Consider the following 72089-nt stretch of genomic DNA (forward strand, 5'->3'; position numbering starts at 1 on the left):
GGTTTTGTTTGTACAAAATCTTTTAAATGTAATATAACAAAATGATGCATTCTACCATACTATTTTCCAATTTATCCAGCAATTTTTGTCAAATAGTGAATGCTTATCTCAGAAGCTATAGTCTTTCAGTTTATCAAACACTAGATTACTGTAGTCATTGACTGTTAATGTCCTGTGGGCCTAACCTATTCTAATGATCAGCTAACTATTTCTAAGCCAGTACTGAATATTTTTGATCATCACTGATTTATAATATTTAAAAAAAAAAAAAACTTTCCCCAGTTTTCTTCTTCCCTTCTAATCTTAGTTACATTGGTTTTGTTTGTACAAAATCTTTTAAATGTAATATAATAAAATTATACATTTTTCACTTTATAATGTTCTCTAGTTCTTCTCTAGACATAAATTTCTTTCATCTCTTTGGATCTGAGAAACAGATTACTTTATGTAGAATTCTCATTTTTATTATATTAGTTTTGCCTACCCATGAGCATTTGATATTCTTCCACTTCTTTATATCTAACATTATTTGTGTGGAAAGTGTTTTATAATTGTGTTCATATACTTCCTGACTTTTTCTTGGCAGAAAGACTACTAAATATTTTATATTTACTAGTTACTTTAAATGAAAATTTTCTTTGTATCTCTTGCTGTTGGACTTTATTGGTAATATATAGAAATGCTAATGATTTGTGTGGATTTATTTTCTGTCCTGCAACTTTGCTAAAGCTGTTGTTTCTAGAAGTTTTTTAGTTGATTCTCTAAGACTCTAAGTATACAATCTTATGATCTGTAAAAGAGTGATGATTTTGTTTTCTTATTGCCTACTCTACGCATGCTTCACCCCTGATCTTATGAGGAATGATTCTAGTTCATCCCGATTACAAATGATGCTTGCTGATGGTTTTAGATAGATTCTACTAATCATTTTAAGGAAAACTCTTTTGGTTACTATGCTCTCTAGTATTTATTAATAGGAATATGTGTTGAATTTTGTAAAAAAAAAAATTTCTGCACATAATATCATTTGATTTCTCTTAGTTTGGTTATATAGTAAATTATGCTAATAGTTTTCCTAACATTGAACCAATCCTGCATTTCTGATATAAATCATACTTGGTCTCAGTGTTTAATCCTGGTGATAACTTCCTGTGATCTCTTTGCTAATATTTTATTTGAAATTTTTGCATCAATATACAAAAGGTAAATTGTTTTATAATTTTCTCTTTGTTTTTGCCCTACCTGTTTTAGCTATTAGTACCTTATATATGTCATAAAAGGAATTTGGTAGGACTCCTTCTTTCTCTATTTTTCCAAATAGTTTGTATAATATTGGAATAAATCCTTCTTTATATGTTTGATAGATTAAATACAAATCCATCTGGACCTGAAAATGTTTTCTTAGGCAGTTAATTAATAGGTTGTTCATTTTTTTTTTCTAAAATAGGATTATTTAAGTAATTAATTCCTCTGCTGTTAATCGGGACCATTTATATTTTTATTTATATTCAAGTCTATAACTTGATATTCATTTAATTGGGTATTAGTCTTCAATTACTATTGTTATGTGTACTTATTATTATATATGTGTGTGTGTGTGTGTGTATATATATATATATATATATATATATATATATATATATATATATGTTTATATATATTTCCAATTTCTTTAAAAAAATAGTTATGCCTTAGGCATACATAGATTTATTTAATTCTTAAAGATCTGATTTTATTATTTCATTCTCTTGGGAGAACTTTTAGATTATAAACTCCTTTCATCACTATGAGTAAATTGCATCAATAATTTCATGTATTAGACTTAGTGGATTAAGACATTGAGAGATTAAGTGATTTTCCCTATACTAGAAAATTACATGTTAGAGATAGGCTACAAACACCAATTTCACTGGCTCTGAATTGTTTTTGGAGTGACAGAACCCATGGATACTTAGAGTACAACACATTTCCAGAAGAAGATACTTTGGAAGAACTTCAAAACAGGTCAGGTCACGTGAAGCTCCAAAAGTGAGATATAACAAGACTTTTTTGGAAGATTTCAAAAAGGATCTTAAAAGAGAATTAGAAGAAAAATGGAGAAAGAAAATGAGATCTTTACAAGAAGATAGGGAAAAGGAAAAACAGAAATTATCTGAACAAACTCCTTAAAAAGAAGATTTGATGAAATGAGCAAAGCACATAACTCCTTACAAAATAGATAGTTAAAATATATCAATTTGTTAAAAAAAAAAAAAACAAAAAAAAAACAAAACAAAACAAAAAAAAAAAAAACAGAATTTGTGAAATGAAAAAAAAAAAAAAAACTGCAATGAACAAGACTATTCAATTGGCCAAATGCAACAGGTGCTAAAAAAAAAAAAAAGGTTACTAAAGAAAATAATACACTAAAAATTAGAATTGAACAAATGGAAGTGAATGACTCACTAAGACTTTAAGAAGAACTCAAACAGAAACAAAAAAAAAAAATGAAAAAATAAAAGAAAATTTGAAATACATCCTAGGAAAAACAAGTGACCTAAAAAATAGTTGTAGAAGAGACAATCTAAGGATTATGGGACTTCCTGAAAATTTTGATGAAAATAGGGAGATTAGATATTATCTTTTAGGAAATAATAAAGGAAAACTGCCCTAGAATCAGAAGGGAAAAGAACCATTGAAAGAATTCACTAATCACCTCCTAAAAGAGACCCCAACAAGAAAACTCCAAGGAACATCATAGCTAAATTTCAGTGCTCACAGGTAGATTGAGCAAACATAATAAAAATGACAACATTACCTAAATTAATTTACTTATTTAGTGTCATACCAAACTCCCAAGAAATTATTTTACAGATCTAGAAAAACATAACAAAGTTCATTTGGAAAAACAAAAGGTCAAAAATTTCAAGGAAATTAATGGAAAAAAAAAAAAAAAAAACAAAAACAAAAACAATGAAGCTGGCCTAGCTGTGCCAGATCTAAAATTATATTATAAAGCACTGGTCATCAAAAAACACTTGATACTGGTTAAGAAATGGAGTAGTAGAATAGTAGAATAGGTTAAGTTCACAAGACGACAAAATAGTCAATAATTAAAGCATCCAGGGTTTGGCAAAATCATCCAAGCTCATGGGGTAAGAATTCATTATTTGAGAAAAACTGCTGGGAAAATTGGAAACTAGCGTGGCAGAAACTAGGCATTGGCCAACACTTAATACCATATTCTAAGATAAGGTCGAAATTGGTTCATGATTTAGACTTAAAGAGTGATATTATTAGCAAATTAGAAGAACATAGGATAATTTACCTATCAGTGGAGTTCTGTGGAGAAGGAAGTTGTGACCAAAGAAGAACTGAAGCTCATTATTGACCACCAAATAGATAATGTTAATTATACTCAGTTAAAAAGTTTTGTACAAACAAAACTAATGCAGACAAAATTAGAAGAGATGCAATCAACTGGGAAAACATTTTTATATCCAAAGTATCTGATAAAGGCCTCATATCTAAATATATAGAGTATTGACTCAAATTTATAATAGTTCAAACCATTCTCCAATTCATAAAAGGTCAAAGGATATGAACAGACAATTTTCAGATGAAGAAATTGAAACTATTTGTAGCCACATGAAAAGGTGCTCCAAATCACTATTGATCAGAGAAATACAAATTAAGACAACTCTGAAATACCACTACACACCTGTCACATTGGCTAAGATGACAGGAAAAGATAATGATGAATGTTTGAGGCAATGTGGGAAAACTGGGACACTGATACATTGTTGGTGAAACTGTGAATGGATCCAACCATTCTGGAGAGCAATTTGGAACTATACTCAAAAAGTTATCAAACTGTGCATACCTTTTGATCCAGCAGTGTTACCACTGGGCTTATATCCCAAAGTGATCTTAAAGAAGAGAAATGCAAAAATGTTTATGGCAGCCCTCTTTGTAGGGACAAGAAACTGGTAATTGAATGGATGCCCAACAGTTAGAGAATGACTGAATAAGTTATGGTATATTAATGTTATGGAATATTATTGTTCTATAAGAAACATTCAGCAGACTGCTTTTAGAGAGGCCTGGAAAGACTTACATGAAGTGATGCTAAGTGAAGTGAGCAGAACCAAGAGATCACTATACATGGCAACAAGAAGATTCTATGATAATCAATTCTATGATAATCAGATCTGAATTGATAGATATGTCTCTTTCCAACAATAACATGATTGAGTTCAGTTTCAGTGCTTTTGTGATGAAGAGAGCCATCTACACCCAGAAAGAGAACTGAGATAATTGCGTATGAACCACATAATATCTTTACTCTTTTTTGTTGTTGTTTGTTTGCATTTTGTTTTCTTTCTCTTTTTTTTTCTTTTTTGATCTGATTTTTCTTGTACAGCAAGATAGTTGTATAAAATTTGTGTATATATTAGATTGAACATATATTTTACTATATTTACCATATATTGGATTGCTTTCCATTTAGGGAAGGGAATAGGGAAAGGAGGGAAAAATTTGGAACACAAGGTTTTCCAAAGGTCAGTGTTAAAAAATTATCCATGCATATGGCTTGAAAATAAAAAAACTTTAATTAAAAAAAAAAAAAAAAGAAATAAAATGGAATGATTTTCATTTATATTATGGAAAAATTCTTACCATATCATATGTGGAGTCATGTGACCTGTACTCATGCAAAAATCATCTATTTGAATATTGAGATAGAACATATTGATTTATTAGGATTATGACTAGTTATTAATATATTACTTTAAATGTGGAATCAAGGTTTTTTTGCATGTATGACATCACTGTCTTTCATAATTGCATCATGTTTATGATTGGAATTTGTGTCCTTTGAGAAAATTTCCTACTGAAAGAAAAGAAAAATATACTGAAAAATAAGCAGCTACTACACAATTTCATCAAGAGACAACTGTGGAGAAATAACTGTATATGAGGGAGGGAGAGAAAATGTAGGAAGAGGATTGGCACATGATTCAAGAATTCATGGGGGTCAGGGACAGAAAATCAAAAGCCAGAGAAAGAAGGGGCAAGGGCCAGGCTTCATGATCCAGATAGAAGGGCAGACATGGGGGAGACAGATTCAGACATATGAGAGGATTGGAGACAGGAAAACAGTACTAGAACATGCTGACAAAAGAAGGACATACCATATGAGTAGATGGGCTAAAGGACAGGAGCAGGTAGAGGCCTTCTCCATAGGCACAAGCCTCTCAGCCAATTTCATTTAAATTTAAACATTCACAGAGAAATCTATATTACAAATTAGCTATATTAATATTGTTTTAGATACATGTAAATGTATGTGTAAATGCTCTTGTGTGTCTATATATATTGACTTCCTGATCTAAATCTCCATTTTAATGGTCTTCCCTCAATGGCAACTCCTGCCTTCTTCTGACTATTGAGTTACTCACAGAAAGTTTATTTGAGAAATTATAGTAATCATTCCATATGCATTCTATATTATCTTCCTATCTATCTAGGCAGCTAGATAGTATAGCGTATAAAGAGCCAGGTGTGGAGTTAGGAAGACAAGTGTGAAAATTTGGTCATAGATACTTATTAGTTGTGTGATCCTATCATATCACTAATCCTGTTTGCCTCGGTTTCCTCAGTTGCAAAATGATCTGGAGAAGGAAATGGAAAACTTCTCCAGTATCTTTGCCAAAAAAAACCTCAAATGGAGTTAAAGAGTCCGACATGACAGAAAAATGACTTCTTTTTCTATTTAAATCTAATTAAAATCTATTTATCTTTTGATTTTTTTTTCTATTTACTTACCTATAAACCTATTTTCCTAACTTTTAAAGTAGAAGGCATTTTGCCTACCATCTTTATTGACAGATCAAATTTATGAAAGGTACTTTTACCGCCCTTGTAGACATACATGTTTTGAGCCACATAATATACTGGAGGTTGCATTGACCCTGGGCTCAGGAGATTCCTGAGTTCAAGTTACCTTTTTCACACTTAATATTTAATGTGACCATGAGTTTGACTAATGTGACTCATATCCTCAGTGTCCTCAACTGCATAATACTGATATTACCTATAATTTCTGCCTCAAAAGAATTTTGTGAGGCTTAAGTGAGATCTTTAGTGTAAAATATTTTGTAAACCTTCAGATTCCATATAAATATCAATTAATACTACAACTTTCTACCTTTTATATAAGATCATACTATTAGACCATTAATAGTTCATTATCCTTCATCTTACTTTTGAGTAGAGATTTGAGATTTATTCTCAAGTATTTCATTTTCTTCTAACTTTTTGCTTATTGATGTGCATTTGTGGGATGACTGGCTAAGAACTGGGGTGTATTTTCTTCTCTCTCAGAGGAATTTTCTCAACTATTCATACCAGAAACATGTCTTCATCAGAATTATGTCACCACTAAATGAATTCGACATGGCCCAGACTAAAATTCAAAATAAACTGCAAAGAATTGTTTTGATTCAATGGCAGAGAAAACCACTTTTCTTACCCTTAAGCCACCAATATTGTTAATAGCTGCACATAAATCTAATATGTAAGAAGATCTTCCTTTAGAGGTTACATCTGTTATAAGAACTGTACAGTAATAGCTTTGTGAGATGATGTGTCACTTTCTATAGATAAGGACTAGAAGCATAAAGAAGTAGACTCCGGAGAAAGGGAAAGGGAGGGGTAGAATGGGGTAAATTATCTCAAGTAGAAGAGGAAAGACAAAGCTTTTAAAGTGAAAAAGATAGAGGTGGTGAAAGGGGGAGTAGGGAATAACAAATAAATTCAATTTGGTTTAGAAATCTATCTTAATCCTACAGGAAACTGAGAGAAAAGGGATAAGAGAAGGGTGGGGGGCTGATAAAAGAGAAGGCAAATTGGAGCAGGTGGTAGTCAGAAGCTAAACATTTTGAGGAGGGACAGGATTAAAGGAGAGATAATAGAACAAAAAATATTTAAAGCAAGTTTCTCTTATGAAGAAATCTCATTTCTTAAATATATAGAGAACTGAGTGAAATGTATTAAAAAAAATAATAATAAGAGCCATTCTCCAACTGATAAATGATTAATATATATGAACAGTTTTCAGATGAAGTAATCAAAGCTATTTATGGTCCCAGGAAAAGAGTTCTAAAGCACTTTTGATTGGAGGTTCGAAAATTGGAACAATTCTGAGGTACTATTTTTTATCTTTTCGATTGTTAATAGAAATAGAAAAGGAGAATGACAAATGTAGGAGTTGTGGGGAAAATGAGATATTAGTGTATTGTTGAAATTGTGAACTGATTCAACCATAATTTAGAGCAATTTGAAACTCTGCCTAAAGCACAATAAAACTGTGCACAACTTTTGATTGATCTACTAGTGCCACTACTTAATATATATCAAAAAGGGTAGGGGAGGAAGAGGAGGAGGAGGAGGAGGAGGAGGAGGAGGAGGAGGAGGAGGAGGAGGAGGAGAGAGAGAGAGAGAGAGAGAGAGAGAGAGAGAGAGAGAGAGAGAGAGAGAGAGAGAGAGAGAGGAAGAAGAAGAAGAAGAAGAAGAAGAAGAAGAAGAAGAAGAAGAAGAAGAAGAAGAAGAAGAAGAAGAAGAAGAAGAAGAAGAAGAAGAAGAAGAAGAAGAAGAAGAAGAAGAAGAAGAAGAAGAAGAAGAAGAAGAAGAAGAAGAAGAAGAAGAAGAAGAAAGAAGAAGAAAGAGAGAGAGAGAGAGAGAGAGAGAGAGAGAGAGAGAGAGAGAGAGAGAGAGAGAGAGAGAAAGAAAGAAGAAGAGAGAGGGGAGGGGAAAGTGGAGGGAGAGGGAGGAGAGAAGGACAGAGGAAAGGAACTATATATATGAAAATATTTAGAGCTGTTCTTTTCCAGGGGCAGAAAGTTGGAAATTAGAAGAATATCCAGCAATTGGGGAATTGTGAATAAATTATTGTATGTGATTATGATTTAATATTATTGTGTTATAATATATGATGAGCAAGATGCTCTCAGAAAAATTTGGAAAGACTTCCATGATCTGATGCAAAATAAAATGTACAGTTTATAAAGTAACAGCAATGATATAAGATGATCAGAAATAATGTGATCCAAGACAATTCTGAAGGACTTATGAAAAATACTATCCATTCCCAGACAAAGAATTGATGGTGTCTGAATACTGTATAGTATACTTTTAGCTTTCTTTCTTTCTCTTATTTTTTCACACTGTAGCTAATCTGGAAATATATTTTAGATAACCATACATATATAACCTATACTGGAAAGGAGAAAATTTGAAACTCAAGGGTATAAAAAATAGTGCTAAAATATATGTTTACATTTAATTAGGGAAATTAAATATTAAATAAATTAAAATAATAATAATACAATTAGGTTTATAGCCTTCATTTCCTTCTACTAAGGACTTCCATTAAGTGAGCAAAAAAAAAATTAGAACTGATTTGGTACAAAGTTTTAATTAGCTTTTTTTGGTTATGTTGGGTATTTTATTATACAATAATGTCAAGGATTTACATACACACATAAACACACACACATAGATATAACACATATTTGCATGTATGTTTGTGCATATATGTATATAAATACATATATCTATGTTTATATAATTCATTAATGTATTTCTTCTGTTGTTTTAGTCATTTCTGAATGTTTATAATTCCATTTAGGGCTTTTTTTTTTTTTTTTTTTTTCAAAAATACTAGAGTGGTATTTTTCAAAAATGAGGACACTGGGGCAAATAACGTCAAGGGATTTGCCTAGGGCCACATAGCTAAAGTATCTGAGTTTGGGTTTGAACTCAAATCTTCCTGACTTCAGACTGGCATTCTATCTATTGCAACATCTAGTTACCCATATATTATATCCTTATTCCCCCCTGGAAATTACAATTACTGATAAGTCTATGGCTATTTAAAACCAAGCCAAGTGTGACAGCAGTTTGTAGGGCTGAGATGATGAATTATGCCTGAGAGAGTATAATTATTTCATTGGAAGGCTTGGATGATTCATAAAAAGCATTAGAAAAAGATCGAAATATTTTAGCTGTGTTACTACGACCAAGACCCTGAAGTAATAGCTACATAACCCAAGAGTCATGAGGTCAACATATTTGTCAGGAAAGGTAATCTCATATGTGTTTTACTGAAAATATTCCTATGGGCAATGATGCTTGATAAGTTTATGTAGTTTACAGGGCTTTTCCAGATACTAAATTCAATCATTTTATATTAACAGATGATTGCTAGTATTCATTGCTTCTAATTACTTTTCATCTTTGAGGATATAATAGGATTGACTTATGTATTTATCCCTGTAGATTTATCTTTTTTATATCTATATATGTATTGCAGAGCTGTTATTTTCTCTCTTCTTTTATTGTATGATGTTTGACAAGCTGGGGAAAAAACAAACAAACAAACAAACAAAAAAAACATAACATTTAAATTGCACTGGTACTTTCTCTACCAGCCCCAATCATAAAAATTATCAGCTTTTTTGTACTTTCTCATAAATATTCTTAAAGGCACCATCGAATGTACTAGAAGTCTCTAGCCAACTGAAAAATCTCAGGGTAGAAGTATATGTGTGTTAAGAGAGGGAAACAAATAATTATTAAGTGTCTATTATTTAGTCGGTGCTGTGTTTAATAATTTACCAATATTATATCATTTGGTCCTCTCAACAACTTTGGAAAGTAGGTATCATTATTATTTTCATTTTACAATTAAGGAAACTGAGGCAGGACAGTGATCCAGCTAATAAGTATTTAAAGCTGGACTGGAACTTCTAGCCTATGTAGAAGTTGCCATGTATCATAAAGAGTGTGTATTTGTTCTTCTATCAATTGCATTTGTTTAGGTCATCATAAATCACATTTCAAGCAGTTTGGCAATATAGTCAATCAAAAAATTTCTAGGGTTACAATTATAATGGAGATCTTTTCCATCCACACTATCTGATGTGTTCCATAATGGTTTTGGAGATATGACAGTCTCTTTGGGTCACCATTCAATATGTAGAAAATTCTTGATTTGCATGCTGAATTCTTGACTTTCTGTCAGTTTTCCTTCTACAATATCATAGCATCTTCCCCAAAACTAAATGGATTTTCATTGTCCAAAAAGAAAAAAAGAAAAAAAATCTGCAGTACCCACAAGAGAAATGACACTTCTAAAAGTAAATAATCAGAACCATTAAAAATTCACTTAGTAGATCACTTAGTAGATTTTTAGAACTTCAATCTGGTTCTAGTATATAATCTAGTAAGTAAACAAACTGCTTTTGCTGAAGGTTTTTTTTCTTTTTCTTTTTCTTTTTGGATGATAGGTTTCCAGTGAAGGAAAGGAATGAATCTAGCAAGTTCACTTTATCCTATAATTCTTATATCACCTATAGTACATATGTATATAACGTCTCCCCAATGAAAAACTTCACTTTTGAAACTTCTATTCTCTATTCCCCTTGAAAAGTAGTTTCTTCTCCCAAAAGTGTTGTGATCTCTATTCTGAAACATTTCAAGTTTACTTTATTTTTGCATTATCACTGTCATGTAAAAGATAAAACTCTTATTTATTTCCTAGGCAATTGCAAATTATAGCTCAATTTCAGAAATATTTGGGAAGCCACTAGGAAACATCTTGCACGATTGTCAGATTTCTGAACCACAATCTATAGATTGCCTGTTTATCAGCAGGTTGTGGTTATCTCAATATTTTATCAGAACATTCATATTCAGCCTTGCCAGTCAGACTGTCAGTGGTAAATGCAAGTTTAATATGCAAATAAAATGATACAAAATTGATATCAGAGTTGAAGAATGAATACATGAATACATTTATTTTCTAAATTCAAAATTCTGGTTGAAAACAAATAACTAAGATATGTAATACAATTTCCTCCTCCCCCATCCAAGAAACTCAGATATAGAACAATTTATCTAATTGAGATCCCTACCTCATTTAGATAAAAACCTAAATAGAAAACAGCAATATTATTTTCAACCTTTTCAATATCTCTTTCCTATATTTAGTAGTGTTTACTATTTGATATGTAATGAAAATAGTGATGAAGATGATGTTTGTTTTTCTATGCCCATTTTAATGAGAATTTTAAAATTTGGACAGCAACCTGGTTTTTAACTTATAAAATTATCATCATTTTAATGTTTTCTTCCACAACATAAAATATGAGACAAAGAAAAATAAAACATATTAATTTAAAATTAAGTCAATTCAATAATTATAAAATGAGATACATTTAAGGTATATCCTAAATCTTAAAATTCTGCATGAATGTTAGGTAGTTAATGAAAAGAAGCAGGAAGAAGAGAAGAAAGACAAAGCCAGATCCTATATCAGGCTTTAAGCCATCTAGTTAGTACAGTGTTAAGTCTGGAGCAGGACTATCCAATTTCAAATCCAGCATCAGATACTTAATAGTGGTGTGATTTTAAGCAAGTTACTTAACTTTTGTTTGCCTCAGTTTCCTCAGCTATAAAATGAGTAAATAAAATCACTTATCTTCCAGTCCTGTTGTGAAGATCAATAACAGAACATTTATAAAGTAGTTAGAATAGTACCTATTAAATACTAGATATTAATGAAATGTTTTATTCTTTTCTTAAAGGTTTTCAAAGTACTTTCCATAAGTTGTCTTATTTGATCCTCTTATGAGGATCTGTAAAATTAACTCTATAAAATTAAGTCCTATGAATATTCTAATTTTCATTTTATACATAAGAAATCTAAAACTTAGGGTGACATGCCCAGAGTCACACAGTTATGTGTTAGAGATGAGATTTGAGATCCAGTTTTCCCAACTCTAATTCAAGTGCTATATTCTTGACATTTTGCCACCTATTATGTGGTCTATTCTGTTCCTTATCTAGAACTTAAGAGGATTGTTGTTTTGTTTTTGTTGTTGTTTATAATGGAAATAATACCAGATTAATGTCAGGAGATGAGCCCCACTTTTTGACTATAGCACTAACTAGATCCTATTGACTTGCCTTTTCTGGGCCTGGTTTCCTTCATCCTTAAAATTAGGAAATTGAAATAGAAGATTACTACAATTCCATTCTAATGTGTGATTCAATTTCTGTGAGTTTAACTGGACTTTTCATACCAACAAAAATTAACAATATATTATTTTCTTTGTTTTTGTTTTTTAAAAACTAAAACCTCAAGACAATAGCTTTCAGTACAAAGTGTCCTTCAGTATCTTATTTATTAATCATATTGTATGAGAATTGGGAGATTCCATTGGTTTAATTTCATCTAAATTTTCAGAATACATTTTGGGAAATATGAAGACTTTGTAAGATATTTAGCATCGTTATTGTAGAGATAATAAATAAATAAATTATTTCTACCTGATCTAAGAATCTCTCTAAATATAAAGTTGATATTTGATATTATATGTACATGAGTAATTTTATAAAATTCTCATTTGGTACAACTCTACTGAGGAAGAAAGAGTAAGATAAACATGTAGTGCCATTGTACTAAAAAAAAATGTACCTTTGTTGTAGTAAGAATCTTGGAATATTGTTTTCCTTTAGGCAGGAGAAAACTTTTTTTTTTTTTTTTTAATCCATAAATTATTTTGGTTATAGCCAAAACTAAATTTTAAAATAAAATCAATGAACTGTTTACTCTGGTTTAAATGCCTTCTTGGCTAATTTCCTAGCTTATAACTTTGGTTGATGCTTCTGAGGACTGATGTGCTACCTATCTATTGTCTATCATGAAACAATAGGCATATTTTCTTCAAATATAAAATATGATAGATGAATCTTAGGAATGGATACTTACTCTCATTGCTCCACTGGCAGAAGGCACATGCCTTGTTCTTGAAATGAAGTTTGTACACACTATGCCATGGGAACCCCCAAGTGCATAAATGTTAAACTATTTAATCATCTCCAGGCATAGGTCACTTAATCCTGGAGCCAATATAACCATCTATAGACACTGAGAGGTCTCCAGAAGAGAGAGCCAGGGAAGATGAAAAGACAAGGTGAACTTGTATTTGCCCTCTCATTAAATTTTGCAAGTTGCCATGTTTAAGTTTCTGTTTTATGGACCACTTAGGCAACTATTAACCTTTTAAAAATACATTAGCATTTTTATTTCACTCCTCTCTGGTAGTGGAAAATTCTGATTTTAAATTAATCAGTCACCCATGCTTTAAATCTCCAAGGTTTTGTATCCTTCTTCTCCATAATTCCCTACTGATGATCACTTAGTGAGCAACATTCTTGATACCTCCATGATATCTCTTTCATTTATTCATTTATTTTCATTCTCACTGCCATCACAAGTTCAAGCCCTTATTCTCTATTGCCTGGACTATAATAATAGAGTTCTAATAAGTCCCTCTGGTTTTAGTTTCTTCCCTTAGAAGCCTTTTTCTTTTTTACCCATTCTTGCTAAATTCAACTTCATGATACAAAGTAGTGATCTTATAACTCCTCCAGCTATTATTACTACTATCACTACCACTATTACTATTACTATGAGAGAAAGCTTAGCTAATAGAGTTCTAGAGACAGCCTCAGACATTTATGAGCTATGTGATCATGGGCAATTTCCTTAATTTCTACCTCAGTTTCCTCATCTGTAAATGCTAATAATAATAGCACTCACCTGTCAGGGTTGGTTTGAGTATAAAATGAGATAATAGTTATAAGGCTTTGAAAAACCATGAAGTGCTAACTAAGTAATAATTTTCAACATCTCCCAATTACCAGCTGAATAAAACCCACATTTTACAATCTAAAATTCAAGATCCTCCCAATTTGTTCCAAAAATTATCTTTTCAAAAATTGTGTTTATCACTACTACCCTTTAAACATTCTATCCTGAATTCTCACTGAACTATATTCTATTTCATAAACATGAGATGTGATTACCACTTTCAAGGCATCTACTATCTGCTACTCCTATCTGGAATAATGTTTCCCTTTACCAAGTCAATTGCTATTGCCTAGACTAGTTGAAATGCCCTACCTTTCAATTCAATTAGACTCAATTGTACATATATTTTTGTGGTATGTACCATTAGTGAGGCATTATGTTAGTTGCTGATTATACAAAAAAAAAAAAAAAATGTATAACAATAACAACAATAATAATAGCAATGACCCAATAATCCAACTCCTCAAGGAGCTTTTACATTCTATATGGCATGGCATGGAGATGAATATATATGTATGCAATACATACATAATAGTAGGGAATAATTATTAAGAAAAAAGACAGTATGACCTATCAAAGGAGGGATTTGGAAGAAAAGGAAATTCAAGGAAAACAGTTGTAGAGGAGGTGAAATAAAACAAAATTTCTTAAAAAGAGATAGTGATTCCAAGGGTCAAAATAGAAGAGGGAGAATATTCCGGAATCACCAGTAATAAGGTATGAAAGGGAATAATGGAATTACATCCATGGAAAAGAACATCAGTGGAAATCATTTCCCTAGAATTAAAGTGAGTGAAAGAAAATAATGTGAAATATGACAGTAATGATAGATGGGAATAAAATTGTGAAGAGACTTAAATGCCAGATCTTTATACCTTTCCCAATTTACATTCTATCTTGTATAAATATTTTACAATGCCCTGTATTATAATCATTTTTACACCATGTCTGTTATAAGCTATGGATCGTGTCTTAAATTTATTTTATTCATAGTACTCAGTACAATATGCTTCACATAGTAAATCTCCAACAAAAAATGAATTTAATAAAGTAATGAATAAGTGAGTAAATGAATTAATGAATGATATAAAAATATAAAAATAAAAAATTGTTTTCTACCAATACAAGAAATCTATGGTCTGATAGCTCTCATATGAATTTTTTCTGTGTAACAACTCCCTAAACTCCTGATCTTAATGCTAGTTGTATTTTGTTAAGTATAGTTTTCTTGCTTTAAAAGCAAAATTAGTGAAGAATTACTGATATTCTATTACATCTAAATTGAAAGATGATGAAGACATAAATGAGCACTGAGTCTCTCAGTGGAGTAAAACTAAGTGGAGTAAAAACAATGGAATCTCTTTTACCTTGCTAAGAACATAATTAAATTAGATTTTTATTAGATCTTTTAAAATTTCATTTAAATTTTTTTCTTGGACAGAAATTAGTGTTCCATGCCATAGATACTTTAAGCAAATTATGCAGAAATCTATAATTTAGTGTATTTGTATATTAATGAAATTAGACTATGTCAAAATATGAATTATCTCACAATTTTTCCCTCCAGATTCTCATATTAGCTTTGAAATAATTTTAAGGAGCTATGAACAAAAATTTTAAAGGAAATGATATATTATCTCTCATATATTTTAATTTTTTAATTAATTACATTTATCTTCCATTGTTTTTTAAAGCATTTTATATGTAGATATTCATTTGTATGTATATGCATATGTATATGTAAAAACTTGAAAGTAAATATTCCATCCTCCCTTCTATGCTCACTACTCCCTTTATATGCATCCTATGGTGCATCCTGCTGTTATTTAGATGCAATGATTCATCTTCTGTTTCTATGTCTTTGAATAGTCAGTCAACTGTGCCCAAATAAATGGCATCCCTATTCCCCTCCACCTTAATCTCATTTTCACTGCAGGGAACAATTGCCTCTTGGTTTTCTCTCCTCCCCCACCCTTCCTGACTCCTTTTGTATATTGGCTCCTGTGATTAGATTGTAAACTCATTGAGGGTAAGGATTATCTTTTAAAAAATGTATCTCCAGGGCTTAGCAGAGTGCCTTTCATATAGCAGATACTTAATAAAGGTTGATTGTATTGATATTTCCACATCCATACACATATATCTACATATACATGAATACATACATGCATATTACTCTATTGACATATACATGGGTAAATAAGATAAATGCATGCAAAACTACATACAATTTCCCCAAATGAAAGGCAAGCTTCTTGAAAGTAGGAACATTTTTGTTCCTTCTATCAGTGAAATAAAAACAAAGCAAAACAAAAGACTTCAGCACCTTAAACAGTGTCTTACAGATAGCAGACATTTAATAAATATTTGTTGATTGATTGACAGGTTGCTTTGGGGAGGAAACAAGACTCCCTAGGGAAGAAGCATGCCATAAAAAATGTATTCCTTGATGAGAAATCTAAGTTCTCCTGTTCCCAATCCCAATCATCAGATAGTTATTGCTCTGCCTCAGGGTGTAGGTAATAGATTCAGAAACCTATTCTATGACAAATGAAGAGGACATATTTTCTGGGTAGATTTTCAACAAAGCAGCTATGTACTAGCCTCCAGAGTTGTATTCAAGACCTTTCTGTTTAATTCATGTAAGAAATGGTACTCCTTCAGATTTCAGTGCAGTTTACAGAAAAGTTCGGCATTTTATTTTATCTATATATGTTACTAACTTTGTATTCTCAGTGTTTTGGGGGATAGCATAATAAAACAAAGCAAAGGCAAAGCTGGGCTTATGATGTCTTCTTTTGTTGGAAATTCTTAGACCCTGAAAAACAAAAACAGCCTAAAAATTCATCACTGTTTAGGTTTGGCCTAAACCATTCAATATGGCGTTAATTAGTTTTCACAGTCTGAAGACCAAAATAAAGTGGTGGCAGAAATAAATTGTTTAAAGAAAAAGTACAGACTGCTAAAATGTGTGTTTAGCTGGAGCTATAAGAAATACTGTAAGTGTAATCTGCTACTGTCTTTGAATTACTTTGGTCCCATTTTGATTCAAAAACTTATTTTTTTTTCATTTTCTATAAAATATAAATAGTTTTAGAAGCTTAAGGTTAACTTTGAAAGCCACCATCTGCAGTATATTTCCCTGCACATTTGTGAATCAACTGTTAACCCTACAAGTAAGATAGTATTAAGTAAATTGATCTTTTTATTTTATTAAAATTTTAAATTTTAAACTTGAATACAAAATAGAAAAAGAAAAAAAATTGACATGTATACTGTAGACTATAAAAGAAAATTCAATGTAACATAATAAATGTCCATGTCAAGAAAACCTATACAATAAATACTATGACAAGTGTACCCAGTTTTTCTTGTGTTCCCGGTTGTGCATGTTTCAGTTTTTCCTTATCCTCCCTCTGCCGTCCTAAAGAAAATTACAAAATATAAATTCATATACATAAACATGGATAGCTATAGAAGTACACAGATATAAGTATAAACATTTATAAAAATACATGTAAGACCATACTAATGATGTTGAGTAGCAATTCTTTGTTCAAAATAAATTGTGACAAATTCACAATGGTCATTCTCTTCTGCAAAAGGCAGATTTATTTAGGAGAAGAGATTACAGACAAAATAAAAGGTAAAATAGTTGCCAGAAGTGGCAAATATGAAAAAAGAGCTAGAGGAACACATAGTTAGCAAAGAAAAGACAAGTTCTCCAAAGGAACTCACAACTAACCAGGACAAAGGAAATCCTCATGAGTTGGGAGTAAGTCATTAATTGAAAGGTTAGATCCATAGAGGGATTAAGCAGACTAACCAGATTTAGCTATTGAAAGGAGAAAGGTGCTTATAAAGAAAAGGCACTTATGAGGAAGAGAGAGTACTTTATAGTGGATTTAGTCCTAAAAAGAATTTAACAAAGATCTTCACCATAAGCAGATCTTTTATAGAAAAAAAAAATATATATATTTTATAGAATAAGGTTTGGGGGTATTTCCTAGGGAAACCAGGGAAGTAAAGGCAAGAAATGAGCAGGGGTCATGGAGGAAAGGAAAGTGCTCAGAGTGAGATTAAAAAGGAGCCAGATGGAATATGCAGCAGACCAAGTCCCAGATTTGTCTAAAAATATACTAATCAATATGTCAAAAAGTTGTTTAAAGATACCCTGAGATTAAATGGAAAATGTAGGTTGATTAAGAGTTACTCACAATCACTCTAAACAAACAGGATAGTCTGGATCTTCCTGACAGGTGAAGAAATTAAATCCACATCAATATTATGCTTATTTCTACCTCTCCTCTGTTGTTTTCAAGGTATATCTTCCTTCATAGGTCCAAGTCTTTCCATGTATTTCTAAATCAACCAACTCATCATTTCCTATACCAGAGTAATATTCCAACCCAAAGACGTCTTATGGGAAAGATTGTCTATGAATGATTTCTTTCTTTCAACCCCAATTTTTGGCATTCCTTCTATTCTTGGCTATATAGTTTTTATTTATATAAAAAATTATTAAAATAATATAAATTTTACTTTTTTTACTTCAATGATGTTCTCCCTTATAATATATTTTAAGGTCTGATTCTGCTGAATATCCTTTACATCTTTTTGTTTCTTTGAAATTCCTGACCTTTTGCTCTTCAAAATGAACTTCTTATAATTCTAATTCAGTAAAATATTTTTTTCAATTGGGATGGCATTGAATAAATAAGTTAGGCAAAATTATCATTTAAAAATTATGTTGGCTTTACTTACCCATGAACAACAAATATTATTTGGATCTGAGTTTATTTGTATAAAAAGTGTTTTGTATTTGTGTTCATTAAATTCCTGTGTCTGTTCTGGCAAGTATACATTCATATTTTATACTACTTAGGTATTTTAAATTGTCTAATACAATATTGAATTATATTACTAAGACACAGCATAGTTTCTCTATTCTTTACTTTTGATGAAATCTATTATAATTTTAACTTTGCCAGAGGTTGTGATTTCCATCCCTGTCTTTTTTTTGCATAATAACTTCTATTCCTGTTTCTTATTTCATCTCTATGTTGTCTCTTATTTTTAATAATGTTTCCTGAAGTCACATCTAGTTGAATTAAAAATTTTAATCTGCTATTCATATCTGCTTTATGGGTAAATTCATCCCATTCATATTCTAAGCTTCGATTTCTTTTGTGTTTTCCTCCTTCCAATTTTCACCATTACTCTTTTCATCCTGTTTACTCTCTCTCCTTACTCTTCTGTTTTATCTCTACACACTACCTTGCCCATCCATTTCTTAACTTATCCATCCCTCTAAAAGTCCCTACCTTATCTCCTCCCTGCAATCTCTACCCTTGTTCTCTTATTTCTTTCTGATTTAGAAGATTTTTTATGGGGGCAGCAAGGTAGTGAAGTGGATAAAGTACCAACCATGAAGTCAGGAGGACCTAAGTTCATAACTGGTCTAGCTGTGTGACCTTGGACAAGTCACTTAGCCCCAATTGCCTCAGCAAAAAAAATACACACACACACACACACACTCACATACAGACACACACACACACATACAGACACACACACACACAGATAGATAGATAGATAGATAGATAGATAGATAGATAAAGAGAGAGAGAGAGAGAGAGTTCCTTCTTTAACTCATTCCTGATAAGAATAAGGTTTCAGAACTACCCCTCCCTTCCTTCTGTTAGCTTATTCTTTATCATTTTTTTTCCTTTTATGCCTCATTTATATGAGATAATTACTCCTTTTTCTCTCTCTAGATAATTTTTTAAAAAAAGAATTGTAAAGTCATACTTAGCTCAACCCATGACTTTTTTAAACTATCCAAATAATGATGACAATCATAAGAGTACTGTTAATTTTTTTTCACATATACCAGGTAAACAATTTGATTTTATTAAATCCCTTATGATTACTCTTTAATGTTTATGTTATATTTATCCTGGATATTATATGTTAAATTTCCCCTTGAATTCTGCTGGTTTTGTCACAAAAACTTGAAAGACTTTCAGTTTTTTAAATATGTTTTTCCTACTTTAGGATTATACTTTGCTGGGTAAGTAGTCCTTGGTCAAAACTCAAGCTCTTTTGCTCTGTAATATAGTGTTCCAAGATCTTTGGTCTTTCAATGTAGTAGCTAGTAGCTCATGTGTAATCTTTATTGTAGCTACATGATATTTTTTTTTCTTATTGCTTGCAATATTTTATCCATAATCTGGAAGATTTAATTGGCTGTTATATTCTTGTAAATTTTTCTTTTCAGATTTCTTTCAGGTAGTGATAGGCGAGTTTTTCTCTTTCTGCTTTGCCTTCTTATTCTAGAACTTCAGAGCAATTTTCCTTAATAATTTCTGGTAATTCTTTTTTGAAATAATTTTTCAGGTAATCTGACTATTCTTATATTATTTCACTTCCATTTGTTCTTCAGATCCATCATTTTTCTGAGGAGATGTTTCACTTTTTTTGTTTGTTTGTTTTGCTGATGAAATTGCCCAGGGTCACCCAGCTAGGAACTGTTCTGAGTGTCTGAAGGCCGTTTTTGAACTCAGGTCCTTCTGACTTCAAGGATGGTGCTCTATCCATAGTACCACCAACCTGCCCCTTGTTTCACTTTCTTTTCTATTTTTTCTCATGCATTTGGTTTTGCTTGTGATTTCTTGGCCATTAATTTCACCTTGCTCAATTCTAGTTTTTAACAGAATTATTTCTTTCTTAAATTTTTGAGTCTTTATTTCAAGTTGATTTCAAGTTGATTCTTTCTTTTCATAAGTTTTTTAAAGATAACTCTTATTCCCCCTCCCCTACTTTTCCTCTCTTATTTGATTTTTTAAATCCCCTTTAAATTCTTTCAAGAACTCTTTTTTGTTCTATGGAACATTAGATGATTCTCTTTGAAAAAGAACTTTTTAATCTCCATTATCTGAACCTAACATAATTGTTGCTGGTTAGCCTTGGGTTTCTCAGGACTTGCAACTTCCTCACACCTTGTAATTCCCCTTCCTCCCCAATCAATTGAAATCCAAATTCTTTTGGGGCAAAGGGACAGAGGTCATCTTCTTCTGATACAGCTCCAGGTGGACAAGGATATAGAGATGGCCCTGCTAGATGAGTCCAGATTGAGGAGGAGAAACTTGATGGTGGCAGCAGGATCCAGAGGATGTTGAGTTTTAGGACTAGGAAGTCAATGATATTCAGGTTGGGAAATTCAAGGTTTGGAGTCTGGAAGATACAAAACTCAATAGCAGTAATTAGTAGGGGAGAAAACAATTATGTTAGGTTCTTACTGGGGACACTACACAATTATCTTGGAGAAAGTGGAGGATAACACCAATAACAAAAAGATCTGTCTAATTGACCAGTCAAAATAGATTTCCCAAGGGATTGGCAGACATTTTTTCCCAAGTGAGTAACTTGGTATAAAAGAAAAAGAAATTTCCACTGACTGATCTCTGGGATTAAAAATTGGCCTGAGGGTGTTTGAAATCACCCAGAAGGAGAAAAGGTGTATTCCCTTTCTATAACAAAAACTTTTATAACCTCAGGAACCTAGAAAGTTATTGCAGCAGCCAGAGAAGCTTCTCAGGTTGGGCTGGAGCTAAGGAGGCTGCTATTAAGCAGCTCTGGGTTCCTTAAATCTTTAGCCAGTACCTGTCCAAATACAACTAGAGGTCTGAGAAGAGAAAGTTGGGTCCCTAATTTCATCATTAAGTAATGTCCCAAGAAGGGGGCAGGACAAGAGGAGATGATAAGAAAAAAGTGTTTGAATAACAGGTTATCCAACTGACAAAGCAAAGAGAAGGTCTCATAATAGCTCCTTTCAATTTCCATCACCTTAAGAGGGAGAAAGAGGAAAGAGCTAGGGTACCAGGTCAGGATAGAAAACCTTGACAGAAAGCCTCATTGTCAGCACAACTGTACTTGGCATCCCTCAATAATGGAAAGTCTTTAAGTTTTCTCTTACTCAACTGTCAGATCCCCACACAGTCTGCAAAATGAAACTTTCTAAGACTGAGGCTGTCTAAGAACACAGAAACAAACACAGTTTGTTGTTTGTTGATTCTGCAAAATCTGCATTTCGCTCAGCTCAATCTCCCAGCCAAGAGGTAAGGTCTTTCCTGGGCTCATCCTAAATTGTCTAAGAAGGACAATTTCTTTACCCCATATTTGTTTCTGCTGCTCTGAGGTGATCTTGTCTTACTTTGTGAAGGAAATTTAGAGAGTCAAAAGTCTTCTGACTTACTCCTCATATTTCTAAAAATTGTCTTTGTAGGTGAGTTGGTCTAGAGAAAAACCATAGGTTTAGCATTAGAAGGAATTTTAAAAAGGAATTGAGATACCTGCTCTTGCCTCACTTCACCTTAATTTGTTCCTCTGTAAAGAGGTCCTGAGTGGTGGGTGTGGTGAGCAGAAAGAAACTGAAAAACTGATAAAAAATATTCCCTGAGGCAGACAGGAAAAAGACTCAGACAATCAAGATGAGTTTAATTCCATGGTTCCACCCTCTGGAGGTATGCTAGTCAGAAATCAAAATTATGTCAAGTTCCTGAGGCTAAATTTTCCCTATTAAACAACTTCTCCTGTATGACTTAGCTACTGTGCTTCTTTGGTTCATTCTATGCTTGGGATATCTTTCCCTTTACCTCTCTCCATGCTATGTGGTATCCCTCCTAACCCCACCACACTCTTAACTTCACTTCTCCTACTTACAACTCTTTTAGGGTTCTAAGTATCTTTCAGGATTTAGCTTGCCAGCTAAGAACATGCCCCAACCTCCACACATTCTTTTTTTTTGTTTTGTTTTGTTTTTTTTTTGTTTCCCAATCTCCTAGCTCCTTTCCCCATAGACTGGGGTTTCTAAAGTGCAATTTCTAAAAATGAGGTAAAGCCTAAGCTTATCAAATTCTTAATTGAGTAGAAGATTCCCCATTCAATCCAGTTCCTGCCTCTCAGGAACTTATAGTCTTATGCTCTTTTGGTCAAGATAATCACCCTGTGAGTTTCAATTTTCTAATTTGTTTCATTTCTCCAACTTAATTTTTATGTTGTGAAAACCAAATAAATCCATTTCTCACAGTTAGAATATAAGCATCTAGAAGATAAGGATTATAGGGAAAAAAAATATATTCCAAATGCTTAATACTGTATCTGCTACATGTTGGAAGTTTAATAAAAAGTGAAGAATGATTGATCTAGTGTGATTCCTTCCTTTTTAATAAATTAACAACAATAAACACAAAAACAATAAGAGCATTTTTAGAACTTCATAAATTTTCTAAAGCTTTGTATATATGTACTTTGTTTTGACCCTCATCGCAACCCCATGTGGTACTTTTGATTATTAACCCTATTTTACAAATGTAGAAATTAAAGTAGAGAGGGAATGGGGATAGAAAAGGAAAGGGCAATGACTTGAATTCAGCTCAGCAGATATTTATAAAATGCCAGCATGTGAAAGATACTATATCAAATTCCTTAGGATGCTAATATAACTCCAAAGCAGATACTATTCTCCAAGAGATTATGATATGATAGATTTGAGACATACTTAAATAACTGATGGAGAGTTTAAAAGGCCATGCTTAAATTGGAGAAAATCCAGATCTAGTAGATCAAATGAACAAAGACATAAATGTAAAGACAGTGGCAGGAAAAGGGAGGAGATTGAATATTCTGGTTTGTAAATAGAGAGAAGATGAATAAAGGAATGTAGATTTAAATGACAGCTTCATCATTGTACACTTTATTTCAGTAGCAATAGGGGAAAAGAGTACTATTATCTGTGAAAGGTATTTATTTGAATATCAGAGTTACTTGACCTGAGTGATAATTTAGGAAGATGCAGGTGGCAATGTTCGGACTGACTTAGAAAGGTGAAATCTTAGTGTTAGTATTATTAAGATAGGATGATAATGTAGGATATTGGTCTTCCAAGTGGTGTGCCTATACAACAACCAGATAATGTATAAAATGATTGTGTTGGGCAAAGGGAAAAAACAAACAAACAAATAAACAAAAAATGAAATGAGGAGATTAGAATGGCTATTCAGCCTGCAGAGAGACAGTGCCTATTTCTGTGGCTCACCTTCCCTTGTCTGCTCTTAAGGCAGGCTGGTTGTTTCTCCCCAGTAAGGGAACATTTCCTCCTCTTTGTCCCATTTCCTGACACCAGCCCTCTCTTATCATTGAGAATGTTCTTCTCAATACTTCCACTCTCACCTCGAAATAAACACCCACATATTAAATTAATTGAATCTGGCAATAAAGGGGAAGGGATTGGAGAGGTGAGAGGGGGAAAGGAAAAAAAAAAAAAAAGTTTAGGTAAGAGGTTTTATTTATAGGTTCAATAACTAACCCTAAACCATACCTAATTAAAAAAATAAAGTAAATTTGTAAATTATTTTAAAATGTGTCATTGTCTTTTAACTTTTTCTTCAGGTTTTATAAAGCCCATTCTATATTAATACTGTTTGGCATATATATCAATGGACCAGCATCTTTTTTTTTTTTTTTTTCTTTTTTCTGAGGCATTTGGGGTTAAGTGACTTGCCCAGGGTCACACAGTTAGGACATGTTAAATGTCTGAGACCAAATTTGAACTCAGGTCTTCCTGCCTTCAGGGCTGGTGCTCCAGCCAGTGTACCACCAGATGCCCTTCTTACCAATATTTATTAAGCAACTACTATGTAATAGACACTATACTAAGTGACAGGGAAATAAAACCAAAAGTAGAAGAGGATAGGGATGCAAAGCCTTGGAGGAACCTGGTATCTATATCATCTACAGTTATACCAACTATATCACTAGGTTAGGAGCATGGCACTCTCACAATCTGACAAATCTGTTTAAAAAATTTTGTCCCTCCCTTCATACCAGAGAAGTCTGAATTATTGTGGTATTAAAAGATAAATATTTATACCATATAATACTATAATCCAAATAGTATTATATGGTATAAATATTTATTTCTGAACTTCTAAATTTTTGTTACCTACTAGCTTTTGCATGTCATCTGAAACTTCTGAAAACTTCTCCGCAAATTCCATTTAATTTCTTTTGCAGCTGAGAGATATATAGAAATTGTAATTGGGAAAGAAATGATGGGGAAGGGATAACTATATACATATAGTTACATATTCATATGTGTGTCCATGTATATGTGCATAGATATATATATACATAGATATATACACACATGCTCATGCACACATATACACATAAATATGTTTCTATTCAATATAGTTATAAAAGGAATATAAATTCATTTGTGGGAGATGATACAAGTGGTGGGGAGAAGGGTTAGAGATCAGTAAACACTTTGTAAAGAAAGTAGGACTTGAAATAAACCTTAAAGGGAATTAGAGGTTTTTAGCGCTATTTATAAGGTAGGTATGCATTCTAGGTATGAAAACTCAGTGATTGATTTGCTCAATTTCATCCCACTTAAAGTATGTGACAAGATGCCCAATCAATCAATCTCACTCATAGTCCTTCAGCTTAGTGTGAAAACTCTTTGAAAGTCATTTGATAAAATGAAATGATGCCAAACAGGAAGTCTGTTCTGGATGGCTCAGAGATTTCTTTAGTCTTGTATAAAAGCACTTTGTTAGATGGAATTAGGAAAACTAGCAGTGGCAAGTATGCCATGTTATTATTATTATATTATATTATATTATATCATATTATATTATATTACATAGTAGTTGCAAGGTTTCCAGCACACTATGCTGACAGAAGTACAGCTTTTTGGAAGAGTTAAGAGTGAAAGCTAGGGATATCAGAGGATAATTTATTGACCTAAATAAATAAAATATTTAAATAAAATGCATATGAAAAAACAAAAATGTAACAAGCCAAAAATCCTTCACACTATGGTCTCAACCAACCTTTCTGCCTTATCATATTTTTGCCATGTATGACATATTGGATGGTTCCACCAAACTAGCCATTTGTTCATTTTCTTATACTTGACATAGAGTCTAGCTGGAAACCTGGAAGAGAAAGATGAAGATAAAACTAACCTTGGGATTTCTCTAAAGCCTTGACTTCTGCTCTGAGCTGCCTGTAGATAGTGAGGAAAGGTTTTTACTCTATAAGTATCTAAAAATCAAAGTCTGGGGCCAGGGAAAATTCACTTAATTTATATAAACTTAATTTGTTTAGCTATTTCCCACCAATGGGTATCAACTTCATTTCTAATTCTTCGCTATCCAAAAAATGCTGCTATAAATAAAACATGTATGGGAATTTTTTTCAAAAAAGCAATGGCCTCTGTAGTACATTAATACAGTAGTGGAAATCAGTGGACCAAAGGATATATGATGATCTTGGATCATTTATTTATATATGTCCACATTTCTTTCCAAAATGATTGTACTGATTCAAAGTTCCACCCAAGGCACTCATTCATATGTCAACCTTGATTTGTCCCATATTTTGTTTTCTTTACTATATAGCAAGCTATGAGGTCACATCTTGAAATGTGAAACAGGACTTTATCCTTAATTCAATAAATATGCATATATTGGGAGTAAGTTTTTTTTTTTCTTTTTGTAAATGTATTCATATGGAGAGTATGCTATTTGAGCAGCTAGATGACACAGTGAATAAAACCCTTTTACTGACACTTAAGCTGTCCCATTTCTGATCCCCAAGTCTTGTCTTCTAGAATAGTGATTTCCACAAAAATAGAAAAGGCATTGAGGAAAAGGGAATAACACCCTTGAGTCAAGAAGAGCTGAGTTTAAATCTACTCTTGGACGCTAATTGATCTTTTGAAAATCATGTCATTTCTATTCCTAAAATATAAAATGGGGATTATAATAATAGAACATATTTCTCAGTGTTGTTGCAAGAATCAGAGTTGATAATATTTTATATCATTTAGCACTGTACCTAGTATATATTAGGCATTTGGAAAACCCTTTTCCTCAATACTTTTTGTATTTTTGCAGAAACCACTATTCTAGAAAACAAGACTTGGGGATCAGAAATGGGGCAGCTTAAGTGTCAGTAGAAGGGAGAAAGTGAATTTGAGAGATAGCACAGAGGCTGAATTGGCAATAAGTGATAAGTAATTGAATTTGTGAAATGGGTGGTAAAGGCAAAGAAAGTATAAAGAAAACCTTTCCTGACAGAAATCCTAGAAACCTGAAAGCCTCAATTTGGCCATTAAGGTACAAAAGTCCAGCTGGAGGAAAAATTGCATAAGACATTTTCATAAAGGAAGTACCTAATCTCATATCTTCCTATCCATGCTCCTGTTCTGGAAGTGCCAGACTCAGCATCAAAAGCCAAAAGAAAATAGAAGTGACAACTGATGTAGGCACATTCTATTCTATCAGCACATCAAAATTTACCTGGGAATTTTCACAGCTGTTCTTTGTTTTGTTGAAGCCCATCATGAAAAATAATAGATTTTGTTCCTTCTAAACTCATTCTATAGGTACAAAGTTCAATTGTATATTCTTGTTGCAATACAACAAGTGTCTTCTAAATTTCATTACTCTGATTATAAAGCCCCTATCTTCCCACACTAATTATGGTCTTACTTTGATGTCCAAAATCTTAATTGAAGTATCCCTTTGACATTTTATTTGCTTGGCTGTGGGCAAATTGTTGAATTTCCCAGGACCTCAGGTTCCTTATCTATGGAATGACTGTTTTAGACTATATAATCTCCTTCATCTCTTCCAGCTCTAAATGTTAAGATGCCTACATTTATGGCTCACTCATTCATTTCCCTCCTCTATTTTGGTGCTGCTTATAATTAGATTGGGTGGATTTAATTTTTTGATTGTTGGATTATCTGTGATCACAAAGGAAATGAATCAATAAGACCTCCTCCTACCCTTTCTCACATCTATTTCTATTTAGCATGTTATTAGAGGTGTGTCTGGTCTCACTGAATATGTAAGAAGGAAGAAGTGTGCTCTCACAAACAGGAAACAATAAGTTTTTATAGGCATTCAACCCTCCATCACTAACTCTCCCTCCCCCCCACCCCCCCACCCCCCCCACCACAGTGTTACAGAGTATTGGTACCAGTATTTTAATAGTTTTTTTTTTTTTTTTTTGGGGGGGGGGAACTTAAATTCAAATGATAGCATGTAGGCTAGAAAATTATATTTAAAATTCTATTTACATAGCATATGCTAATCATATATTTTGAGAGTTCTGAATTGTACTATATTAGAGTCCCTACTTTTGGAATTCTTATTAGTCTATCAGAGTATTCAGTTCCTTCTGCCTACTTCCCTAACTGATGAGACTCATAAATACTGAGCCCACATGAATTGTGCTGATTATAGTAACTGTGCTCAGAATTCTTACTGTTAATTAAGCAATGAGACTTGTAAATTCCAGGCCATGGATGTCCAGAGTCTCAGCTTAGAATTCTTATAAGCCAATCAGGTCACTTGATTTTCTCTTTTTTACTCTAAAATGATACATAATATGAAATACTATTAGAGTGTATATTTAAATCAGAAAAAACATAAACTATATAATAAGTATGCTCTCCATTTTTTGTTATCATTGATACATTAATATGTTACATAAAAACTAATTCATGATAGTTTATTTGACTTGATTATTTTTATTCTCAGGATATTTTGGGAAATTTATTAAGTAAGAATGGTTCCTTATTTGCTATTCTGATCCAGGAAAAGAAATATTTGTGGATTCGGAAATATTGTCTGATGCCTATAATAATCTAACAATTTCAGGAGGAAAACTTGATTACCCTTAGGGACTTGGAGAGCAACTATGCCTCTATATACTTAATTGTACTCCCACAGTCCTATATCACATTTTTTTTTTTTTTTTGCAAGATTCAGCTCAATTTATTTAGTGAAGTATTACATTGTAAGATTTGTAGATAGATCCATTAGGCATTCATTAATTGGGTGACCATTGGAAATGTGAACTTGCCCAGTTGGGAAATGGTAAATTATCATGACTAATGTTTATGAATTCTAGCATTAATGACAACTCAGCATTCCTCCATTTATCTAAAGGAAAACAAATCAAAGAACCATTTAAGGAAAAAAAATAGATTTAGCTGCATCTGGAGTTTTGTTAGCAGAAAGATAAAGGTTCCCTATTTCAGAGAATATAAATTAGTCCATCATGTGCTCTTATTAAAATACACAATATTTTGCTGGATTTAAAAAAAAATTCAGGGTGGAACTATAGCTTGTTTTCATTGTGAAAATGTTTGTAATTTTGTTGGGAAAATGTGTGTATAACTTTCCATATGTATACATGTTCTACATGTATATATTACATTTTTTTAATATATAATTCTAAGTCTGATCTCTAAAAGCAATTTTTATTATGGAATATATACGTATGTTTTTATAGAAACACATAGAATATTGCAAAATAACATGATATATCCATATATTTGATAGAATACATATAAAGATTATATATGTATACATTATAAATGTAATATGTATACTTATATACACATATAAATATACATATATATGTTTTATATATTTTTTCATTTTAGAATTATGTCATGCTACCCATTTTAGGACATTAACATGAAAGTATATTATCCAGTTCCCCACTGGCTACAAAAAGACAATTTCCAGTTAGTGGATCTACTAAAATATAGATGGACCCCCCCAAAAAAAACAAAACAAAACAAAACATGGAGAATATTGAATTAAGTGCAAAAACAAATAAAAAAAAAAGATATGGTTGCTTATGCAGTAATGTAATTGGTGATACAGAAACACAGACTTACACAGTAAACTGTTGTTTAGAACAGATAATATACAAGCCCCAGACTAAACATTTTTCTCTAAGCTTATTTTACTTAGATCTTGGAGCATGCTTTTGGACACAATTGGCAAGACCTGACCCAATGTTAAATGATGAATTCACTAAAGTTATTCAGAGTCATCTTCTGGTGTTTAGACAGATTATCCTGCCCCTTTTTGCTTCTTCTATTTTTGACTTCCAACTAAGTCATTTGGATGCTGTAGTCCTTATTCTATATTATGATAGTTTTCATAACCATCACTTTTTTTTCATGACCTTTTCATGCCTCTGTGCAAGAAGGTGCTTTTAACTCATCCATGATGACATTCTATGGAGTTCCTCATTTTAAAGATTAATTCAATTCAACAAACCTAGCTTAAAATATATGATGTTGAATAACATGAAAAAAGGCAAGAAGAGTCCCTATATTGTTCTTTATTATGGGGGGGGGGCATCATTTGATGTGTAGATTCTTACAGAAAACACTGTGGAGTGGAATAGTTTTTCCTAATCCCCATAGATATCCCATCATTTGTCAATTTAATAAATGAAACTAATCTTGACCACATTGTGAGGGTTGTTTTTTTTTTTTCAATCAGTCTTCCCATCCATTCAAGCTACTAGCAACCCTTGAAGAACATGGTTAATTTCTTCTATCTTCAAAATTGTTTTCTATGGGAAATATTCATTACTCCTCCACTTTGCTTTATTGAGTTTATAATCTAATTTAGTTAATTTAGATACCCTGTGCAATTTCTATATTACTCAGAGATCTAGAATTTTATTCTCCAAGGAAAAAGCAAACTGATTATCTACAAAAGTCTAAAAGGCAAGCTTTTTTTTTTTTTTTTTTTTTGACCATCTATTCTCCTACCTTCATGGCATTTGGAAAACATATCAGAAATAACTATGCCTAACTTTAAGGTAGATCATTTTTCTTATGGAAATCCAAAATCTCAGAGTTGGAAAAGACCTCAGAGGATATCAGTCCAATCTGTGCTTATAAAAAGTATGCTATGTACCAAATACCTACCCCATGATCATTCAATCTTTGAAGACCTCTTCTAGGAAATAGAAACCTGCTACTCAACCACTTGCAAATAACTCTGATGATAAGGAAATTATTCTGTAGATCAAATTCCTCAAATCACTCTGAAATTTCTACCTATTTCCCCATTTTTACTGCCTTTTAGATGACAACCTTTCAGATACTTAAAAATAATTATTTTGTAAACTTTATGTATGTCTAGGTTAATTTTTCTTAATTTCTTCATCTACTTCACATCTGACATACTTATGAGAGTCTTCCCCATCCCAAGCATGTTAAATGTTCTGGGATGGGGGTGGGGGGTGGAAATCCTCTAAGGAGTCAGGAGTGATTCTCTAATCTATTGGCTTAAACATTCAATAGTGTGTTTTCCCCTCTCAATCATCTGTTGAGAATAATTTTAGATAATATTAACTAGATTTTATAAAGAAATACTTAATAAAATGTTAAAATATGAATATTTGGCACAATATAGTTCTTTGCCTTCCCTTACCTCCCACACTCTCATTCATATAGAATCTAGAGGAAAGTGTATTCAAGCTTGATATCTTGGGTTCAAAAACTTCTGCTTCTCCATGTATAATTTCTTACTAAGGTTCTTATAAAATTTTGAATCTGTATCAAGTAAGTCCTTGCCATATACCAGTTTGCCTGAATACACTGCTGAGAAAAACAAAATCTTTTATACCTTTTGAATCTGGCAAGTTTCTCTATTGAACAAAGTGGGATGGGGCAGGGAATGTGGCCTAATGTTAAAGTGAAGAACTGTCCTTCATATTCTTTTTCATGTTGTGTAGCTAGAATGTCAGATTCATTCTAATTTCTAGAAACAATTCATTTCTAACAATAATTTATAGACAAATTCTGAAACATAATTAAGTTTTCCAGACTAACATGATTTTTATGTTCCATGTCACTCCAGTTCATAGATTTTTGACACTTAAAGACTGATATTGATTGATTGAAGTAAATTCTAGTGAGATTGGGTGACTTGATTAAAAATCAACCACTTTGCTTAAATAAATATGACTTAGATAAGGGTTAAAGTATTATTTAGAGTTGAAGGAGTTCTTAGAAGTCATCGAGTCTACCTCTCTCATTTTGTAAATAAGGAAACCAAAGTACAGAAGGGTTAAATGTCTTGCTTAGAATCACAGAATTAATAATTATTCAAGATAGGATTCAAATCCTTGTTTTCCTGACATCAAATCCAATACTTCCATATATAATTTATTTACTGTATCAAGATGCTACTCTACAACTTATCAAATATTTAGGTACACAAACTCAGTTGGGAGAGATAATACACCAAATTAAAAAAAAATCAAGCTTTCAGTGATACTGACCAATTAGAGTATTTGGCTGAATCTAATCATATGAAATTCATTTTCATAAAACAAATTCATACTTTGGCTTATACAATAAACTTTAAAAGTATAAAATCAGAAAGTCATGGTTAGACAACAATTTGTCTGACATAATAAAGTGGCAAAATGGATAGCAAGATAAATATTCCTGGTTTCAGGAAGATGTGAATGCAAATACAGCCTCAGATATTTACTGCCTGTGAAGCTGAACAAGTCCTTTAAATCTATTTATCTCAGTTTCTTCAGGTGTAAAACAGAAATAATAACAGCATCTAACTCAAAGGATTATTGATAGAATAAAATCAGGTCAGATCATAGCTAGAGTATTGTATTTATTTTGGGATTTCCTATTTAGAAAGAATATTAATAAACAGAGACATTAAAAAATGGAGACAAACTAGAATAATGGAAGGGCTTGAGCCTATGTCATAGGAAAATTAATTGAAAGTTACCAGGTAGATTTAGTAGCCCAGAGAAGAAAAGACATGCAAAGTGGTATTGGTAGTGATGGATTGGAGAGCTTGATAATTATATTCCAATATTTGAATGTCTGTTATATAGAATATAGATTATACTTATACTATTTGGTCATAGAGAGTAGCATTAAGAGCAATAAGTAGAAACTATAAAGAGGCAAATATAAGCTAAATATTAGAAAAAAAAACAAAAATATACTTCTAATACTTAAAACTATCTTAGAACTATGGAACAGATTCTGGAGTCAGTATCTTCTCCAGTGTATAGAGTATTGCAGTAGATAGAGTGCCAGGCTTCATGTTTATGTGACATCCACTATTACTGTTACATGGTCAATAGGAGTAATAAAGGCCGGGCACATTAGATATTTAAAAGATGTATACGTTTGTGTGTATTCTCTTTACATTCATATGCATTCACACATGTATGGATGTGTATACATATATATGTATACACATGTTTATATATAAGTAAGACACATTGATTATTGAATTCAAAATCATGACTTAATTCTATGAGAATAACTTATTTTTTTTTATTATATATATATATATATATATATATATTTTTTATAATATTATCCCTTGTATTCATTTTTCCAAATTACCCCCCCTCCCTTGTTCCCTCCCCCCGACGACAGGCAATACCATACATTTTACATGTGTTACAATATAGTCTAAGTACAATACATGTGTGTGAATATCATTTTCTTGTTGCACAATAAACATTAGAATCCGAAGGTACATGCAACCTGGGCAGACAGATATTAGTGCTAACAATTTACATTCCCCTCCCAGTGTTTCTTCTCTGGGTGTATCTACCTCTGTCCATCATTGATCAACTGGAAGTGAGTTGGATCTTCTTTATGTTGAAGATTTCCACTTCCATCAGAATACATCTATGAGAATAACTTATAAGAGAAATTAAATTTTAGGATGAGGTGAAGTTGGCAATCAATGTTCCCTCCTCTTTAGCTAAAAGAAATCAATAACATAAAGAATAAATTTGTCTAGGTAGTGCTGGAGATAAAATGATTACAAAGAATAATGGAAAGACTCATCAAAACCCAACAAATATTTATTTAATGTTATTTGCTGGACAGTGTGGTAAATGTTTGGAATAAAAAAGAAAAAAGCAAAAACAAAAGGCACAATTAAAATTTTGTGTGTGTGGGGAAATGTTAGGATTTTTTAGTTGGAAAGGGGCAGAATAACATAGAGACTTAAAATGCTCAATAAGTATGGAATACTATTGAAGTTTCTCCAGTGCCTAGCACAATGCTTGGCATATAGTGAACTTCTTCCTTATTTCTTTTGTTCCTTCCTTTGTTCTTTCATTTTTATTTCTATCTCTTTTCTTCTCCTCCTCCTCATTCACTTTTTACTTTTTGATATATCACTAATTCTGAGCAAGATTTTTGTTATGATAAAATGCCCATCCATCTACATCTTCTCTACCCCACTTTCTAAATCCCAGGAAAAAAAATGATTTTTTTAGACATAACTAAAGAAAAGAAAATAGATACAGCTTAAATAACTTCTTATGTATATACATATATATTAAAAAGAATGGGGAAGAATAAAAAAAATTAGTCATAGGGATTAAAAGTACAACTTGAAGCTTGGGTTGAAGGGATCACTCCTTACTATCTGCCATCAAAGGGAAAGCAGTGTCTGAAGACAGTCACATTTGCCTGTTGAAATCATCAAATAGCTCATGTACATTCTATCAATGATTGTACAATCGTTTTGAATAAGTCTTTCCAGGGGAAGAATACTTTTTAGTCTCAGCTTTCCCAGTAGTTGGCATGCCAGCTTACTATTGGAGGCATTGTGCTTGCTGCATCCCAGACTGAAAGTAGTCAGCTTATGTTTACTCCAAGGGAGATTTTTTTTTTTTTTTTTTTGTGCAGCTCAGAATCTTAAATAAAACATGCTATTCAGCTGTGACTTTGCATGCAAGGAAATCTGTAGAGCTCTCATATGGAACACATAGCACTGAAAATCTTTGGACTTATTTAGAAGAAAAGGTTTTGTTTTCATTTTTATTCATCTTAATTTTTAAAGATCTATCTATTTCCAATATCAAGGTTAAAATAAATATATTTTTGTGTTGTTTTGTTTCATTTTTTTTAGTGCTAAACCCAGCTACACAGATATTTCAAAAATAATCTAAAGATATATCAACCAAAAAAAATCCCAAATAAACAAAATAGAGTAATGAAATTTCCAGATGATGTTGTCATTCAGCTAATTTTCCTTACCAATTTTCGTCATGCATATCACACACACACATACACACAACAGATAGTAAAACTTGTTAACAACATATATATCCCAATTGTGTCATTCTCCTTTATATAGTTTTGGCCATTGATGTGACAGGTCACAATGCAATTTAGAAGCAATTAAAAGGTAATGAATGTGCTGAGCTGAAATGCCTGCCTAGAAGGCTTTTTCTGCATACAAGGTAAAAGCAGATCTCTGTGTCTCTATTTCATCTTTTAGTCATTACTAGCAGTTCAGTGGATTGGTAAAATCTTGCCAGGGGGCTGAATGACAGTGTTAGTGTTTTGTATATGTTTGTAAGTATATATCTATGTGCCTTTCTCTTTGTATGAAGGGGAGCAGTGAAGAGGCAGGGGATGTATACTTATCTTCTATGCATAGTTAGTTCCCTATTGAATTAGTATCAAAGTTATGGCAGCTAAGTATTAAGCATGAAATAATCAGAGAAGCAAAATTTTTGTATTAATTTATATGTACATGTATTTTCACACAATTGTATACATAGATTCACATAAACACATGTTTATATTCCTTACATGCATACACGTTTTAAAATGTGTCTGTCATTGTGTATATGTGTATACATACCTGTATGTGCATGCAAACATATATGCATGTAATGGAGATTAGATAATATGCATACATATGTACATATATATCTTTTAAATATCTTATGTATAATATATATGAATCATATAATATATATGATATAAATATATAATACATTTTATGTACATATGTATAATTTAAGTTGTGTATAAAGCCACCTGAGTGACTCAAAATTAAATGATGATTATCTTTAATGTTTTGTGAAGAAGTAAATGAGTGCTATTGATTGGATACCTACACATATTCCACGACCACTACATTGCTTCCTGTAGGATTAATGTTCTAGTAAATGAGGTAGAACTGACTATATGGTTAATTAATGATTGTACACATTAAGCCCTGATAAAATTAAAATAATGGATATTATTAAAGGCCTATGAAGTTCATATTAGCTTGTTTTCAGTGAAAAAGGTTAGCTAAAATAGTTTATTAATATCCCTGCATTTTAGTAAAATGATGTTCTATTTTCATGCCAAGAAAGTTATTTGGAGTCAGTACCCTATCATCAAGTACCTTATGACAATTTCAATGAGAAATTTCAATGATGCTTTGTTTTATTGACCAACATGAATAAAATAAAATGAAGACTCTAGTGCCAATAAAGGAATTTTAAAATGTGCTTTCCTGACAACTCTTCTCCACATTAGGCTTCTGTCATTAAAAGTATAATGTTTAGCAAATAATTTAACCTCTCTGATTTCCTCTTCTGTAAAATAATTATATTGAACTAGATAATCTCTAATAGCATTTTCAGTTTTAGATCCATGATGACATGACTTATTTTTAATACTATTTCATTTTTCCAAATACTTGTAAAAATAGTTTTTAATATCCTTTTTTTGTAAGACTTGGCAAAATTTCAAATTTTTGTTCCAAATTTTTCACCCTTCCTGCCTTATCTCTCAGCAAAGTCATTCACAGATCATCTCATAATATTGCTGTCACTTTGTACAATATAAATTTAACTTTGCATCAGTTCATTTAAATATTTCCAGTTTTTTTTTTTCAAGAGAATCCTGATCATCATTTCTTATAGCACAATAATAGTATCTGATCAAAATCATATGCAATAATTTGTTCAGCCATTCTGCAGCTGATGAACATCCCCTTAATTTCCAATTCCCCCCCCCCCCCCAGGAAAAATATTTTGCTAAAAATATTTGTTTAAATATTGTAATGTGCTTTGTTTGGTTTTCTTGGGGTCTCTGGGAGCAGAGACAGAATTACAATTATGTTGATTACAGTTCAGTAATCAACATAAGAACAGCCAGGTGTTCCATTATTCAGGTGGATAATAAAGTCCAAATCCTTTATTATCTCCTTCCTGGGACTGGGCAGCGTTCTAGAGAGCCTTTCAGACAGGCCTTAGTCTTAGTGTGGGAAGTGCAGGAGGCCAGGCCAGCCACCAGAAGCTTGACTGAAGGTGAAATGAATTTCTGTCTCCTTGGCTCAGAGAGCTTCTAGTGTGCTTGTCCCCTGTGGCTCTCAGTCCCTGCTTATATGCTCAACACCGAGTATAAACCAATCATTATAGCACCATTATTTGTTGTAAGATTAAACCAATCATACTGAACTTAGAAAACTATTAAGCATCATGCTAAACCAGATAACCATTGTCTCATCAATTCCACTTAGTATCTTGTAAACATCCTTGTTTCAAGTTCAGAGTTCTGGCCCATAACAATATATAGGTCATTTTCCTTTTTTTAATCTCTTTTTTAATCTCTTTTGGAATACAGATCTAGTGAGAGAATTGTTAGGTCAAAGGGTTTGCATAATTTTATAGATTTTTAAACATAATTCCAAAATGCTCTTCAGAATGGTTGAATCAGTTCACAACTCTATCAATACTGTCTTAATATATAATTTTCCAGACATCCCTTTCATCTTTTTTCATTTTTTTGATGTACTATCAGCCAATATAATAAGTATGAGATAATATCTCAGAATTTTTTAAATTTGCATTTCTCTAATGAATTGTGAGAGATTTTTTTCCCATATAGTTATAAATAGCTTTGATTACTTCATCTGAAAAATTTTTATATATTTTGATATGAACAATTGGGGAATGATTCTTTTTTATATAATAAATTTTACCTAGCCTTCTATATTTTTGAGAAATGGGACCTTTATCAGAGAAACTTGCTTCAAATTTTTTTTTTCACAATTACTGGTTGCTAACTCTATCCCTTTCCCCATTTTTTTCTCTTCTCTCTCTTTTCAACCAGTCCTTCCTCAAAAGTATTTTGCTTCTGAATATACCATAATCCAATCTGGCTTCCCTTCACCCAATCTCTTCTCTTATTCCCTTCCTCAACTACTTTCCTGTAGGGTAGGATAGATTTCTGTACCCAGTTGAATTTGCATAGTATTTCCTCTCTGAGTTAATTCTGATGAGAATACATTTTACCCACTCCTCCTTACCTCCTCTTTCTTCCCCTCCATTATATAAAAATTTTTTTGCCTCTTTTATGTGAAATAATTTACTCATTTTTCCTTTCCCTTTATATCAATGCATTTCTTTTATTCCTTCACATTTAATTAACACACATGCTCCCTGTACACATGCACTCCTTCTTACTTCCCAATAATGAGAAAGTTCTTATGAATTACAAATTTCACCTTTGTATGTAGGAATATCAGCAGTTTCATATTATTTAAGTCCCTTGTAATTCCCCTTTTCTGTTTACTTTTTAATATTTCCCTTGAGTGTTGTATTTGAAAGTCAAATTTTTTATTTTGCTCTGATCTTTTCACCAAGAATGTTTAAAAGTCCTCTATTTTGAAGAGAGCCATCCTACAAAGAAAAAGGACTGTGGGAACTGAGTGAATCACAACATAGCCTTTTTCCTCTTTTTGTTGTTGTTTGCTTGCATTTTATTTTCTTTCTCATTTTTCTTCCTTTTTCATTTCATTTTTTTTCTTGTATAGCAAGATAATTGTTTAAATATGCATGCACATGTTGGATTTAACATATATTTAACCATGTTTAACATATGTTGTACTGCTTGCCATCTAGGGGAAGGGGGGTGAGAGAAGGGGAGAAAACTGGAACACAAAGTTTTGCAAGATCTAATCTTGCAGAATTATCTATGGATGTGTTCTGAAAAATCAAAAGCTTTAAAAAAATTCTCATTGAATATTGATTTTCCTCTTGAAGAATTATACTCCGTTTGGTTGGGTAAGTGATCCTTGGTTTTAATTTTAGCTACTTTGTCCTCCAGAAGATCATATTCCAAGCCCTTTGATACTTTAATGCTCAAGCTACTAAATGTTTTGTTGTCTGAACTGTGACTTGAATCATTTGTTTCTTGTTACTTGAAATAGTTTCTCTTTCACATGGGAGCTCTGGAATTTGACTATAATATTTTTGGGAGTTTAAATTTTGGGATCTTTTTCAGGAGGTGGTTAGGGCATTCTTTTAATTTCTATTTTACCCTCTGGTTCTAGAATATCAGGGCAGCTTTCCTTGATAATTTCTTGAAAGACGATATCTACATTCTTTATTTATTTATTTATTTTTTTCTTTATTTTGATGCTGACTTTGATGATTTGATGTCCACTAATTCATAAATTATTTCTGCTGGATTTATTTTTCAGGTCAGATGTTTATCCAATGAGATATTTCACATTCCATTTTTTCATTGTTTCTTGATTTTTCATAAAGTCTTTAGTTTCTATTTGCTCAATTCTAATTTTTAAGGAGTTATTTTCCTCAGTGGGCTTTTGTACCTTCTTTTTCCATTTAGCCAATTCTTCTTTTAAAGACATTTTTTGTTGGCCTTTTGTACTTCCTTTACCATTTGGCCTCATCTATTATTCAAGATGTTATTTTTAATATTGTATGTGAGTGAATGTGTGATATGTATCTTTTACCAAGCTATTGATTTGCTTTTCATGATTTTCTTACATCATACTCATTTCTCTTCCCTTTTTTTCCTCCACCTCTCTTGATTGTCAAACTCCTTTTTTATCTTCTTCTGAGTATGTATTTTGATCTTCCTTGTCACCCTAATAAGTTTCTACGATGAGAATTTTTTACTCTTGATGGCTAGTTTTTCTATTGCTATTAACTCTTTGTTGTAATAGGGCTCTGTTTCCAGGGTAGAAGGTGCAATGTCTCAAGCTTCAGAGGTTTTGTGCAGTTGTTTTCAGAGAAACTTGTAGAGACCTGTAATTTTTCAGTTTTTCTAAGGTATGAAAAGGAGTAAATTTTCTGATCTATGCTCTAGTCTGTGAGTGACCACGAGCACGCTTCTCTGACCTGGAACTGTGAGAGGGTCCTTATACTACTCTGGCTGCAAGCTCTGGTACATTAGTGCTCCTCCTCACCCTAGAACTGCTACCCAGGTCTAAAAACCTCCATCTGAGCACTGGCAAAGCAACAGAGTCCTATTTAAGTGATAGCAAAAAGTCCTTTGTGATCTCTTTCTTACCAGTTATTTGACCCCCTTATAATCTATGGGCTGAGAGCTCTGGAAGCAGCTGCTGCCTCTGTTGATTCAGTGAGTCCTAAAGACTTGCTCTTAGTTTAATGGGGCCAGAAATATATTAACACAGCCTGTATTAGACTGAGATCTACTCTCATCCAGTGGCAACAGATATTTCCTGATGACTTGTTGTCTTGGTCTAGAAAATTGCTTCACTCTACCTTTTTATGGGTTGTCATTTAAAAATTTGTTTAGAGTTATTACTTAAACATAATTTTCAAGTCCCTGCCTTTACTTCGCCATCTTGGCTCCAGCCACAAAACTTGTTTTAATATCAGTATGATTTAGTATACTTAAGGATTTAACCACGTTTCCTGTCTCATTATAGATAAATGAACTGAAAAAGTCTCATTTCCTTTCCCAACATCAACCAGAGATATTCTGGATCTTTGCCCTATTTTTTTGACATACAAAAATTAGTAAAATATTTACAATTTTCATTGGCTATTACTTGAAGAAAATTGCCAAAAAAGGATAGAATTAAAGGTCTATATGGACATAGAGCTGATACAGCGCTTTTAAATGAAGTACTAACATTAAATTACTCAACAACAAGATGTAATTAATTTATTTGGAATTAGCCTTGAAAGTATATGAAAAATTGTATAGATTTTATTGTTATAATTTTTAATTTGAAACATATTAACAAGAGCTATCCACTATGCAATACTTTTTAAGGTTTCTAAAGTGATTTATACATGTTAACTCATTTTAGGCTGGCAGATTCTATGTAACATGTAGTATATTAGCATTTTTCTGAATGAAGATCTGCTCAGGATCAGAGTGCTAATGTAAGTAGCATTGACTATCAAGACAAAATCTTTTTTTTTTCCAATACTACTTAGGTGATTGTAGGTAAATCATTTAAATTTTAGTCTTTCTTTTTCCTTGTCTCTAAAAATAAGGGATTGGAATATATTTAAATTAAAAACAAACAAACAAACAAAAAAACTCAAGACACAAATTCATTAAGTGCCAAATTTCTTCTATCCCAGATATATAGTCTAGATATATATTTGAAGACAAAAATGAAAAATGTTTCTTCTTGAAGTCACATTCTATTATATCATAACAATAACTGATGAATCAATATATGTTTACTATTAAGCATCTACTATATGCCAGCCACAGTGTTAGGCACTGGGAATATAAATTCAAAGATTGAAGCAATCTTTGGTCTCAAGGATATTTTATTCCAATAATCCATTAATTAACAAAAAAAAATTCATTAATTTGTTATTTATAATTTTATTTGTACCATGGACTGTTTTCAGGTCAGAGAATACAAAGACAAAGAATATAATTAATTACTTTAAAAATTCACTTTGTGGGGTATTATATGTATTATTATATAGTATATGTATATATGTATTATACACTACATGCTATAGAAATCTCTCTTCAAAGTCCATTTGACCCAACATTTACATTTTGTAAAGTGAGATTTAAAAAAAAAAAAGAACAGTTGCCTTCTTAGCTTATTGCCAGGGGGAGCTGAAGGTGAAAAATCCTGAGAAGGGCATTTCCTATGGTGAGTAACCACAGTTTCTAGATTTGAAACAACCAAACAAAAAAGTATCATTTAAGGCCAGATTTTAGTAGTACCTATAAGCAACTTAAAATAAGCTATTTGCTCTCTTTATTTAGTATGTATATGTGTGAACTTTTGCTCCAGGTCTTAGATTCCTGTTTGTGAATTTACTATTTTATTAGTGTTTGGAAAGACTAGGAGAAATCAACCCCAGGTGGAAATCAGCTTTTTGTCTAGGATCTCTTGTCTTAGAGATTGCCTGAGACTATAAGAGATTGAGTGACCTCCTCAGGGCTAAAGTTGGAAGGTATGGTAGATAATATATGTCCTAAACAGGGTTGTGATGGAGCAACTCTAACTGTCTTGGGAGAGCCAATTAAGTTTTCAGTGAGCATTTTCACCATGGATATAAAAATCTTTACAATTCAGGACTTTATTTATTGTTCCTTTGACTGTTGAAGAACTAAGAAAATGTTAATATTGCAAAATAAACTTTAAAATATGTGTTAAATTCTTTTTTTGAACCCAGTGTTAAATATTTACCAGTATACCCCAATATTGCTCTAAGCTCAGCCAAAATTAAGTAGAAGACTCAGGGAATGATTGCATTAATAGCCTGTTGGTCTGGTTATTCTCTGTAGTGAGATAATAATAATAACTACAATTTCTAACCTTTACATCTTGGTTTAAAGTTTGTAAAGTTCTTTACCTCCATTATCTCATTTAGAACTCACAACATTCCTTATCCTAGACATACTAAAAACACAGTATTATTGACTGCAAGTTTAGTCCACTACCTATTAGATGATTACAAAGTATATGAAAATTAATATAAGCTCATTATAATTTACTATTTTCAAGAATAAAGAAGGAAAATGTGTGGTATGTGTGTCAGGATAGGGATGTGTGAAGGGGAGTTGGATTGTGAGGAGTTTTGAAGAAAAGACAGACCAGAAGATGATTGTTAGGCCTTATTCTTTTCCTTCCCCCCCCCCCCTTTTCCTCTATTCTTCCACCCCAGTCTGTCAACAGCTAGTTTGTAAAGATCTGTATTATTTCACCTGATATAGGAAACATCCAGAAAATCCTACTTAATGATAGGTGACATAAAATGTTTAAAACCAATTTATTTTAGCTGTTTCTAGGAGGTGCCAAAATCCTGTTAAAGGAAGGAATTTCAGAACCCACGTGTTGTAAATGGTTTACAAATATATCTAAGGGTAATCCTACCTTTATAGCCAAGGTTATCTCCAACATAATGCAATGCTAAACAACTGTCAGAACAGCCAATTCTGGTTCCACACTGAATAAATCTGAGACAACACATCTTGTTTCCTGCTGGAGAATAATTTTGTCTAAATCTCTTTTATTTTTATGTAATGAAAGAAAGATAAAAGGTCATAGGAGATGAATTTGAGGTGATAATATAATCCAAAGTTATGCCTAGTCTATGGCTCTATTTTACACAGTCACATACACATGTACCCGCAGAACTGGACCTGGAGTCAGGAAGATTTGGGTACAATCCTGGTCTCAGACACTTATTAAATGAATGACCTTGGACAAGGAGGAGCTTATCATCTCAGTCTGACTCAGTATGTGTGTGTGTATGTATGGATACATATGTGTATATGTGCATGTATATAAATACACACATATAATAAGTACAGATCCAGAGAGAATATGTGTATGTGTATATATGTATATACCTGCATATGTAAATATGCAAGTATATATGCACATACATATATAATAAGTATAGATATACATAGAGAAAGACAGAGGAGAAGAGAAGGGAAGAAATAAAGAATTATACCCTACCTCCCAAGGTAGGGGGTGAGGATAAAATGAAAAATTTGCAAAGAGCTTTGTAAAACTTTAAGTTCCATAAAAACGTTAACACATACATGTATATATACATATACTCATACATATACGGGTCTATTTGTGTATATTGATGTCTATCAGTCAAGTACTCTATCTTACTATCTAGATACATCTGTTCCACCACCAATAATCCCCCCCTACACACACACATTCTTACTCATATCCATGTAGAGCAAAGTGTTTGACTTTTTAAAATTAAAATTGAAAAAAAAAAAGTTCTTTGATGTGTTCTGGATATTTGCAATATTGTCTGGACCTATCTATGCTTTTCCTGGAATAAGGCAGTACTGGATGAGAAATTTCTACAAGGGTAAGCTTTTATTTTCTCTTCAACTTAAAGTCTTAAAGTTGCCTAGAGCACTGAGAAGTTAAGTCATTCACCCAGTGATGCATAGCCAGTCAAAGGCAGGACTTAAACCCAGGCATTCTTCCATGTGTATCATTTGTACACGTCTGTATTTGTGTAGATACGTAGCTATATTTATATATATATATATATATATGATCTCTCTTTTTTTAAAATGACTTACCAAGGATTACATTGCTAGTAGGCTTCTGAGATCAAATTTGAACTCACATTTTTATCCACTGTTCTAACATGTGCATTTGTAAAATATGTATATAATACATATATTTATTCCACATCCATACATGTATTTAAATTTTATATATTATATATATATATATATATGTGTGTGTGTGTGTGTGTGTACATACATACTTTTATATACATGGAAATGATTTTTTTAGGGGTAATGGATTCCCTTTAATGAAACTCTTTAAATGAAACTATAAAACAAGTTATCAGGTTCAATTGGAACTAGATGGTTTCTAAGTTCCCTATTTCCTTGCCAGAGGGAAGAACCAGGAGCAGGAAGTAGATATTATAGAGACAAATTTACTTTTGATGTTAGGAAACCTTAACAACAATTAGAGTCACTCATAGGTACAATGTGTGGCCTTGAGATGTAGTGGGTTCCCACTCCCTGGATGACTGGCAAGGTCACTTTCAATTTAAAAATTCTGTGATTGTTTAATTTCAACTCAAAAATTATGTGAGTTTGTGAAGGAGATTGAATCACTTGAATAGAAGAAGAGTCATATTGAGGAATAATGGGAAATTCACTTGGATAAATAGGGTATGATGAAAGAGGTACTTGAATGTCAGGATAAATAGGGTATGGTGAAAGAGGTACTTGAATGTCAAGATAAGTAGTTTGGAATTGATTTTAAGAGATATGAAAAGCAAATATAAATTTTTAGGTAGGTGAACAATATGACAAAATTATTTTTAAGAGGATTAATCTATTTAATTAATCTATTAATCTAAATCTGTTTTCAGTTAAACTTTTACATGAACAAATATAGAAGTAAACTATGATATTTATGTGACACATAAATTATATGACATTTGGCATAATTTCATAAATTACAAACTTTAAAAAACTTTCTGCAAAGAATGATCTTTGGACTTTAGATAAAAAACAAAAAAGGTCAACAGATAGTTGATACCTAAGACAAGTATGGACATAATAAAAGTCCACTTTAATGCCATAGATACAATTAAGATACAATTAAGTCACAAAGTCCATATTAGCTACATCCTAGTGTAAAGTATACTGTCTCTTTAAATCTCCTTTCATAAGAAGCAGCCAATAATGAAATAGTTAAAATTGCTAGCATTTATATAGTGCTTACTATTTGTCAGAAATTATGCTAAGCATTTTATAATTATTATCTCATTTAAGCCACAAAATACTCCTGAAAGATATGTGCTATTATTATCCCCATTTTTGCGGATGAGAACCTTGAAGTAAGCAGATTAAGTAACTCACCCAGGTTCACACTGCTAGGATCTGAGTCTGGATTTGGATTCAGGATTTCCTTATTCCAAGCCTTGAACTCTATTCATTATGGCATTCTGCTGCCTTAAAAACAGCAAAAACAGGGGAATGGAGTCAGTCAGGGTGACAGAAAGTAAACAGGTCTTTGTCTGAGCTCTTCCTAGTTTCCCTCTGATCAACACCAGATCAAGCCTCTGGATGAGTTTTGGAGTGACAGAACCCACAAATATTTGGAGTGTAACAAATTTCCAGAAGAGATTTTGGAAGAACTTCAAGAAAAATCTGTCTCAATCGGGCAAAGGGGAAGGTGGCCCACCACAGGCACAGCATAGGGACCAGGGAGGACAGCTCTCCTTGCATCTGAGTAATCTATTGGGAGGCTCTTAGCCAAAAATCAGCAGCATTGGCTGTGAGACCTCTAACACAACTATAGAAGACAAATAGAGAGCTCCTGAATTCCAGCATAATGTGGAACTTGGCCATGATCACCCAACCTGGGAAGGAAGCCAGGGCAGCTTGAAGCTGCTATTACATGTAGGGATAGCTTGGGACAATCTACCTTTGAGAGACAATGACCCTTACCCAAATTAAAATCAGAGACTCTCAAGGTAAAGAGAACAAAAGGATTTATTTAGGCTTTCATAAGAAAGAGCAACTCCCAACAGGTTGAAGAGTACAAAATATAAAGTGTAAACTGTAAAGCATGGAATTATATAGAGCCTAAACAGAAGCCCCCACTCTCCATTCTGACCTTTTCTCCCATTAGCTGGTGAGTTCTAATTTACCCAGAGACTAAATATTGATCCTAGAACAAATTTCACCTATTAGGTAGTTAAATGCTAATGAAAAAGTAAGGTGGGAGGAGACAGGAGGGAAAAGTTTATTCAGTGTAATCAAACACCTGCAGCTTTTAGTTATAGCTCAATTTGTTATTGCAAAGTCTCAGGTCACACTTACAGCATAAGTAAAAGTCACATTCTTATGAGAGATCCTTTCTAGGTTTATGACATTCAATTTTCCCTCTTTCTATATTAAACTTTGAAGACCTTTCAAACTATTTTTGATACATTTCCTTAACATTTTATCCTCAGTCTCCAATTCCTCTGGATCTGGTTTGTCATTTTTTCTCTACTGGGCTCCATCCTCATCCTTTTAATCTCCAAGTCTAATTGGACCTTTCCCTTCAGGTTGTTCACTCTTTACCAGTGGTCCTCAAACTTTTTAAATAGGGGGCCAGTTCACTGTCCCTCAGACTGTTGGAGGGCCGAACTATAGTGAAAACAAAAACTATGAACAAATTCCTATGCACACTGTATATATCTTATTTTGAAGTGAAGAAACAAAACGGGAACAAATATAATATTTAAAATGAAGTAAAGTTAAATCAACAAACTTACCAGTATTTCAATGGTAACTATGGGCTTGCTTTTGGCTAATGAGATGGTTCATGTCTGGTTCCATATTTGTCACTGCTAGTCATAACAAGTGATACAAATGTGCATCCATTAGTCCTGATTTGTTTGGAGATTTCAAATGTTTCATTCTAGAAAAAGTCTGTACACAGACATAAGTGCTGCCAAAGATGGTTGCCATTTTGAGTGCATAGTTCCTGAGATGAAGCTATGTCTCAGAGGGGAGAGATGTATAGAAATTATGAAAGCTGCTTGACTTGAATGCGTTTTTCAGAGAGTCACAATTCTGCAGTTCAGCCAGTTCCATTTGGTAAATTGTATCCACATTTTCAATGTCAATAGAAAATGGGTTACAGAAAAGCTGTATGTCCTGTCCATGGAGATGAAGCTCTTTAAATCTAAATTGGAACTCCTTTTGCAATTTTTCCAATGAATCCACACATGTTTTGTTTAGGAATGCAATCAGCGTTTTTTTTTGATTTTGAGTTGTGGGGATATGGCTGAAGTTTTCCTCCTTCACTTGTTTGATGAGGAGGCCTAATTTTACTTCAAATGTTTTGACATGTGATTGCATATCACAGATGAGCCTCCCCTTTCCTTGAAGTTACATATTAAAATTGTTGAGTAGCTCTGTTACATCTGTCAGAAAGGCAAGGTGCCATTTCCATTCTGCATCATTGAGCTCTGGTACTTCTTTGTTTTTTGAAAGCAGAAAAGTTGTAATCTGTGGAAGTAAGTCATAGAAACGTTTCAAAACTCTCCCTTGACTCAGCCAAGGGACTTCTGTGTGATATAGAACATCTTCATACTCAACATTTAGCTTAGACAGAAATTCCTGAAATTGTCTGTGATTTATTGCATTAGCTCTAATGAAGTTAACACAAGATACCACAATTTTCATAACAGAGTCCCACTTCAGTGATTTACTACATAGCACTTGTTGGTGGATGAGGCAGTGTATGGCTATTGGATGAGAATGGTCATGCTTGTCCATCTCTTGGGTAATACAAGCAATTATTCCTTTTGTAGACTCCATCATGCTAGGGGCACCATCAGTTGTCACCCTGGCTAGTTTAGCCCAGTCCAGCTCCAAACCATTCATAGTTTGGCAAACCTTTTAATAGATATCTTCTCCTGTAGTTGTTCCTTTGATGCTTTGCGGTACAACAAGCTCTTCTATGACTTCAAAATACTTATTCGTCCCATGAATAAAAATTAGAAGTTGTGCAGAATCACGAACATAAATGTTTTCGTCGAGTGCCAAGAAAAAAATATGAATTTTTTTTGTGTGTGTGGAGTTTTGCAAATGCTGATGCAGATTGTCTCATATTTCTTCAATACTCCATGTAATTGTAGGTACTGAAAGACTCACTGTACTAAATAAATCGGCCTTCTCTGGACACATCTCTTTGGCAACATTAAGAAGGCATTCTTTAACAAATTCTCCCTCCTGGAATGATCTACCAGTGTGTGCTATTAGCTTGGCAACTTGAAAACTTGCTCACAGTGATGAAATATTTAGCTGCTTCTGCTTCACAAAAATATTTTGCTGAGTTGTCAATGCATTTTTCAGTTTTAGTATTTTATATTTTCTCACTTCTCCAACCAAACAATCGTATTTATCTTTATATTGAGTTTCATAGTGTCAATGCAAATTATATTCTTTAAACACAGACACTATATCCTGGCATGTCAGACATACAGCTCTTTCGTTGTACTGCATGAGAAAGTAATCATAAGTCCACTGTTCTTTGAATATCCTACACTCCAAGTCAATTTTTCTTTTTCTTGATATCATTATTTTGAAGGGATTCCAAATTGCTATTAGTAAAACACACACACATGTGACTTGAAGCTGCACAAGTGAGGGAGCTTAAGAATCTGGAGGGGGATGAAGCAGTACAACAGCTCTGTACCCCCTCATACTCAGGATAAGTGGGGGGGAACTAAGGTCAGACCCCCAGTGATTATAAGGTGATGATATATGTTAGCAATATTCCATCTCTTTATGAAACTACAGAACATACACACAATGATAAAACTGATGACCACAACAGCCAGATTTGAAGTTACTATGATACAGGGCCACGGCTTGGTACCAGGAGCCTCACTCTGGGTGACAATAGCAGTCATTACAGCAACATGCACTAGAGAGGAAGCCGTTACATTATTACACCATAATGACAATGATAGAGTCAAGCTGGAACTTGTAGTACTAATGTTACTATACCCGCGCACCAGATACAGCCCATATATTCTCCCTGCAGAGGCTGTGACATCCCTCACGCCTGTCTGTTGTGGTGGCTTCCATTACTTTACAAGGCTGCGGGGCATCAGTTCTCTATCTTCTGCATCTCTCTCCCTTCCCCATACCATATACCCCATCCGGGAATTTACCTCATCTTGGTATTGCCTCACACTGTCTCCACTGCCTCAGCCCAGTGCTGGAAGTGTGCTTTGCTTACTTGAGTTTAGGTCGAATGTCACTTCCAGTCTGATTTTGCCATAACCCGATGGGCCACATATGTGTCCTCAGCGGGCCGCATCTGGCCCGTGGGCTGTAGTTTGAGGACCCCTGCTCTTTACTATTCTGACCAGTTATGTCCATACTACTCTTGTGATAAGCTGTATCACACAGGAGAGGCAGACAGAGAGTAGTATGACTCCACTTAAAGCTATCAGCAGGAATCAAAGAATCTGTTTCCACCAGCTGTTTTCAGACCAAGACCACCAAGAGATATTAAATGGTGAGGACCAAGTTTGTAATGGAATACAGGCTAATTTTCTGATATCTTTGACAATTTCCTTTATTACCTGTCCATTATAATTAATTTTCACACAGCAAAATTTTAATTTCCTACATATCTTTTTCAACCACCAAGTAGTCTAATACTAATCTATATTGAAGTACTGCTTCTCTAGTCTGAGTGGCCTGGTCTGCTAATGAATCCAGTACCCTCATTGTAATAATTATTTTTCTTTTTTTTTTTTTTTTTTTTTTAAGCAAAGCATTTGGGGTTAAGTAACTTACTCAGGACCACACTGCTAGCAAGCTTAAGTGTGTGAGGTTAGATTTGAACTCAAATTCTCCTGCTTCCAAGGCCAGTGCTCTATTCACTGTGCCATCTAACATCTTAATCATTCCCATTTTATAGATGTTACATAACCATTCCTAAACATATAAACATATAAATTTCAGAGCACTCAGTCTTCCTTATGCATAGTATCCACACGCGTTTTTCTCCTGAAAAACAGAACAACTTCTGTCCCTTTCTAATCCTGCAGTAGTTCTTCTGATGTTTTTTTTTTTTTTTTTTTTTAATCTAATATTATGGGGAAAGGAGTTTGGGATTTCACTTTTATAAGATTTTTGGGAAATAGAGTAATTTTTATCTGTTCCACTTTAGGGTGAGTTTATTAAGGTGCATGCAATTCATTTCAATAAAAGAAATGTGATAAAAGTGATCTGTCTAACAAATGTAAGGCTATCTTGTTCAATAGAGTTTTCACCCAAATCATCAGATGAGTAGCATTCATAAACCCCTGCATGTAATATTTTATGTGTACTACACTTGGGGTTTAGACACATCATAAATATTATCTCTGGTTTTCGCTGACTCATTTCAATGTGCTCTGTCAATGTGCTTTCTCAGAGAAAGACTGTCTCCATTTGCTTATATTCAAGTTCTATGATAATCTTAGGGTGACCAAAGTCTTCAACACCTCTTCTCAAGTTTCTCTTTGTCTCCTGTTTCTGCTGGTATTTCTTAAAATGGTTTAAATGAGAGCCTACTGGGTCTTTGAATTTTTTTTTAAACCACAATTCCCCAATTGTCTTCTAACAAATTTATAATCTTAATCCCTTTTAGTGATAGCTCAGTCTCCAAATATTTATGATTTCTTTTTTTGTGTGTGTGATGTCTTTTTTCATCACAAAATGTATATGAAATTAGAAATTTTTTCTCATTCTTTCATTGTAACTTCAAACTATTCCCATATAAGGAAAACTTTACTTTATCATAATTACAAAAAGCTTTAAGTTATCAAATCTACAAGACAGATAATTTTTTCTCCAATACTTTCCAAATATCGTCAACCAGTACAGCTTTTGAATTCATATACATATATTATCAGTATATATTAAACAGGGTATTTTTTCTATTCATATGAGTTCTTAAAATACCTGTCTATAACAGGAATAATATATTGCATCCTTTGGCAAAAATTATTCTATACACAAAATATTATTTTTGCCCTTTTTAAATTTTTTTATTTTCAAAATATATACTGTTTTTGACATTCACAGTTGCAAAACCTTGTCTTCCAGATTTTCTCTCCCTAATTTCCCCTACCTCCTCCCTTAGACAGCAAGTAATCGAATACATTTTAAACATGTACAATTCTTTTACTTATATTTCCATAATTGTCATTCTGTATAAGAAAAATCAAATCAAAATGAAAAAAAAATTGAGAAAGAAAACAAAGAAAAAAAATCAAGCAAGCAACAATAAATATTATGTTATGGTCCACATTCAGTCCCCACAATCCTCTTTCTGGATGAAGATGGCTCCATCAGAAATCCATTGGAATTCTCTTGAATCACCTCATTGTTGAAAAGAATTATGTCCATCAGAATTGATCATTGTATAATATTGTTATAGCTGTATAAAATGATCTCTTGGTTCTGTTCATTTCACTTAACATCAGTTCATGTAACTGTCTCCAGGCCTCTCTTCCTGATCATTTCATATAGAACAATAATATTCCATAACATTTATATACCATAGCTTATTCAGTCATTCTCTAACTGATGGACATCGTATTCAGTTTCCAGTTTTTTGCCACTATAAAATGGGCTGACAGTAACATTGTTACTAATGTAGGTCCCTTTTGCTCTTTTAAGATCTCTTTGGGATATAAGCCCAGAGGAAACATTGCTGGATCAAAAGGTATGCACAGTTTGATAGTCTTTATGGCATAGTTCCAAATTGCTCTCCAGAATGTCTGGATGTATTAGTGTCCCAGTTTTCCCACTTCCTCTCCAACATTTGTCACTGTCTTTTCCTGTCATCTTAGCCAATCTGAGAGGTGTGTAGTGGTATCCCAGAGTTCTCTTAATTTGCATTTCTCTGATCAATGGTGATTTAGAGCACCTTCTCATATAATTAGAAATGGTTTTAATTTCTTCATCTGAAAAGTGTCTGTTCATATCCTTTGACCATTTGTCAATTGGAGAATGGCTTGAATTAATATAAATTTGAGTTAATTCTCTATGTATTTTAGAAATGAGGGCTTTATCAGAACCTCTAAATGTAAAAAAAGAAACTTTTCCCCCAATTTATCATTTCCCTTCTGATCTTGTTTGCATTTGTTTTGTTTGTACAAAAACGTTTAAACTTAATATAATCAAAATCACATATTTGGCATTTTATTATGAGTTTCAATTCTTCTTTGCACATAAATTCCTTCTTTCACCACAGATTCTATGTTCTTCTAATTTGTTTATAATATTACTTTTTATGTATAAATCATGAACCCATTTAGAGCTTATGATGATATGTGGTGTTAGGTGTGGGTCAAGCTCTAATTTCTTTCAATACTAGCTTCCAATTTTCCCAGCAATTTTTGTCAAATAGTGAGGTCTTATCCCAAAAATTGGGATCTTTGAGTTTGATTTTTATAGTTATTAACTATTTTCTTCTGTAAACCTGGCCTATTTCATGGATCAACTACTCTCTTTCTGAGCCAGTACCAAATGGTTTTGATGAGCATTTATAATATAGCTTTTAAAATATAGTTTTACACTCTATATATACATATACATATATATATATATATTTGTAATACATAAATAATATAGTTTTATAATATAGTTTTAGGTCTGGTACAGCTAGGCTATCTACCTTAACAGTTTTTTTTTTCATTATTCCCTTGAAATTCTTGACCTTTTGTTCTTCCAAATGAACTTTGTTATTATTTTTCCTAGCTCTGTAAAATCATTTCTCGTGAGTTTGATTGATACAGCACTAAATAAGTAAATTTATTTAGGTAGGATTGTTATTTTTATTATATTCACTGAGCCTATCCATGAGAGCTTGATATTTTTCCAATTTATTAGATCTTAATTTATTTGTGTGGAAAGTGTTTACACTTTACAAAACACTTTGTAATTGTGTTCCTATAATTCCCAACTCTCCCTTGGCAGATAGATTCCCAAATATTTTATACTATTGACAATTATTTTGAATGGAATTTCTTTTTATCTCTTGCTGCTGGACTTTGTAATATATAAAAATGGTGATGATTTATGTGGATTTATTTTGTATCCTGCAGCTTTGCTAAAGTTGTGAACTGTTTCTAATAACTTTTAGTTGAATCTATAGGGTTCTATAAGTACATCTTATATCATCTACAAAGAGTGATAATTTGGTTTCCTTATGACTTACTCTAAATCCTTTAATCTCTTTTTCTTCTCTTATTGTCAAAAGTAACATTTCTAATACAACACTGAAAGAAATGGTGACAGTGGGCAGCCTTGTTTCACCCTTGATCTTATTAAGGATGGTTCTAGTTTGTCCCCATTACATATGATGCTTGCTGATGGTTTTAAATAGATGCTATTGATCATTTCAAGGAAAAGTCCATTTATTCCTATTCTCTCCAGTATTTTTTTTTAACAGGAATGGGTAGTGTTTTTTTTTTTTTTTCAAATGCTTTTTTCTGCAACTATTGAGATAATCATATGATTTTTGTTAGTGTGGTTACTGATATAGTTAATTATGCTAATAATTTTCCTAATATTGAACCAGCCTTGCATTCCTGGTATAAATCTTACCTCATCATAGCGTATTATCCTGTGGACGACTTGCTGTAATCTTGTCACTAATATGTTATTTAAGATTTTTGCATCAATATTCATTAGGGAAATTGTTCTATAATTTTCTTTTTCTGTTTTCACCCTATCTGGTTTAGTATCAGCACCATATCTGTTTCATAAAAGGAATTTGGTAAGACTCCTTCATTCCCTATTTTTCAAATAGTTTATATAGTATTGGAATTAATTGTTCTTTGAATATTTGATAGAATTCACATGTAAATCCATCCTGGAAGTTTTTACTTTCTTTTTTTCTTTTTCTTTTTCTTTCTTTCTTTCTTTCTTTTTTTTTTTTTTTCTGAAATGGGACTATTTAAGTGATTTATTTCTTCTGTTAACCTGGGCAATCTATGTTTTTGTAAGTATTTCTACATTTCACTTAAGTTATCAAAATTATTGACATATAATTGAGCAATATAACTCCTAATTATTGCACTAATTTCCTCTTCATTGGTGGAAAGTTCTCCCTTTTCATTTTTGAGACTAACAATTTAATTTTTTTCTTTTCTTTTTCAAATCAAATTAACTAAAGATTTATCATTCCCCCCCCCCATAAAACCAACTCTTAGTTTTATTTATTAATTCAATAGTTTTCTTATTTTCAATTTTACTAATTTCTTATTTTCAGAATTTCAAACTTGTTTAATTGAGGGATTTTAATGTGTTCTTTTTCTAGCTTTTTTAGTTGTAAGCCCAGTTCATTGATCATCTCTTTCTCTATTTTATGCAAGTAAGCATCTATAGATATAAAATTTCCTCTTATAACCCTGTTGGCTGCATCCCACAAATTTTGGTATGTTGTCTCATTGTCATTATCTTGGATGATTATTGATTGTGTCTATGATTTGCTTATTCATCTATTCATTCTTTGGGATTAGATTATTTAATTTCTAATTAATTTTTGGGACTATTTTCTCCTGGCCTTATATTGCATGTGGTATTTATTGCATCATGATCTGAAAAAAATGCATTTGCTATTTCTGACTTTCTATATTTTATTTTGAGGTTTTTGTGCCCTAAGACATGGTCAGTTTTTGCATAGGGTTCATGAACCACTGAGAAAAAAGTAAACTCTTTTCTGTCTCCATTCATTTTTTTCCAAAGATTTAGCATACCTAACTTTTCTAACTTTCTGTTTACCTCCTTAACTTCTTTGTTACTTATTTTGCAGTTCAATTTATCTAATTCTGAGATAGCAAAATTGAGATTTCCTCACTAGTATAGTTTTTCTGTCTATTTCTTCTTGCCTCTCTCTTAACTTATCCTCTAGGAATTTCCATGCTATACTACTTGGTTCATATATTTAGTATTGATATTCCTTTATTATCCATGGTACCCTTTAATAAAATATAGTTTCCTTCCTTATCTCTTTTAATTAGCTCTATCTTTGTTTTTACTTGATCTGAGACCAGGAATGCTACCCCTGCTTTTTTTTACTTCACATGAAGCATAATAGATTATGCTCCAGCCCTTTACCTTCACTCTATGTGTATCATTATGCTTTAAATGTGTTTCTTGTAAACAACATATTGTAGGATTCTAGCTTTTAATCCAGTCTGCTAACAGTTTTCATTTTATGGGAGAGTTCACCGCATTCACATTCACAATTCAAATAACTTATTCTGTATTTCCTGCAATCTTATTTACCCTATTATGTTTTTCTCTTTCTTTTCTCCCTTCCTTATAACGTGCTGTTGTCTCCAGAAGCTGTCAATCACTCACTGGGAGGAGATCTGCTGTGTCAACTCAAATCTCTCAGACAGATTCTTTTTCCTGTAGAGAGCCGACTTCCCTTCCTGCAGAGAGCCGCCTCAAGTCTGGTCCAGACAAAACTCTCTCTTTCCTCCAGAGCTGCCCTCTTTTATCCTCCCAGAAAATGGGCTTGGGATAATGCAAGGGCTTCTGGAAAAAAATTACTTCAACCAATGAACTTGCTCCTTCTGAGCATGCAAGCTCTTCCCCAGGAATTCACAAGTAAAACTCTCAGTAAAGGCAGGAACTAGAGAATTGTTAAATACCGACTTAGCACTTAATAAGAACCTAATATCTCATTATCTCATTAGCACTTAGTAAGAACCTAACATCTCCCCCTTTCTTTTGATTTAGAACACAGGGTGGTCATGATCTTGAAACATAAATCCATCAGTATGGGAGGCATTACACATAATTACATAGAATACATAAATACATAGTAACATAGTAACATAGTAACATAATACATGCTAGAAGTATGTAACAGATAACATGATCAAATAATCATAAATTGAGAATTTATAAATGTCCATAAGTCCATTGTCCAATAGTCTCATCTTGTGTTAGGAAATCCAATGGTTCCTGCTGGTTTTAAAGTTCTTTAACAATCTTCTTATTAGCCATGCTCTTTTAATGTCAGATGTTTCTTAGAATTTCTCCTTTGTTTTGAGGTCTTTCTCTTTTTCTGTCTCTCTCCAGGCGCTTGTTTTCACCTATCTGTTTCCTTCTTCATCTTTTTCCTTCTGTCTGTTAAAATACAAGCAAACCCTCTCTCCCAGGCAGTTAATCTATCTAATTTCCTTCTATTTACCACTTTCTAAATCTCTTCTCATCATCTGGCAATTACATTGGAGTTGTTTGCACTGGACACAGCCTTGTTGGTTTAAAAAGCCTGTATTCTCCCCAAGTGTAATCCATTTTTGCAATCTGATTGCCTTTTAGTTGACTTATCAGGTAATCCCTTTCTGCCATGTGATTGCTTTTCTGCTAATTGACCAAATCAGAATCCTGACCTTCTAAAGGCTCTTTGGGTGTAACATCAACTGCCATCATGCCCCAAGTCTTTTTTGCTTGGGGCCCTGGACCTGGTCCCCTCATCCCGTTTCCCTGAATTATTCTACACTCTGATGTCCAATGGAGTCCTCTGTTTCATTTTGGACATGAGGTTTTAGGTCTTCTTTCACCCTGTCTTCTCACTCTATCTCCATATTTACACTGAGCTCTTAGATGTCCAATTTTTCCACATTGGAAACATCGACGAGTTTCTCTAGAAGTCCCTTGCCAGGAGGGAACCTGTCTTTCCACATTCCTCATCATCCGGGTATAAAAACCATTTGTTCCCACTGTAGCACAGCGTCTTGTGATCTCCTCTAAAGGAGCATCTTTGTCTAATCCTCATATAATTCTCTTGGAAATCTCATTGGCATTTTCCTTAGCCAGATGTCTGGTCATTATTTCTGTAGCTGCATTTTCTCCAATAGTTCTTTTGACAGCAGTTTGCAAACGTCCCACAAAATCTGCAAAAGGTTCATTGGGACCTTGCTCTATTTTAGTGAAAGCCTCTCCCTGATCTTTCTGTCCAGGGAGGACACCCCAGGTTTTTATTGCAGCCTTAGCAATTTGCTCATATATTGTCATGGTATAATTAATCTGTTCTGAATTCTCTCCATACCGACCTTCACCAGCTAAGTGCTCAAAAGTGAATTGTGTGTTAACTCCTACTTCCAAATTGCATCTGACTTGGATTTTACATAATTCATGAAACTCCACAAGCCATAACAAATTTAGTCCAGGTTCTAGGCATGTCCTTGCTATGGATTTCCAATCATTCGGAGTTAGGACTTCATAAGATAAACCATCTAGTAACATTTTAGGATAAGCTGATGTAGCCTCATAAAGTGTACAACCTTTTTTCAAATCTTTAATTTTATTCAAATCTAAAGGTGCATACCTTCTCCTTTTTTGACCTACAAATCTTCAATCACAGGATATGCATGTATAAAATCACTTATATCCTGTCCTTCTCTCTTAGCTTTAACCAATGCTTTTTTCTAATCTTGTCATAGGCTGCTTCACAGGTGATTCTGTTTGTGTTTCTGCCTCTTCCCCTCCTCCTACTTGCTCCACCCCTGAAGGGTTTATTGAGGGAGGACATGGGGAATGCTCCTGTTGCTCAGAATTGTACTTAACTTCATTGTTATCTGATTAATCCTTTTCACCTAGTTTAGTTGATACTTCCCCATTTTGCTCCTTCTTCTCTTTCTTTAGAATAACATTTTTTAAAGCCATTTGGATTAAATTGTAGGTATGAAGTGTATCTTTGGAAATGGAGTTTGGTCTGGAACCAAAGGGCAAAATGTCACAAAGGTAATTGTAGTGTTCACCTAATTGCTTTCCTACTAATTCCCATTCATCTAGATCCAATTCTTTTTCCAGAGAAAAACAAGGACATATGACCTTCACAGTTTTTAAAAGTTCAGTAATCTCCTCCAAAATTATAATCAGTCCTTGGCTTTTCATAACCTTGATGATGCTCTCTAAACATTTTCCTTGAACAGAAGGCATTTGCCCCATTTCACTATAAGAGATTGCTGATTTAGCCCTTAACAAGTTAAGTTCCTTATTTGTCTATTAGAATGCTCACTTAATCTTTAACAAAGTTTCCTTGTTACTCACGGTTCTTTCTGCATCAGAAAGTCTTTTCCACTGGAATCAGGATCATGTCTGTCCCTGTTTGGGCGCCAAATTGCAATGGTCTGGGCTAGCTCCTCTGAAGGGCTCAGAATAAGTCCTTGTCATGATAAGCAAAAGTCCTTGCCCCACATTGTGGACACCAATTTGTAACATGCTGTTGTCTCCAGAAGCTGCCAATCACTCACTGGGAGGAAATCTGCTGTGTCAACTCAAATCTCTCAGACAGATTCTTCTTCCTGTAGAGAGCTGACTTCCCTTCCTGCAGAGAGCCACCTCAAGTCTGGTCCAGACAAAACTCTCTCTTTCCTCCAGAGCTGCCCTCTTTTATCCTCCCAGAGAATGGGCGTGGGATAATGCAAGGGCTTCTGGGAAAAATTACTTCAACCAATGAACTTGTTCCTCCTGATCATGCAAGCTCTTCCCCAGGAATTCACAAGTAAAACTCTCAGTAAAGACCAGAACTAGAGAATTGTTAAGTATTGACTTAGCACTTAGTAAGAACCTAATATCTCATTATCTCATTAGCACTTAGTAAGAACCTAACACTTCCCTAGTCCCCATATTTTGCTTTTGATGACCAGATCCCTTAAACTGCCATTCCCCGTTAGAGCCCTTCCCCCTTTTTATACATTTCTCCTAATACTTATGTTTTCTCTTCTATTAGTCTTTCCTTTTCTTTTTCCCTTTTCCCTCTCACTTCCCTATAAGGTGAGACAAGTTTCTCTGTGAACACAAATATGTCTGATACTCTCTATTTGAAGCAAATCTGATGAGAGGAAGATTCACACAATGCTCACCCCCCCCCCCCTTCTTTCCCTCAAATATAATAGGTCTTAGTCTATTTGTGAGATATAATTTCCCTTATTTTACCTTCTTTTTCCTCTTTTTCCAGTACAATCCCCATCTACCTCTAGTTTCTTTTTCATATTATCATAATAAAATCAAATTATGCCCACACTCTCCAAGTATACCCATAACAGAAATAAAGTTCTCAAGTGTTCATTCCTTTTTACCTTTTTATGTCCCTCCTAAATTCTGTGTTTGGAGATCAAATTTTTTGTTCAGTTTTCATTTTTTTCATTAGAAATAGGTTAAATTCACCTGTATCATTAAATGTCCATCTTCTTTCCTCAAATATAATGCTCATTTTAGTTGCATAGTTTATTTTTGGCTGTAATCCAAGTCCCTTGGCCTTTCAGGAGATCAGGTTTTAGGCTTTTCAATCCTTTAAGGTGGAAGTTGCTAGTTTTTGGGTAATCCTAATTGTGGCTGCTCATTATTTAAATTGTTTATTTCTGGCTGCTTGCAATATCTTTCCCTTGGTGTGATAATCTGAAATTTAGCCATGATATTTCTTGGGGATTTAATTTTGGCATCTCTTTCAGGAGTGATCAGTTAATTCTTTCAATGACTCTTTTTCCTTCTGATTCAAAAACACCAGAGCAGTTTTCCTTTTTGTTTTCCTGCAAGATAATGTCTAGGTTCTTTTTTTCATCATGGCTTTCAGCAAATCCAATAATCCTTAGATTTTCTCTTCTAGATCTATTTTCCAGATAAGTTTTTTTTTTTTTCCTAGAAGGTATTTCCTATTTTCTTCTATTTTTTTTTTCATTTTTTTCTTTGCCTCTTTCTTAAAGTGTTATTGAGACATTCACTTCCATTTGTTTACTTCTAAATTATTGTGTATTGTTTTCTTCAGTTACCTTTTTTTGGTCCTTTTGTATTTGGCCAATTGAATTGTTTTGTACATTTCATTTTTTTTCCCCAATTGCACAAATTTTGTTTTTCAGTGAGATGGCATTTTTTTCATATCTATTTTGTACAGCATTATATGCTTTCCCCTTTCCTTCTTGCAATGATTTTATTTCCCTTTCTCCATTTTTCTTCTAACTCTCCTTTTAAATCCTTTATGCAATCTTCCAAGAAAGACTTATGAAATGAGGATTCACTCATATCTCCCTCTAGGGCTTCATATGGAGTTGTTTTGCTTTTAGGAACTTCAGGATTTGAGATCTGTTCATCTCTCTCTCTCTCCATAAGAGCTGTCTATGGTGAGAGTTCTTTTTGCTTTTTTGCTCATTTTAAAAAGACTTCAGATCTGTTCATTGCACAGCAGCCATGGCTGCTTTAATTTGACCTGGGACAGTTCTGTTGATTGACTTCAAGTGCTGGGTAATCTTGGCTAGGTCCAGTGTTCTTTCAGGGCTCAGTGGTTTACAATTTGCTTTTTGTCACAAATCTGTCAATCTGCTTGCAACCATGACAGAGTAGCCTAAGAGGCTCACAGAAGATTTCCAAGTGGGTAGAAGCTACAACACTCTGACTCCCCACTCCAGAATCTTGCCATAGTCTACCTGTGCTGTGGTCTGGGCTTGGTAGACTGTCCCCCTGCCCATTTGAAACAGACCTATTCTGAAGTTCTTCCAAGGTATCTTCTTCTGGGAATGTGTTGTGCTCCAAATGTTTATGGGTAGTTTGACTCCAAAACGACTTTAGAGGCTTAATCTGCTATTGGTCAGAGGAGGTCACAGAAAGTCATATCTGTTCTCCACCATCTTGGCTATGCTGGGTGCTGTATTTTTTCAACAGATTTTGTCTGCATCTATTGAAATTATTACATAATAATTTGTGTTTGTTTTGTTATTTATATGGTCAATTAGGCTAATAGTGTTCCGGATATTAAACCAGCCCTTCACTCCTGGTTTAAATCTCACTTGGTCATATTGTATTAGACTCCAGATAAGTTGCTGTAATTTCTCTGCTAATTTAAAAAAAAAAAATGCATCAATGTTGATTAGGGACATTGGTCTGTAATGTTCTTTCTATGTTTTGGCTCTTCTTGGTTTAGGTATCTATACATAAAATATAGAGTAAATTAGGTATATTTAGATATAATTAGGTATTAGCTATTTGTAAATAAAAGGAATTTGTCAACACTTCTTTACATATTTTTATAAATGGTTTCCACAGCATTAGAATTAATTGCTCTTTAAATTATTGGTAGAATTCATTTGCAAATCCATCTCATCTGAGGGAGCTCACTAATGTCTTGTTCAATATCTTTTTTGTAAAAACAGGCTAATTTAAGTCTTTTTTTTTTTTCTTTTGTTAATCTGAGCAATTCACATTTTTGTAAATATTTATCACTTTCAGTTAGATTGTCAGGTTTGCTGGACAAATAGTTGAGAAAAATAATTCCTAATTATTGCTTTAATTTCTTTTTCATTGGTGGTAAGCTTACCTTTTCCATTTTTGAAGCTGATAATTTTCTTCAATCCTTTTTCTAATCAAATTAACCAAAAGTTATCTGTTTTTGTTGTTTTTTTCATAAAATCAATTCAGTATTATATATTAGTTCAATAGTTTTCTTAGTTTCGATTTTATTAATCTCTCCTTTGAGTTTTAGAATTTCTAAGTTGGTATTTAATTGGGGGGGGGTTAATTTGTTCTTTTTCTATCTATTTTAGTTGCTTGCCCAATTAATAGATTCCCCTTTATTTGTTTTATTCATATAGCTATTTAGAGCTATAACGTATTTCCTAAGAACTGCTTTGGCTTCATACCATCGGTTTGGATATGTTATCTTATTATTGTCATTTTTTGGATGACATAATGGATTGTTTAGGTGATTTATTGTCTGACCTACTTATTCTTTAGAATTACATTATTTAATTTCCACCTGAATTCTAGTCTGTCTTTCCCTGGATCTTTATTATTTTTTTATGTTTTGTGCCTCTTTATGTAATCTAGTTTGACCCATTATACCTCCCTTTTACATGAAGAAAAAAAAAGCATTGTTTAAAGGAAAAAATCTGTGAATTCATCTGTTTCAATGCAGTTTGAATATAGTACCACATAATCAGCAAATTGCAAATACCTTTTGTCTCAATAATGCCATTAGCTAAGTGTCAATCCCAAGAATAAAGAGAAGACAGAAAAAAATCAACTTATATAATAATATTTATTATAGCAGTTCTATTTGTTATAGCAAAGAACTGCTAACTAAGGGGGGTACCTTTTAAGTGGGATTTGAATGAACAAATTATAGTATAAGATGAATGAACATAATTGAACATTTTTGTTGCTATAAGAAATAATAATATGAAACTATTTTTGAAACATTTGGTAAGACATTGTGAATTGGGGTGGGGTGGAGCCAAGATGGCCGAGAAGATACACATGATTTTGTGAGCTCCCTTCTTCCCTCATTATCAATTAGTTAAATCAGCCTCAAAAATAGCACTGGACTGATAGGATCCACAAGGACTGGAAGCACGACTTACCAGCTGAAGAGAATCTGGAGGGAGTTTCATCAGGAAAGGTCAGTTCCCAGGGGAGGAAGAAGAAAGGCCAGCACAGACGGTTGGGTGCTGGCACGCTGTGCCGATCGCGCTGGGGAGGGCTCTGGGATCAGAGAAGCCACTGAGATAGAAGAATCTGGCACAGGCTGTTAGCTCTTCTCTGCTTATAAAACAGCAGTTCAGAGGAGAAATCAAAGCCACTTTAAAATTTAAAACCAGAGACTGGATTTTCCCTGAGCCTGGGGGTGACTCAGCAGATCTCAGCACTGTGGGTGTGGCTGACTTAGGCTGTCCAGGCTTTCACCTGCGGGTAGTTAAGAGATTGAGAAGTGGGCAGACATGGCCCAAGGAAACACACAGTGCCTTGCTTGGCTAGAGGCTGTGGAACTCAGCCCCGGGAAGTCCCAGAGAAGCGGAACCTTTGAACTAGGGACTGCGGTTTCAGGGCAGACACTTCCACTTTGAGCGCAGGGGCTTTTCACGTCATTTGCTGCTGGCATCCACGCCCCACCGGGACGCATAGGCTTGGCTTTGTGTTGCCTTTACTGTTCAGTCTCAAACCTCAGGGAAGCCACTAGGACACATAGTGCTGCCCTCAAAGCATAGCAGTGCTAATCACCTGTGCGGCACTTCCAGGGAGGGGGTGGGGAACTCTCTCCCAGAGCTCTCTCTTAGCTCAGGCGCAGGGGCCGCTGCATCCTTCCGTCCTGGGAGGAAGCTGGTAAAGAAATAAGTAAATAATTTCCTACCCCAGGGACAGACCCAAAAAGATTTTTTAAGTATGAGTAAAAAGCAAAAAAAAAAAAAAAAAAAAAACATTGACTCATTCTACACAGAGAAAGAGCGGGTATCCAACCCCGAGGAAGTTAACAGCAGAGAGTCAGCAGATAACAACCTAAAGGGGAACGATACCTGCCCCCCATCACATAACTCTCTCCTAGAAGAGACTATTAAAAAATTAAGAGAGTTTGAAGAAAAATGGGGAAAGGAAAGAGAAGCTATGATAGAGAATAACAACATGCTGAAATTGGAGTTGGAAAAAATAAAGAATTCACAGAAGATTCAGGGAAACAAAATTTGTGAATTAGAAAAGGTTAAAAAAATCACAGGAAAATAGGATTTCTGAATTGGAAAAAACAAAAAAGTCTCAAGAAAATAGGATTTCTGAATTGGAAAAAGAAAATAATTCTCTAAAAAAATTAGGGAAATGGAAAAAAATTCAATAGAGCAAAATAATTCATTTAAAAATGAAATTGGACATTTACAAAAAGAACTAAAACTTGTGAATGAAGAAAATAACTCCTTAAAATTCAGGAATGAACAAATAGAAATGAATGATTCATTGAGAACCCAAGAATCAGTCAAACAAAACAAAAAAAAATGAAATGAAAAGCTGGAGAATAACGTCAAATACTTACTGGGAAAATTTATAGACCTGGAAAATAGATCTAGGAGAGAGAATCTGTGGATCATTGGACTTCCCGAAAACTATGACCAAAAAAAGAGCCTAGATTTTATTTTACAGTAAATCATCAAAGAGAACTGTCCAGAGATAATAGAAACAGAAGGGAAAGTAGTTGTTGAAAGAATTCATCAAACCCCTTCTGAAATAGACCCAAAAAAAAGAACACCATGCAATATTGTGGCTAAGCTGCAGAATTACCACACAAAGGAGAAAATCTTGCAAGCAGCTAGAAAAAAAACAATTTAAATGCCAAGGTGCCACAATAAGGGTCACACAAGACCTGGCCTACCTCCACATTAAAAGATAGATGGGCCTGGAACCTGATATTCTGAAAGGCAAAAGATCAAGGATTGCAACCAAGAATAAACTACCCACCTAAGTTTAGCATCTTTTTCTGTGGAAAAAGATGGTCATTTAATGAAATAGAGGAATTCCATATGTTTCTAAGAAAAAAACCAGACTTAAACAAAAAAATTTGATCTACATCCACAAGACTGAAGAGAAACAGAAAAAGGTACACAGAACCCTTGAGAACTGTATCTCTGTTGTGGGTGTATAGCAAGTACTCATGGATAATTTGATTTTACTGATATAAAAGAAAAAATGGGGGGGTGTAGTAAAGGGAAGGGGGTAGTATCAGAAAAAGGGGAGGGAGTGATAAAAAGAGGGAAACTACATCCCAGGAAGAGACATAGAAAATACACCATATCTGAGGGAATTTAGAGAGAGGGAGAAACATTGTGTGAATCTTACTCTCATCAGGAGAGGCTCAAAGAGTAAATAATTGACATATCTGTTTTTCAGAGAATTCTCTCTCACCTCATTAAAAGCGGGGAGAGGAAAAGGGAAAAGGAAAAGGAGAATAAGGGAAGGGAATTGGAGGGAGGGGGGAGGCATACTTAAAAAAAAAAGGGAGGGCTGCGTGTTACAAGTGGGGTCTATAAATTAAATATCGGGGAAGGGGTTCAGGGGGGTCAAGAGAAAAAGCATAATCTGGGGATAATATGATGGCAGGAAATGCAGAATTAGTAATTTTAACAGTAAATGTGAATGGGATGAATGCTCCCATCAAACAGAGACAGATAGCAGACTGGATCAAAAGTCAGAACCCTACAATATGTCGTTTACAGGAAACACACTTAAAGCAGGGATATACATATAGAGTAAAGGTAAAAGGTTGGAGCAGAATCTGTTATGCTTCAGGTAAAGCCAAAAAAGCAGGGGTAGCTATCCTTATCTCAGATCAAGCAAAAGCAGAAGTAGATCTCCTTAAAAAAGATAAGGAAGGAAACTATATCCTGCTGAAAGGTAGCATAAATAATGAAGCCATATCAATCCTAAACATATATGCACCAAGTGGTATAGCATCTAACTTTCTAAAGGAAAAGTTAAGAGAACTGCAAGAAGAAATAGACAGTAAAACTATAATAGTGGGAGATCTCAACCTTGCACTCTCAGATTTAGACAAATCAAACCATGAAACAAATAAGAAAGAAATTAAAAAAGTAAATAGAACATTAGAAAAACTAGGTATGATAGACCTTTGGAGAAAACTAAATGGTGATAGAAAGGAATATACTTTCTTCTCAGCAGTTCCTGGATCCTATGCAAAAATTGACCATATATTAGGACATAAAGATCTCAAAATTAAAAGTAGGAAGGCAGAAATAATAAATGCCTTATTCTCAGATCACAATGCAATAAAACCTATATTAAGTAAGAAGTTAGGGGTAAATAGACCAAAAAGTAATTGGAAACTGGATAATCTCATCTTAAAGAATGACTGGGTGAAACAGCAAATTATAGGAACAATTAATAATTTCACCCAAGATAATGACAATGAAGAGACATCATACCAAAATCTGTGGGATACAGCTAAAGTGGTAATAAGGGGAAATTTTATATCTTTAGAGGCTTATTTGAAGAAAATAGAGAAGATTAACGAATTGGGCCTACAACTTAAAAAGCTAGAAAAAGACCAAATTAAAAACCCCCAACTAAAAATTAAACTGGAAATACAAAAATTAAAAGGAGAAATCAATAATATTGAAAGTAAAAAAAAAAAAAAAAAAAAAAAACTATTGAATTAATAAATAAAACCAAGTGTTGGTTTTATGAAAAAGCCAATAAAATAGATAAATCTTTGGTAAATCTGATCAGAAAAAAGAAAGAGGAAAATCAAATTGTTAGTCTTACAAATGAAAAGGGGGATCTTTCCAACAATGAAGAGGAAATTAGAGAAATAATAAGGAGTTACTTTGCCCAACTTTATGCCAATAAATTTGATAACTTAAGTGAAATGGATGACTTCCTCCAAAAATATAAGCTTCCTAGATTAACAGAAGAGAAGATAAATTGCTTAAATAATCCCATTTCAGAAAAAGAAATAGAACAACCTATTAATCAGCTCCCCAGGAAAAAATCCCCTGGACCAGATGGATTTACATGTGAATTCTACCAAACATTTAAAGAACAATTAGCCCCAATGCTATATAAACTATTTGAAAAAATAGGAGATGAAGGAGTCCTACCAAACTCCTTTTATGACACAGACATGGTACTGAAACCTAAATCAGGTCGATTGAAAACTGAGAAAGAAAATTATAATCCAATTTCCTTAATGAATATTGATGCTAAACTTTTAAATAAGCTATTGGCAAAAAGACTTCAGAAAATCATCCCCAGGATAATACACTATGATCAAGTAGGATTTATACCATGAATGCAGGGCAGGTTTAATATTAGGAACACTATTAGTATAATTGACCATATTAATAATCAAATTAATAAAAACCATATGATCATCTCAATAGATGCAGAAAAAGCATTTGACAAAATCCAACATCCATTCGTACTAAAAACTCTTGAGAATATAGGAATAAATGGACTATTCCTTAGAATAATCTGGAGCATATATTTAAGACCGTCAGTAAGCATAATATGCAATAGAAATAAACTGCAACCTTTCCCAGTAAGATCAGGAGTGAAACAAGTTTGCCCACTATCACCATTACTATTCAATATAGTACTAGAAACGCTAGCCTCAGCAATAAGAGCCAAGAAAGAGATTCAAGGAATTAGAGTAGGAAATGAGGAAATCAAACTATCACTCTTTGCAGATGACATGATGGTATCTTAGAGAACCCCAAAGACTCTGCTAAAAAGCTATTAGAATTAATTCAGAATTTTAGCAAAGTGGCAGGATACAAAATAAATCCACATAAATCCTCAGCATTTTTATATATCACCAACAAAATGCAACAGCAAGAGATACAAAGAGAAATTCCATTCCAAACAAATGTTGAGACTATAAAGTATTTGGAAGTCCATCTACCAAAGAATAGTCAGGAATTATATGAGAAAAATTACAAAACACTTGCCACAAAAATAAAGTCATATTTAAATAATTGGAAAGACATTCAGTGCTCTTGGATAGGCCGAGCGAATATAATAAAGATGACAATACTCCCCAAACTAATCTATCTATTTAGTGCTATACCAATCAGACTCCCAAGAAACTATTTTAATGACCTAGAAAAAATAACAACAAAATTCATATGGAAGAATAAAAGGTCAAGAATTGCAAGGGAACTAATGAAAAAAAGTCAGACGAAGGTAGTCTAAGTGTACCTGATCTAAAGCTATATTATATAGCAGCAGTCACCAAAACCATTTGGTATTGGCTAAGAAATAGACCAGTAGGTAGATCAGTGGAATAGATTAGATACAAAGGTCAAAAAAGGGTACATCTATAGCAATCTAATCTTTGACAAACCCAAAGATACTAATATTAGGGATAAAAATTCACTATTTGGAAAAAACTGTTGGGAAAACTGGAAATTAGTATGGCAGAAATTGATATGGATCAACACTTAACACCATATACCAAGATAAGATCAAAATGGGTCCATGATTTAGGCATAAATAATGAGATCATAAATAGATTAGAGGAACAGAGAATAGTCTACCTCTCAGACCTGTGGAGGAGGAAGGAATTTATGACCAGAGGAGAACTAGAGATCATTATTGATCACAAAATAGAAGATTTTGATTACATCAAACTGAAAAGTTTCTGTACAAACAATACTAATGCAAACAATATTAGAAGGGAAGTAACAAATTGGGAAAATATTTTTAAAGTTAAGGGTTCTGACAAAGGTCTCAGTTCCAAAATATATAGAGAACTGACCCTAATTTATAAGAAATCAAACCATTCTCCAATTGATAAATGGTCAAATGATATGAACAGACAATTCTCAGATAATGAAATTGAAACTATATCCACCCATATGAAAGAGTGTTCCAAATCACTACTGATTAGAGAAATGCAAATTAAGACAACTCTGAGATACCACTACACACCTGTCAGATTGGCTAAGATGACAGGAACAAATAATGATGAATTTTGGAGGGGATGTGGGAAAACTGGGACACTGATACTTTGTTGGTGGATTTGTGAAAGAATCCAGCCATTCTGGAGAGCAATTTGGAATTATGCCCAAAAAGTTATCAAATTGTGCATACCCTTTGACCCAGACATACTACTACTGGGCTCATATCCGTAAGAAATACTGAAGAAGGGAAAGAGACCTGTATATGCCAAAATGTTTGTGGCAGCTCTTTTTGTTGTAGCCAGAAACTGGAAGTTGAATGGATGCCCATCAATTGGAGAATGGTTGGGTAAATTATGGTATATGAAGGTTATGGAATACTATTGTTCTGTAAGAAATGACCAGCAGGAGGAATACAGAGAGGCTTGGAGAGACTATCATCAACTGATGCTAAGTGAAATGAATAGAACCAGAAGATCGCTGTACACTTCAATGCTGTATGAAGATATATTCTGATGGAAGTGGATATCTTCAACATAAAGAAGATCCAGCTCACTTCCAGTTGATCAATGATGGACAGAAATAACTACACCCAGAGATGGAACACTGGGAAGTGAATGTAAATTGTTAGCACTACTGTCTGTCTACCCAGGTTACTTATACTTTCAGAATCTAATACTTATTGTGCAACAAGAAAATGGTATTTACACACATATATTGTATCTAGGTTTTATTGTAAACATGTAAAATGTATGGGATTGCCTGTCATCGGGGGGAGGGAATGGAGGGAGGGGGAGATAATTTGGAAAAATATTAAAAAAATTCCTCATGCATATATATTGTGAAAAAAATTCTAAATAAAATAAAAAAAAAGAATTGTAAAGGATTCACAACTACATGAATGTTCCAAATCACTGATAAGAAGAGCAATGCACATCAAAATCCCTATGAAGTTTTCACCTCACATACTGCAATTTAATAAATATGACAAAAAATGATAATACACAGTGTTGGAAGGGTAGTGGATAATATATTGCTGATATAGATGTCAATTGCTACAAACATTTTGGAAAGCAATTTGAAATTATCTGAATAAAGTGAATAAAATGTCCATATCCTTTAAATAAAAAATTCCATTACTGGATGTATGCCCCAAGAAAGTCAATGAGAAGAAGAAATAAGCACCCATGCATTCCAAAATATTTGTAGTCTTTATGTTTGTGTTAGCAAAAATCTGGAAATAAAGTAGATACTCAATGACCTAGAAGAGCTAAATAAATCATGATTTATAGACTTAATAAAATATTTCTGGACAAAAAAAAAAAGACATTGTGAATTGGAACAAAATTTATTTAGTAATAAAAATAAAAACAATTTGTTAAACTTAAGAATTTTAATTAATGTAGTAGCTGATGCTCTAGAAGATCAAAGAGAAATGAGTAGAAAGAGAAAGAGACAGAGAGAGATGGAGAGATAGAGACAGAAAGACAGAGAAAAAGACACAGAGAGGGAAGGAAGGAAAGGAGGAAGGGCAGGGATACTTGCTCTAAGAAATAGATGTTAGGTTAATTTCATTCTTTCATCACTACTGTATCATGTGCCTATACTGACTTCTGATTTGTTTCATGAAAGCCTCAAGTATTCCTTTTTTCTCAAATGTTCAGTGACAAAATCACTTTTGAAAGTAATTTTATCCATATTTTAATAGATGAATGAATTTAGACTTGGTAAACTTGCAAGATCCATTTACTTTTATCCTTGAACTTATCCCTTCCCTTCTCTTGCATACTACTCGTAGAATCTTTAATCTTTCCTTTCAAATGCTTCATCTCCTTCTGCTTACAAGTAGCCTAAGAATTGCATTCTTAAGAAGCAAAATAAAAAACAAAACAAAAAACAAACCCTCTAGAATATAGCACAATGCCTAGGCACATTGTGTGCTCTCATTGTTGGTTGAATATCTTATTTCTGATGATAAAAACAAATAATTAAAAAAAAGATTCAAGCATTAGTTTCCTAACTAGGTTCCAACACCTTATTTCCTATATTGTACTTGATTGAGATATAATATGTCTCTATTGATTTGGGCCTGTTACAACATAATCCATGATGTATAAAGAGCTTTGTTGATGTCATAGCATGGTATCCTTCTTGTTAGTCCCAGATTAAGAAACAAATGTCTTCCTATATGATGATCAATTCTGATGGACATGGCTCTCTTCAACAATGAGATGATTCAAACCACTTCCAATTGTTCAGTAATGAAGAGAGCCATCTACACCCAGAAAGAAGACTATGGGAACTGAGTGTGGACCATAGCATAGCATTTTCACTCTTTTTCTTATTGTTTGCTTGCATTTTTGTTTTCCTACTCAGGTTTTTGTTTGTTTTGTTTTTTTTTTTTTCTTTCTAGATCTGACTTTTTTTTTTTTTTTGTACTGCAAGAGAACTATAAATATGTATACATATATTTGATTTTACATATATTTTAATATATTTAACATGTATTGGACTATCTGCTATCTAGGGGAGGGAGGTGAAAATTTGGAACAGAAGGTTTTGCAAGGTTCAGTGTTGAAAAAATCTCCCATGAATATGTTTTGAAAATAAAAAGCTATAATAAAAATTTTTTTTAAAAAGAAATAAATGTCTTTATGCTCACAAGCCACCAAGTTCTATCCTGATATTCCCTCATAAGTGGAAAGATCATTTCCACTGGGGGAAAAATTTTTGATTGATAAAATAATATATGTTTCTACTTCTGCTGGGTTTTGTCTTTGTAACCTTCTATTAATATTATAAAAATACAATGTTCAAAATTTCATCATATACATTATGTATAAAATTCAATTGAGATTACTTAATAGGGTTTCATGTCATTTTTATCTTATGCTTTGCTTTTCACTAGATTATCATTTAAAACAAACTTTTTTATATTGCCCTTTTTATTTAAGTGCTTGGCTTAATGAGGGTCACCATTGTCTGCTTCAGCAGAATACATCAAACTGTACCATTCTTCAGAGAGGATTATTTCTAGCAAGTCTACTACCTTGTAATATCCCTTAACAATCAATTAAATTTAAAATACTCTGCAAGGGAGTTAATGGCTTCAAATCCTTTTCTCAAATCTTTTAAGTGAATAAAAACTTTTTTTTTTTCCCCCACTAGGAGGGATATTTCGAAAGATTTTTTTTTCTTATTTTATTGAAAACATAGAATAAGAAAAAAAAATAAAAATAGAAAAGAGTACAAAAGAAAATAAAGTAAAAGAGAACATTGTCATGTGCCTAGCAGAATATCAGGAAGGATTCAAAATATTTAACAATAAATTGCTAGATCAAGAAAGTATATATATATATATATACATATATATATATATGTATATATATATATACATATATATATATATATATATGGGATAATATATATATGTATATATTAGTAGAAGAAATTATATTTATGAATGTCCATTTTTTTCTTTACTTCCTTGTAATTTGTTCTTTGATTCTCTGTTATTTCATTTTCTTTTATTTTATTTTCTCCCTTTTCATCCTCCAAACAAGCTACAGTTAAGATCTATTTTTGTATATATAGAGATATATATATGTAGATATATAACATACACAAATACATACCCCCATGTACACATTGATGATTAGAATTCAGATATAATATGATTCAAAAATAATATAAACCAATTTTCAATAGCATGTCCTGAATAATGCATTTATAAAATGCTTTCTCTTTTCCCTCCTTCCCTCCTTCTTTTCTTTCCCTTCTTCCCTCCCTCCTTTCCTCTTTTCTTTCCTCTCTCCATTTCTCCTCTCTTTTTTTCTCTGCCACACACACACACACACACACACACACACACACACACACAATTATCTTTGTAAATACTTTCTATTATTGAAGCAGTCTATGATAATGGGGAATAGGGAGCTGGCTATAGAATCAGCAGAACCTGGATCCAAACCCTTGTAATGATATAGATGGCATATTTGACCTTAGACAATTAATTTATCGTCCAGTAACTCAGCTTACTTACTTCCTACTTAGTCTGTAATATCATTTCAGAAAATGTATCAATGTACCTTGGTGGCAAAGTTCTTTCTTTTTTATTAAAGTTTTTTTTTTTTTAATTTTCAAAACATAGGCATAATTTTCAACATTTATCCTAGCTAAACTTTGTATTCCAAAATTTTCCCTCCATTCCTTCCCCCCACCCCCT

This window comes from Sminthopsis crassicaudata, chromosome 4, assembly GCF_048593235.1.
Source record: "Sminthopsis crassicaudata isolate SCR6 chromosome 4, ASM4859323v1, whole genome shotgun sequence".
NCBI classification, from domain to species: Eukaryota; Metazoa; Chordata; class Mammalia; order Dasyuromorphia; family Dasyuridae; genus Sminthopsis; species Sminthopsis crassicaudata.